Source organism: Glycine max, chromosome 10 (genome assembly GCF_000004515.6).
Source record: "Glycine max cultivar Williams 82 chromosome 10, Glycine_max_v4.0, whole genome shotgun sequence".
Taxonomy (NCBI): domain Eukaryota; kingdom Viridiplantae; phylum Streptophyta; class Magnoliopsida; order Fabales; family Fabaceae; genus Glycine; species Glycine max.
The window spans coordinates 37,305,758-37,376,081 of record NC_038246.2 but is presented as its reverse complement, the minus strand read 5'-3'; the positions used below and the strand labels follow the sequence as shown (position 1 = coordinate 37,376,081).

Sequence of the window (70,324 nt, the reverse complement as noted above, 5' to 3'; positions counted from 1 at the left end):
GCATATGTCTCTGTTTATTATCCTCTGAATTTTTCAGAGACAAAATTGACTTCCTGTGCATCCCACCCACACTCGCACATAGTGCAAAGAAAAGCACAACTAAGCCCTGGTATACTTTTTTCCAGGCCTCAATTTTCATTGCAAGAGTTACCATATTTCCTAAAACCTATATTATCATTTGAAAATTTACAAAATATGGACAATTTTGTGCCTTTTCCATTAACAAAGTATCAGCTGATCGACCATAGACATTTTTCAGAATCAAGCTAGAGAGACATTTTTCAGGATCAAACAAGAGAGTAGGCATTTTTCATAATCAAACTAAGTAGAGCAGGACACGACCATAGTGTACATGCTGTGAAATTTATTGTCTTCGATGCTGAATAAACCAGTCTCCTTATATCAAAATTCCTTGTTTATTTTTTCCTGATTAAATTTAGAATGCCTTGTAATTTGTAAACTTTTTAGGGTATGGTATCCCACTGGTCTCTTTCTAAAGCAGGGGTTTAAGGACATGTCATCCCCTGTGGCAGGCTTTTCTTTGAGTCATATTACAAAAATGCATGTAAAAAATTAGTTGTTTGGAAATGGCCAAATTTTGGCATGATAATCCTGAATGTAAACGTTGAGGGCTGTTATTCACGACAACCTTTTACTATCTCTTGCAGGCTGCTGCTGCAGATGCACTTTCAAAGTTTTATTACCCTCCAGTTGCTGCAGTTTCCATATCCTATCCAAAAGAAGCTATTAGATCAGAATGCTTGATAGATGGTGAGTTGAAGGGGTTTGGTCAATTGCATCCACGTAGCCAAGGAGTGGAAACATTAGGTGAGTATTGATTTAATAAAGAAAAATTGGAGGCTTTCAACACAGTAAGTTCCACGTGTTTTTAATTATTACCATTCATGTTAGAACTGGGGACTGTGGAGTGCTTTCTAGTGCTATGACTTGTTTGATAACAAGAACATATTTGTGGGTTTGGCAGGAACTATATACAGCTCATCACTATTCCCCAACCGAGCACCACCTGGAAGGGTTCTACTCTTGAATTACATTGGAGGAGCAACTAATACTGGAATTTTATCGAAGGTGTGATATTTATATGATACATGAACAGTTAACGTAGATGCAGTTGGTTGAGCTGTTATGGTGTCCAATATGGTGAACATGAACTAGTTTTTCTGGGAAACTTCAAGGATTTTGTAAAGAGCTATTAATCATTTTCACAAGCTGGTTATTTGGGTGTTTTAAACAACTCTGGTCCAATGGCATTGTTTCAAATGTTTACACTCTTATGCATAAATAATAAAATATTGAGATTTTTGTTTCTTCAGAGAGCATTTGATATCCTAGAAGAGTACTGTCGGCCTTTCATTCTGCATTATTTTTTATGATTGGTGGTTCTGGGTTTTAGTCATCATCTCTGTTATTTGATTTCAAATGCTTTGATCCATACCTGTCATATATTTTATGTGTTTTGTTATTTTGCAACAAGAGCCATTTCTCTATTTGTATGATTAGATTTGTTTCCTTTCTTTTTCTTTTTTTATTTCTTCCTAAATTCTCTTGTTTAATGGCAGACGGACAGTGAACTTGTGGAAACAGTTGATCGAGATTTGAGGAAAATCCTTATAAACCCAAATGCCCAGGATCCATTTGTAGTGGGGGTGAGACTGTGGCCTCAAGCTATTCCACAGTTCTTAGTTGGCCATCTTGATCTTCTAGATGTTGCTAAAGCTTCTATCAGAAATACTGGGTTTGAAGGGCTCTTCCTTGGGGGTAATTATGTGTCTGGTGTTGCCTTGGGACGATGCGTTGAGGGAGCCTATGAGGTAGCAGCTGAAGTAAACGATTTTCTCACAAATAGAGTGTACAAATAGTAGCAGTTTTTGTTTTTGTGGTGGAATGGGTGATGGGACTCTCGTGTTCCATTGAATTATAATAATGTGAAAGTTTCTCAAATTCGTTCGATAGGTTTTTGGCGGCTTCTATTGCTGATAATGTAAAATCCTCTTTAAGTTTGATTCATTATCTACTTCATCCGTATTTAGCAAGGTAGCTATCAGTCTGCCTCTCCATTATTCCCCTCTATTCTTGGAGAGTTGGTAGATTTTAACTTGTTACTATATATGTAAGTCCAGGCAATGCTCTGTAACAATGCATGAGTTACATGATTATAATATGTCTTTTTATTTGAATCTATGTATTTTATTTGGGAAGTAGTTTACAAGTTCATTTTGAGGTTAAACGTAAACCATGCGGTATAAATACTTAAATTAAAATTGAGATGCCAAGTTGCTTCAATTCTGGCCCCAAGGGTAATTAATGATAATTTACTGATATTGATGAAATGAGGAGAGTTAAGCAAGATGCATGACGGAATCTGGAGTTCATCTAGTTATACAAGTTACAGATTGTGTTTGGATTAATGTTTGGAAGCCTTTGTACATAACAAAGCAGTGGGCTAAGAAGCAGTATCTAACGTCAACTTTTTGCCTCCAAATAAAAGGTATTGTAGTCTCTGAAAGTCACATATTTTACATGTGTTCAAAGACCTAAAGAGGAATGGTAGCAACACATTCCATCAAACTTCTCCTTAGTCTCAAATGCGAAACTAAACATGGGCTTAATGAAGCTGACACACATGTTTAGTGAACCCGCTTACTTGAATATATTTTTTTATTAGTTGAATAAAAATCTTTAAACAATAGCCGTTTGAAATTTGACCAGAAAGGGTAAGGAACGAAGGATGCTCTGGATTTAGAGAGCAAAATGTTTTGAGTTCAGTGTCTTTATATACTTACTCCTATGAGCAACGAAGAATTTATACTCGGCAACTTAGGGTTGGATTCTTGAGGCAAATAATAGTAGTATTATAATAGTGATAGAAAATTAGTACTACTACAAACAAATAGAGGTGAAGGTCAAGCCCCACTGTTAGTGTTAGACTATTCGGCCTAACGTGGGGACATGCATACATGGGAGATGTCAAAAGTTATACTAGAAGGTTTGACCAATGAATGAAACTCATAATTTCAAAAGTTATATGGACAATGATGACGGAGAAGGCAAGCAATGCAAAACAGGATGATAGAAGAACGGGAATGACAAAGGAAATTGGGCGATTTGGTCTTCACATGGCAAGACACATCTACTAGGGCTATTTAAGAAAAAGCGGGATGTGGGTTACACCTTGCTTTTCCAATTCAACACAAATATTACTGTATTCGAGACCAAATGACAGATTCATGGCTAATCCAAGCAACCTTATGGTTGGGATGGTGGGGAACATTTTACTTTTTTTTCTTTTCTTTTTTCACTCCTTTCAACATTTTATCAAATATTCCTCTTTAAGCTAGCATTTCCCATATCTTTAGATCCAAGTAATTATTTTCTTGTTCCCTCTTCAACTTGTTATTCATTGTGTGGTGAATTCAACATGAGACCGGGGTGAGGAAAATTGAGTTGGCCACGTGAGAGAATATGAGAACCGTGACGTGAGTCGTGACTCATGAGGAAACGAAGAATGTGATGAGTATCAGTAGTAGTGTCTTTTCTTTCTCTTTTTGGTTCATTTTTGCCTTATGAAGAGACATGGTTAGATATGCCATATATATGCACTCCATTCAATATTTTCTTTTTTGTCATTTCAAAATACTTTTTTCTTTTTCGGGCAAAATAGTTGTTACTTTAAGGTTATACACAAACTTTTTTGTAACAATTGAGTTTTTTTTTGGGTACAATTATATACACAAGAATTAAGAAAGTAATTAAATATGATCAATTTTAGAAAAATACAACTTTATTAATTATACTATCTTCGCATTCTATAAACTAAGACAACCTCTGGCTAAAATTCAGCCAATACTAGAATGGGTTAAAAGGAGTATGTTACAAAATTTGCTTATATATATAAAAAAAAGAGTAAATCCTCTCTATCTTTTTATTTTTATTTTTATTTTGATGCATTACTGGTGTGATGATTTTTACCCTGTTATATAAACAATAAAAAATAATCTCTTACAAAAACATAAAAAGTCATTCTTAATATAATTTTAATGTAATTATTATTAAATTAATATATTTTAATTATTTGACAATTCATAATTAAAGAACATACCAACATTAAAAGTGTTCCAAATTCTAATGTTTTCCTATTTTACTTAGGGCATATACCAAAATAAAAGAATAAGTTAAAAAAAGGGGAGAATTATTATTATTATTATTATTATTATTATTATTATTATTATTATTATTATTTTTAAGCAACAAATAATTTAAAATAAAGTAAAAGCTACTGATAATTATTGTGATTGGAAGGAATAATATATTAAACATAAAAATCCACTTTTTTTAAAGTATGTCTCCGATTCCAACATGTGTTTTTGATATTGAACAGAACTTATCTCTCTTTTTTATTCATATGTTATCAAATCGAGTTGATTGCCAGTCCCCAAGACCCGATCTCGTGTACCATCATTTTGCCATTAAAAAAAGTCAATAATATATTCAAACTTGTCATGTACTTCACTAAGCGAAAATATAATAACTTTTGTTCTTTATTTATTTATCATCGTAAAATAGTAGCTTTTGATATTGAATACCGGAGTCATGCATAATATAGAAAGCAAAATGAAATTAACCACATAAGAAAGAAATAATTAATGCACACGACAAACTCTGCACAAACGACAGAAAATGGTGGTGAACTTTGTCTAGTGCAGTTAATTCTCGAAAGGGAATGAAAGAACACTTGTAGAAATTCTGTTCTCATATTTAAAATATTTCTCTGCTATTCATACGCCACACTATGTTTTCCTTGGTACGTAGCAGTATTTGTAGCCTCACTTGCACCAATGCCTTGATACCATTTTGGTCTCTACAACCAAGATCCCTCACGAGCAACACGATGATTATATATATTCATTGAACATTGATTACGTGGATATTACATGTTTATACATTTATACAAGGTTTCAGATATCAACATTAATGTCCTCTTGTCCATCACTTGAATTTTCATCCCACGAATTGTCCAATATCTAGGTTCATTCCATCCTACTCAAAACAGACTCAGTGTATTACTGACCACACGCTTTGTCTAACTATTGTCTCTGCCAACACCGTCCTCAAATTGCCACTAATTGAAGCGTTTAATCATAAAAATCTTGAACTACTCATGCATGATGATCTCATTTAATATTAGCTAATTATCTGAATATATGAAGCTTGAATTAATTAGTACAAAAAAAACATGTTGACAAGGTATACATACTATGTTGATTTTTACTAATTGACACGTGTAGTTGTCGGCTACCATGACAACATTTTAGGTCTACCAATTGCATGGAAGGAAGAAAAAGAGGAGAGGTGACCAATGGAGGGTGGCGCAGCAGCTGAAAAAGTCTTCTTCATAGCACTGCTCACGTTCTCTCTTTCTTTCTCTCTTATATATATATAAGGCCTTTATTAATGTGGCGGCTTCATGTGTAATCTAGCAAACTACTAGTAGTAGTTAGTTTCCTTCCACAATGGGCAAAGCCTCTAGTTCTTCCTCCTCCTCTATCTCCAGCTGCAGAAACCCTTCCAATTCAACTGCATCCTCTCTCACACACCAACATAGTCAAGACCACCTTCGCACAGATCTTAGGCTTGGACTAAGCCTTTCCGCTACTCAACATGTTGGCTCTTCTAGTTCAGGGTTTGTATTTATATATATACATATATATGCACAATAACATGATTTGTCATCATCATATTTTTTTTTTATCGGCAAATATTAAGAGTTGATTTGTTAGTTTTTTTTTTTAACAGGAATGATCAAATTTATGGCCTTTTGTCTGTTTTCTTTTTTCTTAATCATCCCATTAACCTTATATCTTATATCTCCTGTCATCATCATGACATGACACCTTAAAAAAAATTAAGAGTTTTGGTACTGTTATTGAGAAACTCTCTTCCTCTATCTCTCATTTGGTATTGTTCAAACTCATTCAACTATTGGCTCAGTACCAAAACTCTTAGATTTCTAAGTGTACTATATAGCAACTTTCTTTCATGGCATAATGGGTTAATTTGTACCTAGCTAGCTTAAAGTCGTTCACCCTCTTAAGTATTTGTGTCATTTTCATATGTTAGGGGACACTGGCAACCGATGCAGCCACATCTAATAAGTAGTTTTTCACAAGCTACTGAAGTGAATGATTGCAGCGATCATACCAGCTTCTTTGTGAAGGTGTACATGGAAGGCATTCCGATTGGTAGAAAACTCAACTTGTTAGCTCATGATGGTTATCACGAGTTAGTAAAGACTCTTGAACAGATGTTTGACACTACCATTCTGTGTAAAGTCTAATGCTTATTCTCTCATAGTTATCTTTTTGCTTTGTGTTAAGCATCTTTAAGTTTCCTAGTTAATTAGTAACAATGAAATGTGGGTGTTTTGAACAGGGGGGACTGAAATGGATGGAGTGCAACCAGAGAGATGTCATGTTCTAACTTATGAAGATGGAGAAGGAGATTTGATTATGGTTGGGGATGTCCCTTGGGAGTAAGTTAACTCAGACTTAATTTCTCTCATAAACACATTCTCTTCCATTTTAAGCATTAATGTACTTAATTGCTTTTTTGGTCATGTAGGATGTTCTTATCAGCTGTAAAGAGGTTGAAGATCACAAGGGTGGAGGCATTCGGGTGATAAATGCATACATATGAAGAAGCTTTGCCTCTCCTGTGACTTCAAATTTAGTCCTATAGAGTGAGAGTCAATATTAGTGATTACTGATCATGAATCAAAGTGATGTATGTATATTCTTAGAGTATGTTTGGATATTGGTAAGGGATGAGATCATGAGAGCTAGCAAAATCAAAGGGAAAAAAGGGAAGGAAATGGAAGAAAAAAAATGAAGGATTAAATAATGTTTTTTCTCCCTTTATTTGGATATTTAAAACTTTTCAAATCTTCTAAAATTAGGAGATTTTGAAATAAAAGTGCATGGAAGTTCATATAATTAAGAATTAGTACATTTTTGTTTATTATAATTTCATCCTTTTGTAAAATTACTAAATGAAAAAAAAAACTAGAATGCTTTTTGTCCACGCCTCTACACTGGCTTTACCTTCTTTCTGGTTTCTGGTTTCTAGAAGTCAACTTTTTAACTTTTCTCACTACCGACATAATTTCCCCGATTGTTAAGACCCAGTTCCTCCGCATTCTCACAAAGAAAATCAATAAACCAAAGGAAAATTGCACAAAAATGTATGAGGACAGAAAAGCAAGGTTGAAACAGGTGGCATGGTGTGCGAGGAATAAGGAGCAATACAGGGACAGACATAATAGAATGTCGAGCGCAATAAAGTAATGTTACATTTATATGTATGCGTAGTTTGATTTTGATTAGTCAATACACAGCTGCTGTTTAGATTCGAATTTCATTCACATTAATGTTTGATTTTGATTAGTCTATATATACATAGATCCACAAGTATACAAATCAGATCTAGTCACATCTACAATTTAAATTCCGGAATGAATTTGATTTGCATACTTGTCTAATCATTTAATAAATTCTACAAAGACACTTACATAATATGCAGGCACAATTCTCTCAATCAGATATAGACCCATGTAGATTGATGATAGACAGGTTTCAACCTTTGCCAACTGTGGCTTCAGTTGACCCAAATTATTCTCACATTTAAATGTTGCTGGCCCAGCAAATTATGAAGATAGCAAAAACAAAAAAATAAAATAAAAATAGAAAGGCAAACTCAAGCAAAATAAGATTAAAAAAACTAATTGAATAACAAAAAAAAAAAACCTTAAGAAATTTTTCTTTTAATTTTTTAAAATGAACTGCAACTCCATAAAGGAATACGATATACACACTGTTATCTTATTTAATTAAATGTGAAATCTTTTATGTAAGAAGTTCTTATCAAGGATTAGAAAAGGTATGCAAGTACAATTTCGATGACAACGTCAAGATCTTTTTATGTGTTTGCAATCACAATCATATCAATTGCATATATCTGTAATTTTTTACAATATCAAAGAATGTGTGCAGCCATAATTTAAAACTAGTGCTTTATATGTTCCTCGAAGTTCTCTATTAGAATTCTCATGAAAAGAATTTGCCTACAATTTGTTTTCCATTGTGAGACCCTGTCAGTCACTATGCTTCTTTTTTATAAGATAAAAGAATCATCATCAGATAAAGTGCAAAGATTTTTTGAAATGACACCATCCTTGTCGTTTCAGGTTGTTAATTTGTCATGTTATTTTTTGTCATCTCGTGGGTTTCTTTCGGCAACAGCATCTAATAATCAGGAGCTAGGTGCATCATAAAATTTTGTATTCATAAACTTCTAGAAATAGTAAATTACAAAGGGAAAATTCCACGAACTAGGTATGTGCTTTCAGTACATTATTGTTAAATCTTTGCCAGAAAAAATACACTAGCAAGAAAGAAAAAAGGTTAATAAACAGTTTAGAAAGACTTCTGATTTGCACAGTCCAAGTTAGGTCCTGTATCTACGTTAAACATGGTTGCATATCTTTGAAAGTATCCAATCCTATCATTCACCCTTGAATCATCAGGAATTCCACATTCAAGTCCACCATTGATTATGTTAGTCACAAAGCCATACCCTGCAGTTCGATTAGCTGCTATGTCAGCTTGTGTTGGCACATATTTTCCAACCATCACATTGTGGCAAGAAGGTTTTGGCTTTTGCTGTCATCCAAAACCAGAGACCTGTTTGAAAGGCAAACAGTGAATTGTTTGACACCACATCTGGGTTTCTCAATCCATCAAATCCCAAAGCCTTCCCTGCTGGTCCATAGTTGTAGTTCCTGCACAAAATTTAATCTCAACTCATCAATATTCCAATTGCATAAACAAGTAGTATTAGTGATAAGCTAATAACTAATAATCATAATAATATCGAGAATTTAATAAAAACACATACATAATATAAAGATTTTTACATTATCATTTAATTATAGATTGTTATATATATAATAATATTGTTGACTTAATCCACTAAAGTCAGCCTAATAGTACATGGTTTGAATAATTTGCATGAAGTTTAAGTTTAAACTTCACTGTTATTATTATATACCACCAAATAAGATGGTTAAGTTTTATAATAATTATTTTAAAAATATATTTAGGATATTTTTAATTGATTGACATAGTAGAAAAAAAAAAGGAAAGAATTGGTTCGATTTCTTCTGATAATAAACACTAACAAACTAAAGATTAATATTTGACTTAAAAACAAAAACTCATAATATCCTAATATTATATGTGTAATGTGTATATATACCATGAAAGTTGAATTGGCCCTCTGCCTTTGTAACTTTGTCCAGGATAACAAGGCCATTGAGTGTTGGTGGAATCACAATAGTGACATTGAGGGCTAATTTCTTCCTTGAAGCACAATCCCCAAGCATAGGGTCCATCAGGTGCTGTGGCCCACCCACCTGTGGTTTCATGTGAAATCTGAGCAAGAAAGGCTGCAATCTCACGCTTGCGCGTGGTTGGACTACCAGTGGTGCCAAATCTAGGGAAGCGTTTGGATGCATTGATGAAGGAGTCGTAGGTGTAGAAGTTTCTGGCAGGGCATGCATTGTTATCTTTGTGGATGAAAATGGAGTCAAAAAGCTCTTTGCTAATGAGAGAAGAGATGGGTGATGGTGATCAACGAGCTTCAGCTCCCAAAGACAAGGAGTGAAGCAGAATAACAAAGCTTAATATACCCTTTGAGGGGAATGAGAATGCCATTTGCTAAACCAAAAGTTAGATGCTAGTATGCTACTAACAATTGGGTTTTGTTTTGTGATAAAGAAAAACCTGGAGTAAGGCTTTTATAGACACCATCTTTAGTGGAAAACGTCAAAGTTGAATTTTTGCATATTAAAAATGAGATAAATGCTAATAAGTGTTTTGGAAAAATGAGTTGACCAAATCCCTTAAAAACGGATTTAAGATTCAATCACCTATTTTTTTTAATCTTAAATCTTATTTTTGAGCTATTTAGAGGCATTTTTTGGAAAAATGAGTTGACCTAATCCCCTTTGCCAGGGGATTTCGATCTCCTTCAATTTCGAACGTTTTGACATATTATGGGTCTCAAATGGATATTTTTATCAAAAGTTACAACCGTTTGAAGTTTATAATTTCCGAACAGCCAGAAGTATTTCACCAACAGGAATGACAAAATACGCCACGTGTCATCTGTTTCGCCAACAAGACTAGCGAAATCCACGCCACGTGTTCTGTTTCGCCAACAGGACTAACGAAATGCTTACAAAAAGGGACCCCTCCATAATATGTTTCAAAACATACCACTTTTGGGAATAAATTTCTAAAAGAAACCCCCTTTGATCAATTTGCCACCTATATGCTGCATTGGATGGACCAACCTTCATGTCATTTCAATGCCAATTTACGGTGTGACTTCTATCCCTTCTTCAAAAAATGGCCTTTTTTTAATATTTGTGATTAGATTGGAAAAAAAAATCACGTACAACTCTATATATTTCACATTATTCATCATTTCTTTGTCTTGAACACAAACAAAAATTAGGATGTTGAAGCTCCGTTCTTGATTTTGGATATTGGACCTGTTTGGGTAAACTTTTATAGAAACACTTCTAAAAGAAGAAAATAAGATGAGATGAACTTTTTCATAAGTAAAAATAAGTTCTCCATGAGTTAATTTTTAGAAACTCACTAATATAGTTTTTCTAAAAGATGAGATAACATCTATAAATTAGCTAATGGAAAACTCATTTTAGTTAATGGAGAAACTTATTTCATTTTTCTTCTTCTTATTTTCTTCTTCTAGAAGAGCGTCTAGAAAAGTTTACACCCAAACATGCCCATTGTATGAGATTTTAAGAATATTAAGTTTCTAGGCAAATAATTTAAATTAAAGCTTTGTGTACTAGGAACTTGTTGGTTAAAGGGGACAGTTGAAGTCTTTCAAAGAGTTTAGGCATAACTCAAACTCAAATGCTAGATCAAGGAGTGAGATTTGTCCAGTATTTATTTATTCTTAGATGACATTATTTCTCGCAGTCATGAGAGTTAAATTTTTTTCTGATAATAACTAGCTTCCTATGTAATAACCAATCACTAACAAAACATAACAGCTGGGTCAGTGTAACATCCCAATTTTCGTAAACTAGATTAAAAAGGATTGTTATTTATAAATAAATAGAGTTTTTAAAAAAATGATGAGATGTTATAAATAAATAAATAAATAAGGAGATATAATTATTAATTAAAATAATGATTTGAGAGAAAATAAAAAAGGTGTTTTATTTATTTGTTTGATAGAGAATAAAATAAAGTTTGTTTTTATAAAATAATAAATAAATAAATAGAGTAAATAATAGGTCGTAAATACCCCTAGCTATAAATAGCAACATGCCGGGTTAGTTTTCAAACTGACTCATCAGCCTCCTCTGTTTCACAATTTCGTTTCTTCTATCTTCTCTCAAAATCCTCTCTTTTTCCCACAGGCCACCTAACCTGTCTCAGAAAAATGACGATCTTGGACTCGTTCACCGTTGGATCATCGTGAAATTTGAGCACTACTTTTGCAACCCAGTTCCGAGCATTTTCACCGTTGGGAATTTTGATATCATGTTTGAGCTGAGAGAAATACCTTTCGCATTGTAGTCTCTTCCTTTCCCGTAGAAACCCAAAATGGTCTCAGTAAAATTACGATCCCAGTTTTGTTAACCGTTGGATTTTCATGACATTTGGATATGTTGTTAGAAATTCAATTGTGCACACTTTCACCGTTGGGATTTACGAGATAATATTCGTGGAGAGATAAAAAGGAATCGCATGAAGATAGTATAAGTGAAGGTTTCAATCTCTTCTCCGTCTCTCTGACGTTTGGAAATTCTATCGGAGCAGTCGCAGGAATAACTGAAGGAATATCAGGGAACCGCTAGAGATGTTGCTATCGTTGTCGGAAGACACGTGAGTCCGCTTAGAGGTAAGGGATGAGTTATTCACAATTGGGAATTAGTGAGAACATGTGTAGGAATCCTTAGAGATATCAATTGGAATGAGTTTTGAGGTGTTTTTACAATTTTCATTTTATCCTTATAATTATTACAGTGAATTATATATGTTTGACAGACCAATTTTTGTGAAATTGATATGCTATTGTGTTGAGCGTGAACCCTATAAATCGAGTACTTTTTATAATTAATATGAATTAATGAAATAAAGTAAGGAGAAATTTAGAGAGAGATATTAATTTTGTATTTTCTCTTTTTCTTGCTGTTTAGGTTTTTATATATAATTTAAAAAAATTAATATCATAATTGAAACTGACCAAAGTGTTCATATAATTATTTAGAATTTGTGCATTGAAAGCTTACTTTGAAATTTGTGATTCAATATGATGTATGCTAGTTTATAGATATAGAGGTAGTTATTTATATTAATAATTTATGTAAATAATATTGTAGAGTGTTATAGTATGATTCCAAAAATTATTAAGTGTTGGAGTTTGAGAATATTATGGTTAAATTTCATGAACATGTGTATGTTGTACCTTATGAATATCATTGGGAATGTTATGAGATGGTTGATGTGATGTTATAAGATGTTAAAGTGTGGACATGATATTCGATTGTGAATAAGTGGATGTGTTAACACTTGATGTTACATTAATTATATCGTGAGTTATGAATTATACAATAACTCAACCAGTGTTTATACGCAGTGTTAAAGAGAAAGTGTAAGTTCCTAGTTAGGAACCAGTGTTAAATTGTAGCGCAATTGTGTTAAACATGTTTGAAACATGAGTGTGAGGTCGTGGTATTGCATAATTCATGAGCAATGTTTATAAATGAAATATGTGATGAATTATGGAATAATATGTTGCCTTGAGATTATAATATTGTTATTGAGATTGAGTAAAAGTGTAAAGTAGAACATGGGTTGAATTGTGAGATACGTGAAAACATGTGATGGTGGATTGTGATATTATGAGATGTGAAATTGTGAATGAGTTTTGGTTGTGAATAAGTGTGCGATTAACTCTTGATGTGACATTATTTGTGTTGTAAGCTGTGAATTGTACAATAACCCGACCAGTGTTATCTTGAGAAAAGTGTAAATGCGCAATGTTAAAGAGAAAGTGTAGGTTTCCTATTTATGAACCAGTGTTAAATTGTAGCGCAATATGTTGTACGTGTTTAACACACGAGTGTGAGGTCATGGGTATTGTATAATTCACGAGCAGTGTCTGTGTGCTAAAATGATTTTAGGGGTTGGACCTGAATCAGGAGGGAGAGACCCTGACGGACTCTTCGGAGTGTAGGCCTTGGGGGTCACCGGGTTTGAGTGCTCCTTTAAGCCTATGCTGATCCCATATGGTTGGAGCATTCTCGCAAAATATCGTGACCCTGACTGGTCTCCCTATGATCTTACTTAGTGAGAGTGACCTGACAAACCCATTGTTTGGTGTGCCTTGCTATGTACTCCTAAGCGCCTCAGGGTAGTTTTTCACTGACATGGTACCACATTGCATGTAGGCTTGAGTCTTAGCATAATTGTTTCATGTGGATGCTAATTGTTTATTATGAAATTGATTGTTTATTATGAAATTAATGTGTTATTATGTCTTAATCAGAGTGTGTGATTCTTGTGTAATGTGATTGATGATTGAAAAGTGAACTTTGAATGACAAAGTGGTGGAATTACGTGAATTACATGTAACTAAGTTTTATTTGGTTTATATGATATGTATATCTAGTTGTCTTGTTTCTCTATTAGTTAGGAATGTGATAACTCACTCCCCGTTTGTGTTTGGATCATGTGATGATCTTGAACTTTGTGTTCGAGGGAGTAGATGACTAAGTGAACTGCTTTAAGGAACCATGTGCTGAAGGACGTCGGGACACAACGCTCTGATAGGATGTGACATTGAGATATAAGTTTTTATATTAATTTTATGATGTTAGTCTATTTTATTTCATGTCACTGATTTAACAAAATATTTTTGTAAATTTTGACGGTCTTATTTTGAGCTGAATATGTTTTTAATGAGTTTTATTTGGTAACTGAAGTGAATGTGAACCTTTTACTCATGTGATTTTATTTACCAATATATTATATTTATTTATATATATGTCGGGGTAGAGGATGTCACAGTCAGAAAATAAAATAACTAATCCTAAAAACTTGATCAAACAATTAATAAAAGATAACAAACTAACCAGCCATTGCTGATACAAATTCAACAAAAATGTACATCAACTTACCCACTTCGGCTTTCCAACAACCAACGTACCTCTTAAGTTACCAAACTCACCAAGTTGAGAGTTAGTTTTTAATATATTGTAATATTTAGTATCCGCTCCATTGTAATTTTTTATTTGTCATTTTTTTATTTTTAAGAAAATTAATTATAGAAAAAAATTACACATACCAAATATCTTACTTTAAAGGAAAAGAAATATATACACCAAGCACTGAAAAAATAAATTTTATTTTCATACACTTAATTTTCATATATTATATTCCATTAATTAACTATTTTTTTCTTAAATATAAATTTTTAAATTATTATTAAAAAAATCTTATTAAGTAATAATTCACTATTAAATAAAAATATAAAATTCTTTATAACATTTTTTTAGAAACTCCTTTATAACGTTGCATTGTTATTAAGTTATTTTTTCTTAGTGTTTTAGGTCATTACCGTCTTCACTCTCCACCGAATAGGAAATGTATTCATATGATTTTAAAAAAAAAAAAAGGCTGACTTGACTTCATTTTCGCAGCAGATAGTTTTTTTTTTCATAGCAGCTTTCATATTGTGATCCAACTTTTTTATTGAAAGTGTGATTGGTTTGTTTGTTGTGACGGCTGCGTGCTGGTGAGAATAAGCAGATGAGACAATTAGAATGTTTTAGGAAGTATATTGAATTAGGATTTTAAAAGATTATTTTAGTGTAAAAAAGTTTCATAAATTTTAAAGATTACGTAAAAATATTATGACTTGTTAGATTTTTTTATAATAATTTTATAATAATTTAAATTTTAATGAATTTATATTATAAGAATTTAAAGGATTTGAAAATATTTTATATATTAATAAGATTTGAAAGTATTTTACAAATTTTTAAAAGTATAATTAAAATTACAATTAGTGAAAAAATAATAAGAAATGATGAGGTTTGAATAAATAAAAATAAAATTAATATATTTTTTTAATAGTTATATTGATTCTAACTTTATGTCTTCATATACTAATCTTTTTTATAATAATATCTTTTCATTCTTACTTTTGAATTTGAATTATAGATTTATAATTATACGTTAATTTTTTATTTTTTAATTATTACAATATTATTTTATAATAATCTAATGACATGTTTAAATGGAGTACAATAGTAAGCATATACTAAAAAGGAGTAGTAAGGGTGAAAAATGAGCACGAGAGTTACTGAATTATGTAAATAACAAAATTAAGGATGATAGTCACGAAATATTATGATCAAACAGGTGATGAACATAATAACTATAAGAAAAACATGACACATAAGACAAATATTAATTTAGTTTAAAAAACAAAGGATAAAATGTTGTGGGAAGGAGCATATTTGACATTTTTTATTTCAAAAGAATAAGAGAAATATATATGACACACGAATTTTGAAAAATATTAAAAAGAGAAGATGATATATGTGATGGGAGAAAAAAATATGGTAACTAATAGAAAAAAAAAGTCTAGTAAAATCTCAAGAGGTTGAGTAAGATTGCTAATAGATATTTTATACTAAAAAGCCTTATAAGATCCACCAAAATCCTTTTTAAAAAATAATCCATCAAAATCCTTTCTAAAAAATAATCCATCAAAATTTATATATTTTTAATACCAAAAACTTTTTATAAGTTATAAAAAAATCATAACTAAATATTACCAAATTTTGTTATCTTCCTTAAAAAAAATATTAAAAATCTTAACTGAATATTATATAACTTATTTATACTATTTAGAATTTTGATTGAATAGCACGAAACTTTTTTATGATTTCAATACACATGGCATTTTCTCCTCATTAGTTGACGTCAGATTTAACATTAAACTCGCAAAGTCATTTACAAATGGCTTAAATAATTTTTGTTTTTGATTTTTTAATAACTTTTAAGAATAATTTTGGTTACTAATAAGAATATACTACCACAAAATAAATTATTTTTATTTTATTTCTAGTCTTTAAATTTTTTTAAACAATATATTTTGAAAATTGATTTAAATAATTCTTAAGGGACAAAAAAAATATAAAATATATTAAGGATTAAAAAGTTAATTTTTTATTGAAAAACCAAAATGAATTTCAGTCTTTTTGAAATTTGGAAAATTATGTTTCAATTTTCATTTATTTTTGGAAGTTTTCAATTTTTTTTTGGTAAATTTATTTTTATATAGATTATTCTTATATATATATATATATATATATATATATCTTCTGAAATTAATAGTGGGCCTATGTTTGGGCAATCTCAACTGAACGGGCTGGCCTGGTAAAATTGACCGGATCCAATCAGTAGCTTTGGACTCTGGTGTGCCGGATACGGACTTATCACGTAACGATCCGTTCAAGTTTAAAAAAATATTTCATTAATAATATACTTTTAAAATTTATTAATTTTAAATTAAAAAAGTTTGCGTTTTTTTTTTTTTGAGAGAAACTAGTATGAATATTTGGAGATCACGCAGCAGCCAGCAGATTTGGAGGATTAAATCTCAACCGAAAGGTATAGCTTCCTGATTGAATCATAGTTAAGTGATAAAATGTGTAATTACTAATTAAGAAAAAAAGAAAATATTACTATGATTCAAAACTATACAACTCTAATTCTTTCTAAATATATACTAGATGTAATTCCTACAACTTAGCCTATCAAAATTAGCTTGAAACTGAAGATCAAAGGAACACTCCTATTTTCCAATTGACAATGTAGTGTTTGAGATGCAGGGTTACAGTATTTATGGTTGGGAATCTGTATGTAATGGGTTCCGGTTTTTTCATATGGATTCTGTTTTTGTGGTATGCTGCAGTTATTAAAACATAATGTTTATCGTGTTCTTTTACTACTTGTGAAGAACTCTTGTCTTTCTCTTTAATAAATTCATAATGTGTTGTTACCAACATATCACCAGTACTTAGAAACAAAAGGGGGAAAGAAAAACTAAACTAAGGAGCATCTACACTGACTCGATGATTGATCATCACTATGAAATTCCTTCACTTCCTGTATTTTGGGATTGCATATTCTTCAAATTAACCGAGCTTGGTTGTTAGTCTAACCTCAGTATCATTAGGGTTCACCCTAACTAAGCCAGATAAAAAACAACATAACCAAACTCATCAACGTGTTCCCTATAAACTCGTATGAAGCTGTGAAGCAGATAATAGAGGGCATCCCATCCCCCTCTAAAATCTAAATGATTGGGTTAGGTTTAACACCACCATTAATTTCTATTCTAGTTTTACTTAATGAGAGTCTTGTGCGAACATGTCCTATATATAATATGAGTGTTTTAAATTTACATTATATTTTTATAATCTTAGATGTGAGAATTACAAATATTTATAGAAAGATACAATTAATTAATTTAATTAAAAGAAGAAGAGATGAAGATCATTAATTAGTACTTACCATACTTAAAGATAAATGGACTAATTTTTTTAGCTGGTGCCACCTCAAGTTGTCAGTTTAGTAAACTCTGATCTACGGAACATTTAAAATTTCCCTTTGGAATAGTATATGCCAACTTTTTCTCTTAAAAAAAAAAAAGAAATATAAATGATCTATATGTCTCACTTATCAAAGAACAAAGATTGTCTTCTAGATAAAAGCATTTTATTTCTTGCGGCCTTCTTTGTTTTTTTCTATCTACGTGTCAATTTTTGTTTGTTTTGATAGAATCTTCGTGTCTAAATTAGAAGATACAAGAGTGAACCACTTTTGACTTAGCTCCCACAACCAATTAAGCTTTAAATTCTGGTCCCATTTGTTTCGCTTTATTTTCGGTTCCTCCATTTCGATGTTATTAACGAAATTAATGAAACCATAATTCGTCCAACTTGCAACTTTTAGGTCTATTTTGCATACTTTTGGTTTGTTTGTTTCTTGAAACTCAGTTACGTTACGTTTAACATTTTATCTCTTTCACGTTGAGTTGTACTACTAGAAAGTGAGATAACTTAATATCAAACAACACACACCCGAACGTGAAGTTTTGTCTTGTAAAGAAGGCGTAGGGACTGAGCAACATGCTGGGCTTTTCCTTAATTAATGTCATGTTCGTCTAATTTTTCTATATTGTTAGAGAAACGGATGAAGTAACTGAACTCCAAATTGTTTTCTTAGGTCCTGTGTTAACATGCAAGTATTTTTTTTTAAAAAAAGAAAAAGTTTCTAAAAACAATTTTTGAAAAAGAAAAATTTTTTTGGTTTCACATGCATTGTTACTTATCCATGGATAAAATGACGAACAGAGACGGAGAGAAAATAAATGGATAAATAAAAAAAATATTTTTTTTCTTTTAAAAGTAAAGAAATAAAAATAAAACAGAGAGAGAATACTTTTCTCTCTCTCAACAAATAGAGATCTTAATTAAAAACCTCTAACATTGGAGAAATTAAAATCAAATTACACATGTTGTAATTAAAAGAAAATATTATGTACAGTATGTAGTAATAATCATTATTATTAATACTAGATTAGATATAGACGTGGTTAATTGGCTGAGTTTTGTATTTAATATATTTGATTAATACTAATTAGTTACTAGGTTAATGGATTAAAAAATTAGGTTAATGGTTATACTATTTTTCTAATTAAATTTCAACTTAATCATTTCTCTCTTAATTTTATCCAACTCATGGCATGGTCTTCAATGATTTAAATGATAAATTGTATTTAGACGGGGAAGTGGGAAAGCAAGAGGAGATGGGGGTTTGGTGTTGTTTGATTATTACATATATAGTCATAAAACTTGTTTTTCTTGGAGTAATTCTATGCATTAAAGCAATGGGACAAAGGTGCACTCAAAACGAAAGACGAAGCACCACTTTTGATTTGAAGAATAAAAAGTCGCCTCTATGGTTGAAAATAGGATCTACCCTATGATGCATGGAGTACGAGTCAGGTCTCTTCCTTTTCCAATTTTTGAGATCAGCTTTCCCTCAATTGATGGCCGATACCCTTAACTTGGTCCACTGTGAACCCTGACTTTTAGGCTTAAAGTCACCGCCCTATTGCTCATGCAAAGTAACAATATTTACACTTTTTTTTAAGATAAAAAATCATTTATCAACACATAATTTTCAAATTAATAATGATAATCAAATTCATATTTATGTGAAATATAACGTCCTTGACTAGTATGTTGCTTATAAAAGGAAATAGGCTGAAAATGATTATAAAAAAAAACGGATTAATTTTGCTTATATTAAAATGACAACTAAAGCATTCCCGTGTCGTTTTTTCTGTGACCATGAGAATGGATTTAACAACTCGAAATCAGATTCCATAACATTACGATCTTGAGTATTTGCTAATTTTTGCAATCGTGTTAGTTAAACCTCCTTGTCTCAGTAGACTAAAGTATTATATTTAACAAAATACAACAAACAAAGATAAGCAAAATTGGGCAGGTATATATTAAAAGAAGAGTGGAATAGATTATTCGACTTTCCTTTTCATTCTAGGTTATTTTCTCTTGCTGTAGCCTGCAGGTATATGTGTATACGTAGTTGTGCGGACTGCGGAATCTAATTAATGGTTAATAATAGGAGTCTATAATTAAGTATAGAGGAGGTGGTGTAGGGAGAAATTAAAGTAGAAGCTGCTAGTACTGATACACACGTGAAGCTTTGGTTGTGAATTTGTGATTTTAGATTTTTAGTGCTTTTTGAACCGAACGTGCGGGCAAGAGTTGTAGTTAATTATTTTTATATGAGCGGGGTCTCCCTGAGTCCTTTATTTCATAATATTTCCTTTGGCCTTAAAGATTTAACAACTTTTTTAAATATAAAAAAAATTCAATTAATTTTATCTTATTTAATATTATTGTTTTTAAAATATCTTTCATTTAATTCAAATATTAATTTTTAGAACTTTCTTTTTTATTCTTATTATTAAATTTAAAAAAGGATAACTTAAAAAAATATTTTTAATAAAAATTGATATAATTAAATAAGATTAACTAAATTTTTAATTTTCGTGATATATATATTTTTTTCTTCCATCAAAGGGAGTATGATCACAACCATACTCCCTCTCCTTTTACACATTGTTCCTTTATCTTGGCCTATATTATATTTCATGCGTGGGTGGGGGTGCGGCTGCATGGGTTATGTATGTGATTTTAAGCAAATATGTGGTTTTTTTACAAAATTTTAACATCACTGTTTTTTAATAACTTATCAAGATTTGTTACTCATAGTGAATTAGAAATCCTATTCGATAGATTTGAATAGAATTGTCTTTTATAAGAAAATCGTATAATCTATATAAAAAAAGGAAAGAGTTATAAAAAAAGAACAAATAGACTCTCTAGCTGGCTCTACTCACGATGATAATTTTTTCTCATTTACGAGCTTGACCACACTCGATATATAGCTATTATTTGTGCAATAATGTCGTAAGCTGTTGCTGTCTAAATAAATATTATTGGAAGAAAAAGGCTGGCGTGCGTTATTCGGCTTCACATTAAAAATTGGAATTTAAAAGTTACTAGAAAAGATTAAGTATGATGGTTAGGGTCACGACTTGATGATCGATAAGTTGAACACTTCTAGTCTATGGAATGCCATATTTGTCAAAGTTATCGACAAAGAAAGATGAATATACAAGAAACCTACATAACCTGGCATTGACTTGAAGATACCCATATGTTATACATGGAAGGTGAGATATGGGTTCAATTTCTTAATATGTAGGGATAATTTTGGTTCATTATTCTCTGCCATCGTATAACAGGTTTGTGTTGTATGTATATATGATTCTTTAATAGTCCACGAGGGGATCGGAAGATCGAGCCAAAATAAAATTCATCTATATCTTTTATCACGTCAAGTGGCACGTCCAAAACCATCGAGTCATTGACTTAATTTTCCACAACTTGACTAATTAGCTGAGATTTTTAATCAATATATATGGTGATTGTCGCCTCTTCTAAATATTTCGTTCGTAATATTGTATAAGATAAATATTTTAAAAATAATTAAAAATTATAATAAATATTTTTAAATTATAAATGATACTTTAGATTTACATGCAGTGAATCATTTGAATATTGATATAAGATTATTTTAAATTATTGACATTTTTTTGAAAAGATTATTAAAATTCAATTTAAGAATATAAATAACAGAAAGTTGATTAAAAAGGATAGACTGTTAAAATATCCAAATAATATATATATATATATATATATATATATATATATATATATATATATATATATATTTTAAGATAAGGTTAGTATAGTGGGAGTAGTGTAAAAAAATTACATTTTAATGAAAGAGTAGAGAAAATATTAAAAATAACAAGAGTCGGAACTAGTTATATATTTTAATTTATAACATAATATGTACGTTTATATTGAACAGATAGTAATTTTATTGCTTAATTTTCTAAAGAAAAAAATATTTCTTAAATAATTGAAATTAAACCATTGATGCCTTATTATTTATTATACATGCAATTAATTTTAAATTGGCGTTTATCTAATTTCATTGCCATATTTTTGTTTTTGCAAATTCCATAGCCCTACCTTCCTTACTCTCGTAAAGTGAAATGAAATAAAACAAATTTGAGAAAAAAATATTTAAATTAAAGTAATATGATAAATGTGTAAGACTCACACTAATTTTTGAAAAAATTTCTTCTTTTTCAGTCTATTTCACCCCTGCCAGAAATACCAAGTCATGAGGTCTTTAATCATTGAAGCTGTAATTCAAGTGAGTACCATAAAAATATTAAAGGCAATGCCATGGGGTCATGTAAAATGCTCGATTTCTCAAAAAGAGTTATAAAACTATCCATCACATGCGTTAAATTTGTTATACTTTAATTAGAAGCTTCGGGTTTAAGATTTTGAAAATGTAACTATATTAAATAGAAAACACTCCTAAAGAATGAGGAATGAAAATTGAAGTAGTTACAGGCAGATTTGCCGGGTCTCATTAATCAACATGTGAACATGGTCAATCTTTTCTGCTAATTTTGATATTGTTTGTTGGTTTGTGTATATGTCAGTAGCGGCATTTCATCATTTAGCTTGTAGAATCGACTAGAAACATTAGATTTTAGAAAGAAAAAAAAAACGCGCTTAACTATATATCCACAACATAATTTCTTCGTTGAAATATAGCCATTCAAGATAATACTTGCTCTGATCATGAAGTTTCCTTGCTTTTTTTGTTTTCTCATAAATTATATTTTCAATGTTAATTACATTCGGGGACAAGCCATGTCGGTCTGTAGTTGCTCACTAATTTCTTTTATTGGTTTATTGGTTAAATAACAAGTTAACACACTTTACAGTGTTATATTTTAAATTGGTTATTCTCTTTCACCTTCCTTTGTGCTTAAGCTTAATTAATCTTAACCCTAGTGTTATGGATGGCAGCATGGAACAGCCGTTGACGTGGAGGGATGATCCCGATACAGTGGAATGATTAGGTTGTCTTTTTAGAAATCTAGGATCCACTCCTTCTAGTTCCTAACGACCGTGATCAGATAGAACCGTGTTGTCAACTAGGTTGACCTTACTAAAGCCATGTTCCCGTTCCCATGTTTACATGTTTCTCAAACCTAGCTCTCAATTAGTAAAGGGGTAATAATGTTAATGTTTCCATGAAAAGAAGTGAGGAAGATAAAAGAAAACAGAAAAATTAAGGGACCTTTTTTTATATAAGCAATTAAATATATTATTGAAAGAAAATAAGGCAGAATGATCAGAACAAGATGTACCAAGTTAATTTACACAACCTGATGCACACCTTCTCTCGTGACAATACATTTTTTACTATACTAAAAGCCTAGCTAGAGTATAAAGTAGTGCAGTTCCCTAAATGTTCTTGGCCAAATAAACTGAACCTAGAACACTTAAGGATATTATATATGTATTTGTACCCAATCAGGTTTCTACAAGTTCAGAAAAAGAAGACATTTTCAATTCCATTAAACCGTATAAGCGCTGCACTATTAAAGTTAGAATGAAAATATATAATTCAGGTCTTTGGTAGTACTCCCTCCAGAGTCTCTATTTTAATGGTTATTATTATTGTATTTTTTTTTATTTTCTTATATATATTTTTCTTATTTTAGAGGAGTCAAATCTTTGACCATAATATTCATGAAAATGAAATTTTGGAAATTATCAAAGAAATTATTGTTATGGTCGTTATAGTTCGTATCGATTTTTTTAGTTATAACAAATCCAGCTCATCAAATTAAATATTTAAATTACATTCAACTTTTGTGATTATATTTCATTTTTTATCAATATATTTCACTATGTATTGTTGCACCTAGGATGATTCTAGAAAATAACACAAATACTTATAAAGAAAAAGAAAATCTATTTACGAAATGGGAACACTCTATAAATAAATGACAAACTGTCCTGTGAAAAGTAGACCTAAAATATCTTCCACATTCTCACTCTTTAAATTGTATCTTCAAGTCACCCTCTTATATATTTTCAAATAATCATATGCATATTTATTCTGGATCCTAGCTTTTTTCTCAAGTCTCAACTGCGAAGGACCCAAGATAGAATAGAAGGAGGGTGCTTCCACCACCTCTTTGTTTCTTCACTCCATATATCAGTTACAGTAAAAATGGAAAACCACCACCAAATGCAACAACCAAACCGTGAATTTACCATACTAAGATCCACCGATTTCCTCCGCCAGAATCTCAATTTATATCCCACAACCGTCAACACCGGAGAACATGCCGATCCTTCCATCAAAGAAGTGGATTTTTTCTCATCAAGATCACCAACAAAGAATAGTGACACTGATAACTCGAGTCCAGAAGAACCACATGATCATCGTCATACGAACATGGCTAAGGACGATGGATCACCAACTCTTTTCAATGATCAGCTCGTAAACGTAAGTTTTCATGTTACACAAAAAACAAGCATGTTTAGTTTGAAGTTTAAATTGCTATAAATACGTGTTCTAATGTAATCCAATAGATAAAAATAAAAATACTTTTTCCTTAAAACTTTTTTTGCACTTGTCCATTTAATGTTATGACTACTCCACCTATGTATGCACTTTGGATTCGAAATCTGTGATCCAATATTAATTAATTCTTGTTTATGTCGTGTTATATGTATACAGACTGCGCTGAATCTAAGTCCGAGTGCTGGGTTATCAAGATCAGCAGCAAATGATGAAAATATTGAAACTTTGGTTTGCATCATAAGATCTATGTATGGACCTCAAAATTGAAGAGATGCCTGAAATTAAGTTTTGATTTTTTTTCTTCTTTTTGTTTTCAGCTGACTACACTTCAAAGGGAATCACTAAGACTAAAAGAAGAGAATTGCAAACTGAGAACTATGTTGGACCAAATCACCAAAAACTACAACCAGTTACAATTGTTCATTGCTTTGCAGAAGCAGAAGCAGTGTCAGGTAGCTAGGTTTATATATATGTTGATCGATCAGCTCTCAATTATGCCTTTTTAATTTCATTAAATTATGCATCTTGGGCAAATTATGATATCGATGTTATTCTCACATGCAACGGAATAAAACAAAATTAAATGAATAATATCTTGAGTTATTTTTCATAGTATAATTAGAGATATATATTGCTTTTCTAATTATATAGTCTATAAAATCTGTGTCTCTCCTTTATATTTACTAACCTCTCTTCACTATAGCTTGCTAAAGAAATGGGGCAGAGAGTCCCTAATTAATGAAATTGCTTGTTTTCTCTTTATTAATTCACCCATCTTCTTTCATATATATCCTACAGTACAATTCAGTTTTTCAGTGTTACTATTTTTATCTTTAACAGCTTAAACCTTTAAACCGCTTCCAGAATATGAAACATTCACCACTTTAACTGAGACATGATTAACATGTGCAACCACAGGTCACAGAGCTGGTTTGGTCCTCACATATGAAAGTGACTGGGTAGATATACATACACTTAAATGAACCAAGTCTTATCTTTTATGCATTTTCTATATGACTGTAGTTAATACTGCTACGTGCTTTGGGATATAGTATATATATATTAGATTTTGTTTACCAAGTTCAAACGGCGGATATATAATTATATTCAAATCGGATAATATCTTTTGATCAAAGTATAGAGGTGTTCAGTTAATTAATATTTAATAATGGTCTGGATTTGTTGTTTCTGTTTTTAGTTTTCTAATGAATTTTTGTTTGATTCAAAGTAATTTTGATTTATTCTTTTTAATTACTGCTTGATTTATGCTTTTGAAATATTATACATGCTACATGTACAAAATTAAAGTTTAATTACAATAAGGCTCCTAGAACATGCTAGCTAGCAACCGGTTGATGCAGCCTCTCGATGGCCTTACCATAATAGTCCAAAGTCTAGACTCCAATGTCTTTAGTTGGAGGATACGTGAGAGAAAAATACTTAAATACAGTAATTAATCGTGTGTTTCTTATGAGTAAACAACAGTATAAGTTTGATGAATTTTATTTACATAGAAGTTCTAAAGAGTAATTAGCACCTCTCAAACAAGAATTACACACATGAAATGTGTAAATAATAGGAACATGTTTTTTTTTATTAACATTTTTTTATGATTTCATTTTATTTAATAAAGGTTTAAAAATAAAAATAGTATATTTTTTTACATGAAAATAGTTTAAATAAATAAAGGTAGTGATTATTTAAAATGAATAGAATAATTTATATAAAAATTTATAAATATGCATTTTTTTATCTCATTTTATATTTATCAATTTAGTTTAGCACTTTAAATTTAATCACCTATATATGATAAACTCATTCATCACTATCATCTAGCTTATACATTAACTGTCGATACAATTATAAATTATCAACCAGCCTAACCTATGTGTGTATGGAACAGAAGATGGAGACAAATTTAAATGGGATGATGTTTGGTCAACATTTATTGGACCCACGAGGACCATTCACCAAATTAGACGCTCAAGTTGCACCATTTCCAGATGATAAATCTGGTCAACGGGTATTGATTTTTCAATTTCCTCAAACAATTCATAGGTAATTAGTCATATAAAAAAATTACCATCATTTGACTAAACGTAATTTGAAAGCAGGGTCATCCTGAAACTGATCCTGTAGAAGATGTTCTTGAACAATCAACCTCACAGAGTTGGGGCTCATCCAAGAGTCCCAAGTTTGAAGAGTCCAACTCTAGTGAGCTTCCTTTAAAAAAAACCAGGGTTTCCGTGCGTGCAAGATCAGAAGCTCCTCTGGTAATAATTAAATTTATTTTAATTATTATATGTCCTAATTTATATTGTTGCATATTATTTATTTATTTTACTGCATATTATTGTATGTATTATGTAAAACGATATAATAAGGCTACCTAATTAAATATAAATTTCCCCAGTTAAAATCTACTAATCCACGCATATTTTTGTGTAATATAATGAATGTGCATTAATTTTCAGATTAGCGATGGATGTCAATGGAGGAAATATGGACAAAAAATAGCCAAGGGTAATCCTTGTCCCCGTGCCTATTATCGTTGCACTATGGCCGTAGGATGCCCGGTTCGTAAGCAGGTAGTAATTTTAATTTTTACTTTGCATTTAATTTAAGGAAGATGGCAATAAGTTGAGCCAAACTACTTAAAGTTCAAACTTAATTAGTATTTTTTTTACATATAATACATGTATATGTTCAAATAAACCAAACTTAAGCTTGAGCTTAGATTCGTTAAATGATATGAAACTAGAATTTAACTTGCTTTACATATTTATGACTTGATTGTTTTTTATTTATCAAATTTCACTGTAAATTAAATATTTGTATTAAAGGATTATTTAACAAGTATCTTCAAACAAGAAAATAAAATATTGTACTAATAAAGATGAATTAGAATTTGACAAAAATGATAATATTAAAATAGGAGTTTTTTTTAAAAAGAAAATGTTTATGTTCACAGTTCACCAATTTAAAATATGATACTTTTAAAATTAAAACTTCATCAATGATATATATAAAAGAAAAAAAATACTTAGTCCCTAGGTTTTCAGCCAAACATGATCAAGATTTTTTTACTTTCATATTAATATTAATGAAATGAATTTGGTGCTCAAACTTAAAAAATATAAGAATTTAGTCTTTTCTAATCTTAAAAAATATGATGAATTCTTAGAAAGGACTAAATTGGCGTGTGTTAACTTTCAGGACTCATTTAAATAATTAAAACTTGAACTTGTTTATTTAGTTTTAACAAGTAACATTTTTTATATCCGAGTTTAACAAAGTACATATTTAATGAATTAAATTCCAATAATTTATAGATAACTCAAATTTATATCTGTTCTTGAAGTCCCATATTTAATATCATGGATGGGTGAGGAAGAAAATAAAATATATATTAAATACTCACTTAATTTGCCAATTTTCCTAGTCTTTCTTTCTTTTTTACTGGTTAACTTTTCTTAATGAGAATACAATTAACTATATGATATTGATATTGGTATGGTTATGATTGTATAGGTGCAAAGATGCATGGATGACAAGACGGTGTTGATAACAACCTACGAAGGCAATCATAACCATCCTCTTCCACCCTCAGCCATAGTCATGGCAAATTCTACCTCAGCAGCTGCATCTATGTTCTTATCTTCTTCATGTTCAACATCTAATAATAACGAAGCACTAAGTAACACTGTAGGAGTATTCTCTTCCATGCCCTACATCCCAATGGCAACGCTCTCAACCTCTGCACCATTTCCCACTATCACCCTTGACATGACCACCAACCCCTCTGCCCTAACATCCCCTCTTCCATTGCATGCAACTACTTTTCCTCAGCTACTAGGACACCCTGTCATCTTCCCCCACAAGATGCCACATCCATTATTAGGCCAACAACAACCTTTGTTTACGACAGAGACGATGAGTGCAGCTATTGCTTCCAATCCGAATTTCACTATAGCATTGGCAGCAGCGATCTCATCAATTATTGGAGCTCCTAGAGGAAATGATGGAATTAACAACAATAGTAGCAATGGTGGAAGTGATCTTCCTCTTAATGGGACATCTATGTTGCCTGGATCCACTTAGGTTTCACAATCATATGCATGCCCGCATATTGAGTCGCCAACTAGCACGAATATATATATATATATATATATACACATGAATTTTAGCCTTAATGTGTATGACAACACATATTATTTCTATGTATAACATGTGAAGATAGGAACATAGTTTTATTCTTGGGGAAAAAATTGTATGGGAAAGTAAAAAGGCATTTCTAAGTACCTAACAATGTACCACAAGAAAAAAAAAGGGTTAAATGATGATTATTGTAATGTGTTAGACAATCAGAATAAGAATGGCCACAATGGTGTTGTTACCTCGCGTGGAAGAGTTGGTTAGATCATTGAAGAATAAATTTCTATTGATCTAAGGAAAATGAACTCAAGAGGATGCCTAATAAGTTATTGACAGACTTTATGAAATGATATTTTTTATTATTATACAAAATTTATGTGAGTTGGGTCTTGAAATATTCATAGAAATATGAGTCTATTTTTTACCAACTAGATCAACGGTTTGTGAAGTGAGGTTTTTTCGCTATAATTATAAAGTGAGATTAAGAATGTTTATATCAATACTCTTTAGATATAATTTTTTTTATTATGTTTTATTATCATAATCAATTTCTATGAGATGTTTAATTTAAAATGCTATTGATTTATGCTTATGAGGTATTATACTATACGTACATATTATTACACATACAAAATTAAAGTTTCATGTACAATAATAAATTATCTGTCTGGGCCTTTTGGCCAATTGTCTAGACTTTAGTCTTTAAACCGAGGATATGTGAAAAAAAAAAAACTTAATTATTGTAATATATATATATATATATATATATATATATATATATATATATATATATATATATATATATATATATATATATAAGATATAAATGTGATTTGTTGTTTGCTGAAGTGCTTTTTTAGTAGACTGCAAGTATAGTCCTCTAAAAAAAATCAAATATAGTTATTTCAAATAAGGATATATGTGAAAAAAAATAATTAATGAGACTTGAAACTTGTAAAATATCAACATATTTGGAATAAAAAAGGCTGAAATATCAAAATTTTAGAAACAATGGAAGTACTTTTTACAAGAATTACACATGATTTTTATGAACATGTCATCCTAATTTTATGATTTTCTTATTTAATAAAAAAATTATATATTTTTCTATTGTAAAAGAAAATATATAAAAAAAATCATATAAAAAAACACAAAAATCAATTATGTTACATTTTATATTCTTGATCTAAATATTTATGGATATTTTCTTTTACTAATTAATAATACACTGCACCTCCATTATATGTCCGGATGAGATTTTAAGATGAGGAACCCAATTCGATTGATAAAAAAACTAAAAAAAAAAATGAATAATTAAAATCAAGAGTCAATGCGTTTTTACTTTGGATCTTGGATGTAATGAAGGCCCAATAGATTTTATGGGAAAGGCCTGAATCTGGATGGTCCCACAACACAAACTTTGTCTTTTTTATGGGAAAGGCAGAGAAAGAGCTACTATTTGCGTCCGTTGGATGAGGAGAAAAGACAGATCTATACCCCAGGATTAGCATCCAATGGAGCCCCGTTCAGTTCAATTTTCAAAACAAAGAAAAACTTGACCGTTGAGCTCAGCTTAGAGAGTTTTGGAACAACCACTCTCTATTAACTCTCTCTCTCTCTCTCTCTCTTCTCACATCAATCCCACATTTCATTGCTTCACTATCATACCATGAGACGCCATGGCTGGCAACGCCCTCTTCACCCTTTACAGGTTTTCCCCATTTTTCCACTTCCATTCCTTTTTTCAGAGTAATAAAATTGTTAGTTTTTTTCTTCTTCTTAACCATCTAACTAATCTTATATCTTTCTCGTCATTGCAGTTTGTGGGCGCCGCGGTGTACGGTTTTCTGGTGGTGTGCTTCTTCACCTTCCTCGGACTCTTCCTCGGAAACCGAACCGCCGAGATAACACTCACCCTCACGTTTTCCTCCGTCGCGGTTGCTGTTATGTTTCTGTTTGTGAGGTGTACGGCGATTGATCCCACGGACAGGACCTGCTTCCGGAACAAGAAGAAGCAGAGAGCCAAATCGGACGCGATTCCGAAGCTGAATTACGGGTTCATTCTTGGCCAGATTGTGATGAGGTTCTTCCGGAGGGTGGAGAGGAAGTTGCTCAGGACCTTCATTAAGAGGAAGTACTTGGATCCATTCAAGACAAGTCCCCAAATGGAGCCTCTCTTACCATTCCCTCTCGTCATGAAGGATGATGATGATGCCATTGCCCCCAATCTCAATGAGGATGACATCTCATTTTGTGCCCTCTGTGATTTTGAGGTTCTTCTATTTCTTTCATATCATAAACTTCTCTATAAGCACTTGAGGTGAAGAAAATTAGAAGTAAAATGACATGAGTTTCTTACTCAAGTTTGGATTAGTTTATGTATGAGTTAATTTATAGAAACAACCCTCATTTAATTTAACTTCTTTGAAAGGTTGTTTTATCTTATACATAAGCTAATTTTAACATATGAGGAAAAAGCTTAATTCATTTTACCTTCTTATTTTCTTCTTTTACAAGTGCTTATTGAGAATATTATCCAAACAAATTTGTATCTTTACCCGTCAAATCTAACTCTCATGTGAATCAGGTGAAAAAACACAGTAAGCACTGCAGGACTTGCAATCGCTGTGTTGAAGGGTTTGATCACCATTGCAGGGTAGGTAGTATTATGTTCTGTCATTTCTAATTTTATGTATTTCTTCTCCTCGTTGGTTTTTGAGATGTAAATATAATTGCTATTGCTTGTTTGTCTCCAGTGGCTGAATAACTGTGTTGGGAAAAGGAACTACACAACCTTCTTTCTTCTCATGATTTTCGTCTTGTTAATGGTCAGTACTCACTAGTGTATAGACTCTTCCAATTTTAGAAACAACACTAACAAGTGCTTTGGTTAGGTTAGTTGGGTTGTTTCCAACATTGTTTGTTATTTGTACAGCTTTTGATTGAAGGAGGGACTGCAATTGCTATATTTATCAGGTGCTTTGTTGATAGGAGGGGAATAGAAAAAGAGCTTCAGAGGAAGCTTTATGTAGATTTTCCAAGAGGAGTTCTTGCCACCATATGTGTAAGAGTTGTCTGAATCATTCTGTGGCGCTTCTGTATTCTCACTATTCTGTCTGTGTGAGACTTGAATCTAGAATTTAGCATTGCATTTGATTTTCTTTCAAATTTCATGGAATGGTGCAGGTATTTCTTCTCTTATTGACAGCGTATAGTTCAGCAGCATTGGGACAGCTGTTCTTCTTTCATGTGGTTCTCATACGAAAGGTAGTTTTCTTTCCTGTTTTTGAAACTATCAACAATCATATACTAATACTATTATGCTTTGATATTTACGACAAGTACGCATGCTATCAAATCAGTTTGCCAAAGTGTATTGAAAAAAGTACTTGCTTGAATAATCAGTTTGCCAATGTGCTTTGCCATCAATTTCTAGCTATGTCCTTTTTATTGGAATGTTCGTTGCAATTGAATCCTGCTGTGTCTGTTATTAATGAAGGGAATGAGGACCTATGACTATATTCTAGCCATGAGAGAAGAGAACGAAGCAATGGATTTGGAATCATTGGATGATTCTGATTTCTCTTCAGATGAGAGCATTGATTTTGACTCACCTGAAAAGCCACCACTAATGTCAAGGTTTCTATGCAAAGGAAACCAGGTAAGAATCAGATAGATTGCTTGCTTGATTTTATGCCGTGATTCTGAATCAAAACTAACAGGGCAGGTTGTTTTGAGCTTCAGAGCTCGCCTAGGTTGTCTATCAGGATTGAAGGAGAAACTGAACCTTCACCCTTGATCAAGACAAAGAAGTTCCATGTAAGCATTAACCCATGGAAACTCATAAAGTTGACCAGAGAAAAAGCCCAACTAGCAGCTGAGAAGGCCAGGGAAAAGATTATGAGAGAAAAGCCAATGGGGGAGCATAATTCATTAAAACCTCTTCCATTGGAAACAAAATGCGGACCATTGATGAGTCCAGATAAAAATATGGACACTAAGGATTTTGGCTCAACATCTTTTATAGCAAAAGGCAGACTTACCGAATCACCAGGAGGAAGGTTTTCAAGCCCAAGAAGGAGATTTTCTGCTGGTTCACCAACGGTGTTCTCTAGCAGCATGATGGCATCTCCGCATCACAAATACAGAAGCAGCTTCGACTTGAAATTAACTGGTGTGTCCAGGGAGCTCGAAACACATATTTCAAGGCAGGTTTTATGTTCAGTGATCAGCAAAGATGATAGCGAACCATCCCCAAGATAAGCAATGTTGTATTTTAGAAGTTGAGATTCTCAACCTTAGAGAAAGAGTTGTTGATATGTGCATTTTCTATATATCATTGATTCCTTGTAATTTATACATGGGATGGTTAATCATTATGTAACATGGATTTCTGTTTAATTTTTATACATGTAATTTATGTTCCAACTAGCCAATGAACCTGTAAGTATGGCTCATTTGATCTGTTGATTTTCATATAAAGGCAAATGCAGTCATGTTCTTTTCCCAGCTATATCCATTATTATTCCAATTTTATTGTTAAGGCAAAGTTATTTTAAACAAAGCTTATGTACGTACCATTTCACTTCTTAGCTAGACAAGTTCCAAAAGATTATTAGGTCCCTCCTCCCTACCCCGTCCTACATGAAAATGAAAACAACCAACAATAATCATGCTGACATTTTTTAATTCCTTATTCAATGTAATAATATACGAGTAACCTCAGCTCTATCAACAATCAATGACATTTTTGTCTTTATTTGTTTTCAATCAATGGAAACAATTTTCATATTTTCATTTTACTTCTCCAAAATAACAAGTACCTAGGAAAGCAAGACATGAAATCATTCATATTCATATTTCTGATAAATCACTCAATTATTTGCTACTGCACACCAGTTACAAGAAACAATTATCTCTCGGTATCATTCTGCAGATCAGCAACACCATTCAACTTCCGTCGGGTAAATTTTGTCCTGTTGAAAAAATCCACCAATCAAATTGCAGCTATAAGTTTGGTTGCTTGAATATCTAAACTCCATAATTTACTAAGACAGTAACCAAGCACCCCAGTTTTGATTACTCAAACTCTTCAAGTGGTTTGGCAAATAGTAACAGTCTGAACAATGCTCAGGGAATATTCTTTCTCTGAGAGGCTCGCACGCTTCTGGTGAAACCAAGTCAGAGTATCCTTTTACGTAAGAGCAGTTCCATGGCAATTTTTTGCTCACATTAAGGGTGATGTTTGATAGGCAGATATTGACAAAGTTGTCACCTTTAATACCCTGTATAAGGCCGGCACGTTTGACTTTTTCCCCTATCACATCCTTGATAGTAATCCTTTCTATTACCGGTAGAGCATCTGGGTCATAAGTGTCATCTGGATGTTCTCCATATAAACCAGTGAACCTAATAGCAATATCTACATTAACCAAGATCATGTTAGAGATATAGACATTTCTAACATAACCACCCCTGCCAGGAGAAGTTTTTATTCTAATTGCGCTATGTGAATCAAAAATGTAAATATCTTCTGCATGAACTTCTGATACTCCTCCAGACATCTCACTTCCGATAGCAATCCCTGCGCTCGTTGTCTTCCCAATGAGCCTGCGGATGTTAATATTTGTACTGGGTCGACCAAATGAAATGCCATATCCATCCCATCCACTTTTGATGGAAATTAAATCATCACCGGTGCTTATATAACAGTCTTCAATGCATACATTGTCTGAAGAATCTGGACACAATTAGGAGGTATATGTGAGAATATGATTAATGTTTTGAAAGAAAATTGTGAAGGACATTGGTGCAGTTTCAAGTGTCAAGTAGAGGGCACAGAAGTTAACCCAGACAAGAAAAAACGCAACTACAGTAGGAGATACATATAGCTTTATTTCTATGAATATAGGCACCACTACCAACACAATAACAACGATAGCCTAATCCCACTAGGTGATGAATGTATTGCACCACTTTTTTAGAAATTTAGACCTCCTTTGGTCCAGATGAAAATTTCCCTTTAAAACAAATCATGAAAACATTGGATTGTTGAAAATTAATCTAGAATAGATATGCATTGTTGATTACACAGGGTATGACTTTTCAGCTTAAGGGAGAAACCTCACCTGGATTAATGCCATCTGTATTTGGTGAACTAAGAGGAGCAATGATTGTGACGTTCTGAATTGTTACATGGCTGTTCATCCAGAAAAAACAGTTTCAGATCTCCCCCTAGTCATGAAAGCTTCACTATTGCATAATTTTAAAACGGTAATTTAAGTGCATGAAGTTCAGCAAATAAGTATGGATAAATTCAATCCTTCTTAAGGGAACAAACCTGCAGTATACAGGGTGAATAGTCCAAAATGGTGAATTCATGAAAGTTACATTTGAAATGAGAACCCCAGTTGAATTCATCAACTCAACCAAATGAGGACGCGTATAATTCAGTGTTTTGTTCCAAAAATTGTTCCACCAGATACTCCCTTGACCATCTATAGTTCCATTGTTACCTTCATTGGGATACCAATGGCGTTAATAAATTGAAATTCAACAAAGATTTTTTTTTTTCACACCCATTGCAGGTGCATACACCTTGGGAGGGAAGAGAGAGACAGGAAGAAAGGAGAAAAAATAATAAATGTGATAGGTGATGCAGTATGGAAAGAAGAGGTAGAGACAGGTGAAAAAGGGTGTCAGAATATGGGTGTGATTGAAATATATGAATAGAAGATAATTCCTCATTGAATATTACCAACCTGTTATGACAACATCAGTTAAATTGCGTCCATAAATGAGGCTTCTATGCCTTCCACCCGGCAACTCCCTTCCATGACCATATGATGGTAGAGGATCCACAACTGGCCAGTCGTCAGAGTTCTGTAACAAGCATGATATGGCATTTATGTCACATGCTACATATCATAATTGAGACAGCAAGGTCAACAGATTAAACTACCAGTGTATAAAATACAAACATAAATAGATTTTTTAAGCCAAAAATTAAATAATAAGAAAAATCTTGCATCCTAAATTAACACATATGTAGCTCAGGAAGTACCTATTGTTAATTAACTACAGTAAAACACTGCCAAATTGATTAATACACATAATTGTGTCTATGCTGAAACTGACATCAAATTATGTCATAATCACATCGCAGGCAAACCAGCAAAGCAAACACACATTTGGCAGATATGCTAAATTTCCTTTTCCTTGCATTTCACCATATTATTTACAATGAGCAGATTACCATTGATCCAAGAATTACTGCATCGTTGTCCAACCACAAAGTTAGATGACTGATGAGATCAAAGCTTCCTGTTAACCACCGGCCAGCCGGGACGAAAAGCTTGGCTCCACCTTTGTCCGCAAATGAATTTAGGTAGAAGATGGCATTCTGAAATGCTATTGTGTTGAGAGTGATCCCATCGCCAACAGCTCCAAATTCAGTAATACTGACACTGTGAGGCCGGACTTCGTACGAGTTTATCTGATTGCAGCATGAGCTGCTCCACACTGTCCATGTGCTACAACTGAACAATGCAAGAACCAAAAACCCATCCACCAACTGCAAGAGAAAAGTGCCACCATCGGTTAGACGTCTTCTCATAGTGGAAAATATCATTTTTTATAAAACCATAAGCAACTGAAACAAGAGCAGTATCTTGGCAAGCATCAATATTATGAAATTACAGAATTATAGAAGACTGATTGAAGAATTTCGAATTGATGAGTTGATAATCTACTTAGATCAGCTACATTTCATCAAATAGTTAAATAAACAAAGAAGATATTTTAAAATACCAGGAAAGCAACATAGAAAAGTAGAAAACCAAAGACCAATCAGTTCACATTGACCACTTCTTCAAGCATGAGTGATAACAAGTAACACAAATTAAATTAGACAGCGGAGAATCCCATGAATGGTGTTCTTGATCTGTGTACAAAATTTTGTTTTAGATCTTACTACTCCACCCACTACAACACTAAGCTTGACAGTGGAAACCAAAAAGCAACATTGGATTGAGACCACTCAAGGGCAAAGGTAGAGGGAATAAAAAAGCAATAAGCCAATAAGCAAACACAAACTCACTCACAGTTGAAAGTCTCTTCATATGAGTGAGATCCACTTTGTCCCGTTTGACCAGAAGCAGAGCTTTTGAGCCACCCTCAATGACCAATTTGAAATCCTCCTAGTGATGGAAAAAGGACCAAAGAGAGAGAGAGAAGCTTTGGTTTATTGATCAAAATGGTGAGATAGAAAGGAGTGTGATGCTGAATACAGTGATGGTGATTGGATGGGTCAATTTGAGGACACAGCAGCACCACCCAACCCAAGTAAAAATCATGGACAGAGACTGTTGATGCCCCTAAAAAATTAAGCAGTAGGACCCCCTTCTCAGTATGTCGCTCTATCTTCCTCCAAACTCTTTCTTTCCTTTCTTTCTCTCTCTCTCTCTCTCTCTACCATTGTGGAAGAAGCAACCAACCCAGAAAGACACCAACATAAAGCAATGATTTTGAAGACAGAACTCGCTATGAAGAAACTGTTGTAATCAGTTGATCGCGGTGTCTGGTTTTGGGTATTTCACCGATGATGAAGCGGTGACGCTGACTTCCGAAAAAGGGAAGAAAGAGACAGAAACAGAGACAATTGCAGAGGCTTGCATGATGCACTCACCACATTGTTCGCGTGTTTCTCGGGATAACCTACGAATGAATCTATGATTTTGATCGTAAAACAATTTATAGTTCGTACGTAATATATGATTAATCTACCTTTTCAAACACTCCATCTCCCTGATCAACGGCTCTATTCTCTTGTTTGTTTTATTATTTTGATTTGTAGAATGCAATTTGTAACGCAAACAGGGGAAGACGTGAGCCATACATGTGCAAGCAAGAAAGGAACGAACAATAGTACAGAATAGCCAAATATACCACAAACCAGTTTGCATTCAATATCTATTAAGTATTCTCTAAGTTTATCGATAGTTGATATTTAAAATCTATGATCTATAATCTACTGTTCTCTTAATGTAACAATCTGTAAGAAAAAAATTATCCAAATTCACTATCATTTTAGTTTTTTTTTATATATAATACTATTTGAAAGAAAGACACGAAGTCTTTATTTTTATTTTAAAAAAAATAGTTGAAAAAGATAGTGGTAACAATTTTTGTAGGAAAAGTGAAATAAAAATAGTTATATATATTGAAGGATAACTTAGAAATAAGAAATGTATGCATCGAATGGAGTAATTGTTTTTATTAATAATTAATTATAGATTAATTATTTTTTTCAATTATAATCCTTATAATATTAAGCTACAAAATAAAAGATAATTAACCATGATAATGAAATTAATTTTATAAAATTATTATTCTCTTTCATTTATTTATTAATTTTTCTTTTTTATATAAAATAACCTCAGAGTACCTATGTAATTGAATAAAAGGAGTATTAGTTTTTCATTTATCTACTATATATAATATATTATTGTTATTATTATGATAAAATTTATAACCTATAGCACTTAATTTTTTTTTACAATGACAACAATAAAAATTAAATTAAGTTCTAGTATATTTATCCCAACCTCATTACTAAATGGAGTCTAATGTCACTCAAATTAAAACATATACCAATGATAAACTCTTATAATATTAATATTTTTTAACCTTTTAGTGTTATTATTTTTAGACGTTGTTATCCCTCAAACTTATTGCACTCTCTTTTCATGTCACAATTGAAATTTTACCCTTTAGATAACATACATTTTTTTTTATGATTTTCATATCTCTTGCTGGTGATGTATAATTTGTAACATGCATTTGATGAAATTATGTACATGAGTATCAAATAGAACTATTTGTATGAAATCTTATCTTGATAAAATCTTTAGAACACTCATAAATATCAAACACATTTAGAGAAAATGAATGGATGGAAATGATTTTCCAAAGTTTCATGCCAAGCCTCATTTAAAACTTTCAAAAACACCTTTGTTAGGATGCTACTCCTAAACAACTGAAAATAACCCTAAAATCCTAAGGAATAGAAAAGCTAAAAGGCCAATAAGATAATTTATTTTATTCATATGCTCATAAGCAAAAGAGGAATACAATATAACCTAATGATTGCCGATAACAATCGTACAAGTATCTTCATTCACTTTTAAGAAATTTAATAATAGGTCTTTTATTTATGCACAATCAAGCAAGAAGAGAGTGATAGAGAAGAACCAAATTACACTAATATCAATTTGATAATTGCTTGCTATGTGATGTTTGATTTATTAGGAGGCCATAATAAGAGGCATCTATTTATGCATAATCGAGCAAGTGAAATATACAGGACTTTTAAAGCGCAGTAAATAAAAAGGACTTTTAAAGCAATTATAAAAATTAATAAGTTTATTGTGTATAGTGATTTATAATTCAACGATACTATAAAATATTTTATTATGTTAATTGAACAACAATATAAAATATTGTTTGTGTGTCTAATCATGTTATAAAGTAAAATTATTAAATTCTTATAAAAAAATAAAATTATTAAACTAAATTGAATGACAAAATAAAATCAAGACTTTTAAAGGAATAACTAATTGACAATATAAATCTTCTCATATTATCAATGAGATTAAAATAATTTTTTAAGGAAACTAAATTGTATTTATGTTATTTTTTTTTGTTACAAAACATAATTATGTTAGTTAAAAAAAACAAGTTAAGGGATAAGAAGTAGAAAATCTCCCTATTTTTTAACAAAGAATTATTATGTTAATTTAGTTAAATGTATATAAGATTACTAAGTGATCTTTTTTTATCAGCAAAAATTACTAAATGATCTAACTTGATTGATTGAATTGAGTGTGCAAATTACAAATTATCGTAAATCTTTTTGTATCTAATTTAATTCCTGCAAACAAAAAAAAATACTACTCTATATAAAAATCGGGTTGGACCGAGATGAGGTTCGTCATTTATTGGTCAAGCTAAAAATAAGAAAAATGAGGTTCGTCGTTTATTCAGGGTCCCCATTCCAAGATGATAATAAATGAATATGCAGTTCGCAGTTCATGAATCATGAGGATTCAGGACCATCTCACCCTGTTCGCATTGCTGTTACAGTTTTGTGCTTCTTAGAAGATGTGAAAAAGTGAAAACAAATTAAGTACATGTTTTTGATAAATGTTACGGTGCCTATTCTAACACAAATTTAACAATAAAAATAAGATAGACATAAAAATAAGAATCATAATCTGTTGATAAAAATATTTTTGTCTCAATCATAAAACATGTTTTAATTTGATCTCCACAAAGCCATTTTGGTATAGAAAAATGTAATTGACGATATAATAAATTTTACAACAAAATGTGCAACTAGCGGACTAAAAAGAAAAATGTGTAACATAATTAATGTCGTGATGAAGAAAAATAAACACAAAAAATAATATTGCATATAATATTATGTAAATTATTGTATTAATAATACATCTCAAACAAGCATGTACTATTTGAATAAATTATCCATTAGTTTGCTCATATATTATAAATCTACTTTATATGATAGATTTGAGTTCTCATTTTAAGTGAAATGTTGTTGGCAGCTATTTTTTAACCAAAGTGTTTTCAAGAGTTTTTTCTTTAACGTGTGTTTTAAAGATTTTTCTTAATTATTTAGTTTTTTTTTTTCTACGGGAGACAATCTTACTGAACACAAAGTATAATTCCTATGAGTACAAAATTCTTTTAAATCTTTAGCACAATTATTACTCAAGAAATCGATGTAGTGGTGGAATTTAGGGTAATATAGATGAGGTTCTAAGTTCAAATTTTGGTGCAATCATTATTAAAACTAAATTTAATAAAAGCATAGATGAAGTACAATAAGGTATTGAAATAAGACATTATTGAGGAAAGTGGCAATAAGAAATTAAGGAACGGAGTAGTCACTTAGATCCAAATGGTTTTTGTCCTTCTCTCTCTATTTTATTTTGTCAAATTTCCTCTCATCAAGTTTGTAGCTCACAGCTAACTTGGTGGACCCACACCACCACTACTAAAAAAGCTTGATTTTACGACTTACACTCTACGACGGTTATTAACAACCGATTTAGAATACGCCACGGTGGTATTTTTGTAATTAGGGGCAAAGTTTTTGGTTTTTACATCGCGATTTACGGCTTTGCTGAAGGACCGTCTTTGTTTAAGTAACCCTAATTAACTGGCGGGCTGTGTCGCTGTGGAGGTCGAGCTTGTGAAACACCAGTTCCGGTTAGTCCAGCTGTCTTCTCCGGCCGTGGTTAGCTTGGTAAGTTTACTCCTTTGTGTGGGTATTTTTCGATATCAGGGATGACTCCATTGAATGTGTGCTCTTAAACCCATATCTTGCAGATGCTTGGCTACGTTTAGGAAACTGTATTTGGAAAAAAGGAGATCTAACTGCAGCAAAGAACTGCCTCAGTCTTGCATTAGACAAGGTTAGCATATAGAGTATATTTCATACTAAATTAGCCCTTTTAGAATACTTCAGGCTGTCTTTGATTTTTTCTTTTTTTGTTTTTGTGTCGTTGTTATACCAAGCTTGGTTTACATACGATGTTGTCTGGGGGATTGAAAAATCTACAATGCTTTTGGGCTGCGGAGCATCATTAGCATGTTCATGTTTAGCATTTTAGGCATCATTAGCATGTTCATGTTTAGCATTTTTTTCCTAAATCGTAATTCTCTTTCACCAAAAATAATCAAATAGTATAAGATTGCTGTAAGTATTTAACTAAGGTGCATATGTAAGACTCAAAAACATGTTAATTAAGGTGGAACATCCTCAGCATATATGATCCATTGCTTGGTGGTAGCATATAAATTTAGTAGTTGAACAAACTCAAACAGAGTTAACCAAAGGTAGCAGGAAGACAGTTGAGTAGGGTACCCCAAATTCATCCATATAGCTTTGCTTTCATCACTTATGAGTTGTTTCCCTCCCTTCCCTTCCCATTTCATTCTTCTTTGCAGTCTCGCATAATGTTGCCTTGTATTGACCTCCACATACTGCCATTCCTCCCATCTTTCAGCTAGCCGTTCTCCCTCTAACATTCTTACAACCTCTGACATTAATGGATGATCCTCGGGTGATGCTTGTGTGCAGAGTAATGCACTTTGTACAATCTTCTATGTTGTATCATTCATTAAGGTTGAAGTCAACAATAGTCTCTAGTCTTTTCTCCCGCTGCAGTTTGTTAACCTACACAAAACACAATATGGTAAAACCAGTAACCAATATATATAAACTGAATAATAATACAAACCTTACATATGAAGAGAAGCACAAAAACCATGTAGGCAGGAGCATATCTTTTTTACAAAAATTACTTCACCTTTTGCTTATCAACATTGTAAAATGCAAAACCATGACTTAGAAAACACAGTTCAACTTATTCCTAGCTTGATAAGCATGTAGAAGTTCAATTATAGAACAGAAAATTCTAGTAGGTCATCACAACCTTGAACTCCCTGTCTATGTGCATGTTTAATTTGAGGTTGAGTGTACCAGATTATGAACAATAATCTGAACCCAATGCTATTCCCTTGGAACAATGTTTCCACCCCTTAGGCATCGTTGTTTTCCACAGAAGAAGGACCTATATTGTCCATGTCTTCTCTGTTGTGCCGTTTTTCTTGTGAGCATTAACTGCTGAAATCCATTTACTCGCGTCAAAACCAGCATCCTTCAAGGTAGATAAGTGAGGTTTCCAACCCTTCAGACCACTACCTGAAGTTATGTCATTGTTGTCTTGACTTTCACAAACAAACTGTGCGTTCTCTCTAGTATTTCTGAGACTCATGTCTGGTAAAACAGTTAAGGAAAAAGGCAGGTTATACTATCTGCAGCATGAGAAAGAAAAAAGTTTATCATGCATCAAGTTTCTTCTTTCTGTCCCAAAAAAGCTCAGAATCTGCGAGCACCCAAGTGGCTAAAATGGTCTGAAAGTTTAAATTTGCTTAGTTGATTTTCCCCTCCTTTTAGGAAATGAGGTTTGGTGAATCTGGTTAGGGTTTAAAGGACTAGTCTAGGATTTGTCTTGGTTGAAAGAATCTTTGGTAATATCAGACATGATTTTTCAGTTCTTGACCCTCTGACAAAAGACTTTATGTCATGATTCCCATTCTGGGCTCTCTTTCCCTCTTCCGTCTGAGCCCTAAGTTTTATCTTCTATATTGGAAACACCCTTCTCTGGGAAAGAATTTCTTTCTTTCCCTTGTTTCCCCTTCCCTCCTATTTATTCAAAGAGTAAAAATTGTTTTTACTTTGCACAGAAAAAGACAGTGAAAGAAGTGATTAGCCAATAACAGTGACTCAACTGGCTTATCATAATGTATTTCACCACTGTTGGTACCTCAGACTGGGATTTGCATTTGCTCAATATATGTTGCATACATATATATCTATGAGAGTAATGGTTTCAGAAAAGAAATAAGAAAGGGGGGAGGGGGGGAACGAAAAATTAAAGATTGAAGTGACTGAGGTAAACGGTGGCAGCGACAATGTACGACAATTAAGGTAGCCAATGGGAGAGTTCTGAGTATTTGGCTTGTGGGAAGCATAAAACTATTGCCGCTACTGCTACAGCAGAAGCTGAAATGGGCGGTTGTATTCACAGACTTTCAGACAGAAAAGACTGAGTAATAATATAATCAAATTTTATACACTTTATTGAATTCAGTTTTTAATAAAGTTTGTGTCATATAATACCATATAATATATATGGATTGTTTCATATTTGAGTCTTATGTGTTCATGGATTTGGATATTTCAATGGGGCTGAGGGTATTAACCATTGTGAAACGAGTTACCCCCAAGTGGCCGAAAAAAATAGTCCTAGAAATGGTTGAACCAATCATATAGTAGGATACTGTTCCAGCGTGGAAGAGGCAGCCAATCAATGGCTCGAGGAAATTAAGGTATAAGAGAGAAAATGATTTTCTTATATTTATTTTCATAGAAAACGCAACTCTTATACCTTAATTTCCTCTTAAACGCAACTCTTTAAATATTGCAACATCAAATCATCCTCCTTTCAGTGAAAACTTTGTTTCCTTCCTTATAAATATCTAAGCTGCCAGCTAATGTTTTTCTTATTATGGATTACTTGCACAAGTTCTGATTCAGTTGGCCACCATTGTTCCAGGCCACGACCTGCACATAATTTCTGTTTTTCGTTAGACACAACAAACAAGTTTTGGTCATTTATAGGAACCTTAATCGCTTTGTCAACCATTTTTTTACCCATCTTAGAATTCTTGTAATCCTACAGATAACAAACATATTTCCTTACCCAAAAGCCAGCATCCGAGAAGGCAGATAAGTGATATAGCCAACCTTTCAAACCAACACTTCAACTATTGTGTCCAGCTTTGCTGAATTGTGCTTTTCCAATTGAAAGAGAAATACATTTTACTATATTCCAGACAAAAGCATTCGTTTCTGTCTGACCTCATGATTAGCTGCTGAACCGGGATTTGTCAATGAACACCCAAGTGACCCTCATTTGTCAACCTGTGAAAAAGCCGCAGAGTACTTAAAAATAATGACAGTGGTGTAGCCAGGGACAGTGGTGGGGAGTAGAAGGCGAAATGAATCAATAATGACACCAATGTGTGTAGAATTTTTGGCATCTGAATTACATTATTACAATTTGGTAGTGCCATTGCAGAATCATTTCCAGAATATGTGACATAGTGCTGCCACAGGCATTGACCTGCACAGATGCATACTTTGGTCAGCAAGGACTAACCGCTTGTTGATAAATTCAAGAAAATGCCACTTCCTTTAGGACATACAAATTAAAGTGAACTAAGCACATTTTGTCTGGGGAAAACTTAAGCAAGGAACTTCATGTTCGAATGTTGACCCTGCTACCCTGGATTTGAATATGCTGGTGGAGGAACACTGGAGTGTTGTCTCTGTTGGGACCACTTCGAATCATACCTAAAGTATCTTGATGAATTATGTAGCGCCTGTTATGCTTGGAGTTGTTTATTGTTATGTGGTTTCTCATGGAGGTGCTGAGACAGGTTCTCTGTCATTGCAGAGATAGATTTTCCAATCGTTAGTCAAGGAAAAAAAAGACTAAAGAAAAAGATTCATAATGAATAATGATGTGTATTAAATAATACTAAATAGGTCTTATCCAAAACTCAAGTCTGAATAGGATCCATAAATCAAATATTGAGATTTTCATCCATTGGAGTTGGATGAAAGGCTAATTAATTATACAATTCATTGAGTTCAACACCTATTAAAAATACCAACTCTGATCAATCCAATCCATGCTTAACGGTATGAATTAGTCTGGCATTATTAGCCTTGCTTAATGTTGAAATATGCATGAATGTGGGGCAGTTGGATTTGTCACATGGCTATGCTTTAGAAGGTATAGTATACCCATTTACTTCTTTTGTTTTTTTTTTCCTTCATCAGGACTTCATCACAGCAGGACTTCATCACATCAATATGATAGATTTTATTTACTATGGCACTAAAGAAGATAGAATAAAGAACTCTGAATTATTCAAATCTCTTTAGACCGATCCTAGTTGGTTCAATCAATATAATAACAATGAATTAATTCAGATTTTTAAATATAGAAAACTAAGATGTTTGTATGAACTTGTTTAGATCTTTTTTAGTAAACATGTGCAACTGGTTCACCTAAGATATTATTGGGTGGTTTAAAACTATTATTTGTCCCTGATATCAATCAATTTCTACAAAACATATATTCAAGTTTTTTAATTTACAAACAAAAATAATAACACTTGATAACTTGTTATATAAAGATTAATGAGATTATGTAATTCAAGACTACCTACTAATTTTTCTGGTTCTCTACTGTTAATTAAAACATCATATTTGACCCAACTCATTTTCTAAGATGAGTTAAATTGGCAGTATTCAATCCATGACCAATTTACTTAGCCTGTCTTATTTGATATTTATTTTCTGTATTTTCATTATTGCATTTTGTACTTCTTATTGTAAATTACATTCTGAATCAACTTTTCAAAATGTAACGCAAGATGTACGATATACATAACCGTCTTATTTTAGTTTGTCAAAAAAAAAAAAGGACTTGTAATGGGGCAAGACATGTTAGCCCATGGTATCAATGTACTTTATTTTATTTTATTTTGATTGGCAGTATTCCTTTTCCTTTTCCATTTTTTAAAGTGACCTGGGCCACATTTTCTTTCTCCATTAGGGCCCATTTGTTGTGGGTCATCTGTGTTCCGCTGTCCAAGCCCAACTTTCACAACCCAAATTATTATATAAAACGCGGCAAGAAAGAAAGTAGGGCTCTATTTCTCGTCACTCCTAAATTTCCGTGTTGAAGTGCGATTAGAACTTAGAAGCATCAATTCAAGCTCCAATCTTCGACACTGGTACGTTCAATGTTCTTTTACTCATCACTTTCTACGATACAAGCTATATATTATCGAGATATTGGAATTTTTTGTTCTATCGATGACGTAAACCTTTTTTTTTTTTGACAAATTTATCAAATGCAGTGCGTAATTGTTCAAACTGATTGAAAAGGCTTTTTGAATTAGTTAATTGCGTTGTAGTCACTTAATACATTGAAAGCAGAGTATGCCGAGTAGGAATAGTGCCAAAACTCCAAAGAAGGATGGAAACAACTCAAATTCCAGTCTTTCTTCTCTAGAAAATAAGTATGCACACCCTCCACTTTTTTTGTGTATGTATATATGTGAATGAATTCCTATTGTATATGCTTCTACCTTTAAGTTGTTAATGGTTTGTGGCTTTTATTCTGTGTTCTGTTATTATTGCTATTGTTTCTTTTTTAATCCTATAATGATGATCATTATTTAATCTTAGTTTCTATCTGCAGTTTCTATGAAGGAGAACGTCTCACCAATTTGCTCCAATCAATCCGTAGGTATAATGCATGTTTTTCACATGTGATGCTTCATGCTTCCTGTTTTTATTATTCTTCCAACATGATTTGATGATTTGATCCACAAGGCCATTGCTTATTGAAGCTGAATTGGTGGCCAGAGAGAATTTTTAACAGTTTAAGAGTGAACTACTAATCAACTGCCTTCAATTTTATGGTGCAAGTTCCAACCTGATCTTACTAATGCTTATTCTGTTGAACAGGGGGATCCAATCTGCAAGACATTTGGATGGAAGTTCCTTGCCAGAGAAGATATGGTTAAAGGTTAAACTTCTACGTGGTTTAGGCAACTACTATAAAACATTTTTGGATAAATTTATCAGGAAGCATACACAATCATGTAACATTTGTGTGGTTCCTTGCAGCAACAATTTTCTATTGGGGTCAATGATGTAACTCGTGTCCTTGAGCGCATGAAACCTTGCACGGAGTTAGAAAGCTCTACTGAACTCATCTCTTTGAGAAGCAACCATACAGCATCTTCAGTTAAGCTTCAGGTTGATTTCCTCTGTTTGTCTAATGTAGAATATGTAAATCTTTTGTTAATCACTTATTTAGTACCTTCACCTTTTCTTATTAAGTAAATCCTTCAACATGCACTTTTTTTTTATGATGTTTTAATCTTTACAACTTACAAGGTGCTGCAAAAAGCCAGCTACTAATAATAAGACTTTTTGTTTTTGCTAATCCCTGCAAATACTAATAGTTGGCAATGCATGTGGCAACCTCCTTATTGTTTTTTCTTACATTGCTCAAACTCGATTAGTTTTTCTTAGTAATAAATGATCGAGTTGCATTAGTAGTATATGCCTCTTTCTGGTGTCAGGTGTGGGTAAAGACTAAAGAAGACATTATTGACGTTTTACATTATTCAGGCTGTGCTTGTAGCTTCTGACTGTAACCCACGTTGGCTGACGAAACATCTCCTAAGTTTGGCTTCATCAAGGAATGTGCCCCTGGTATTTGTTAGAGATACTAAACAAGGTTCTTTGAGACTAGGTGAACTTGTGCAATTAAAAACGGCCATTGCTATCGGAATTAAGGTCAGGTCCTGGCATCACACTAGATCTAATATCATGTCTGGTTCTGCTATTTTTAGAACAAATATTATTTAAAAGTTCTAAAACAGTTTTTTTTAAGCAATTCTAAAACAGTTAGAAAGTATTATTTCTTCAAGACAGGTTAATCTAAACATGCTATTTTTTCACGATATAAGTTTTTGGGGAAAAACTACGACTACCTCGAATCTCTCGAGGAATGACCATGGATTTTTCTTCAAAATTTCAATATTACAATAAAACCCCTTTATTACTCTTTTTTTTTTTTTACAGATTCCTTGCTGTGATACAATCATACTTATAAAAAAAAATTAACGCCGTTATTGTTAAGAGAACTCTTTGCATTGTTTGGAACGGCTACTTTATGCTTTTACTACTTTTACATCCCTAAATTTTTATAATATATGTCTTTTTGGATCTTGGTTTATCGAGTTATTCATTATGTTTCAATGAATTCAGGTTAAAGGAAGCACCATAAATAAAATTATTCAGCAAGTTATTCAAGGCGATGGATTTGAACTTTCACCTGAAGGGTAAAATTCAGCAAGAATATTTGATGCGCAAAGTAACTTTCAGGACCCTGACTAAAAAATGCTGTCAAATGTAATTTAATCAATATATTTTGTTTATAAAATTATTGACCTTGCATTCTAAGGTGCAGTTCTTTTTTTCCCTTGGGAGAGGGGTTAAAAATGTATTTGTAAATTTTTTTCGTTTGAGCATCATAATTTTTATTTTACCATAAATTACGACTTGCATGAAGGATTAATTGAAGCTTTTTTACGCATTTCTAGCTTGTTATACATTTGTAAATTTGTACAACTTGTTAACTCAAATTTTAAATTTGAATGTTTTGCCGAATAGATATAGGAAGATAACTGGGTATTGATATCTTAAATAGTGATCAAATATTCAGTTGGTTTAAATATTTAGCAAAGCAGAATATCATTTTGGCTCGATGTTTAAACAGTTTTTGATAATTTATATTGATATTGTAAACTGTAAATTAAAAATTGAAAAAATAAGGCTATTGAATATCTATCGCAGCCTGATTTTATCGTTTTCACCTATTTCAAAATTCAAACACTCTGGAGTAGTTTGAGGATCCATAGTCAGATTGGCAGATTTACGCTTTTGATGTTTTCTTTTCATTATTTTAGAATCGTGTTGAAAGTTAGCCGAATTGGAATTTGGCTAATCATTTGATATTCAGGCGACAACTTTTGACCATTTGACAATCTCTACAAATAAGATGGTACAAACATGGAGGATCAACTTAATGGGTGCGCGCGCATGTATTTGTGAAAAAAAAAACTCGTTTGAGCATCATAATTTCTATTTTACCATAAATTGCGACATGCATGGAGGATTAACAGAAGCTTTTTACAGCTTGCTATACATTTGTAAATATTTACAACATTTGATCATATGCAATCTCTATAATAAATTGCAACAAACATGGAGGATCAACTGAAGCTTTCTACTTCTCGTTCAATATGTTGGAACTCCAGATACATATTAGTCTTGAGTGCTATATTAGGAAGTAGTACTTGTCGTTGAAGGCTCGACAGTGCCAACTGGATCAGGGTTTGGATTAACCTGAGTTCGTGCATTACGTTTTCCTGATTTCCGATTCTCTGTTTTGTCCTGATCTTGCTCTACCAGCACAGGTTGAAACTGCCAAAAGTTCGAAAGAAAGGGTTACGCAGTTATAATTATAATAACTGATAAGGTGAAAGCCTAGTAGCCTAAAAATCTACATTAAGAGCAAACCTGATACACAGAATATATGACATTTCTTCTTATTTGTGCCATCATATCCAAGAAAAGGTTATAGCCTTCAAGCTTATACTCAATAAGAGGATCCCGCTGCGCATATCCCCGTAACCCCACGGCTTGCTGAACAAATTTTAGTGCCTGCAGATGTTCTTTCCACAGGCGATCGATATTGCTTAAGATTAGGAACCGCTCTGCTTCTTTCATCAAGCCTGCTGCTTGTTGCTCCACAATATCCTATGGGGCAGCATTGGTTGTAATAAAAAGGTAAATTTAAAAAGAAATAAATGGTAAAGAAAATTATGTGAAAAGACAAGGCCACTGAACCAATTCAAGACGACTCAATTTTTAGACATGACACATGATGGTAAAAGTCCAACCTTAAATAGCACAAAGTTATTACAAGTTGCACTGAGGTTTGATAAATCCCTCTCCCCCTCCCCGAAAAATGTATAATCAATTACTTGATTTAAATCACTTATCTCATTTTTTTGTCGTTTTAAAATTTAATTGAAAAAAAAAACCTTACTAACAAAAAATCTCCCCTTTAAATAGTAGAAATCTTTTAGTCTCCCAACCCCACCCCCACCCCACAAATGTGTTATTTAATTCAAGGAACAGGAAAGAAACAAACATAAGGAGAATGGTTCATTTAATTCCCAAATAATGATGGTTAAACTGACCCTTTTCTGCAGGTAGGCTTCACGACCACGAAGACGGAGATAATTCCGCAATTCCTCGTAATCTGAACATGTGTTCCCCAGCAAATCAGGGGATAGATCATTCAACAAGTAGCAATATCTGAAGAGAAAATGAAATATCTTCCATCAACATTATTTTAGATCAAAGATTAGGCAAAAAAATGCATTATCAAGCAAGCAAATAGTTAATATTGTCATTCAATCACAAACTGAAATGTAAAGTTGTGCAGGGTTTGGTGTTTAAAAATAAAAAAGAAAAACCGAACCACTTTACACAAACAGTTCGCACTAAACCGCTTGAACCACTCTATGAAAACAGTTTGGTTCAAACCGAATTGTTTTAATAAAGTGGTTCGATTTGGTTTTGAAACGACTAGGGTCGATTGTTTTTACACACCCATGCTGTCATGTATGGTAAGTTTCTTAACTTTCATAATAACTACTTTAAAAATCATATTTATCATGAATTTTTGTTGGTTGATAATGTAAAACTTTTAGACTGACAGTGCATAGATAGAAATTAAACTCTTATAAAGTACCCAAACACAGGAAGAGAAAACAATACACACATTGACAGTGTAATGTTTTTTTTACACTATTATCCAATAAAAAATGCTCATTTATGACGGGTTTGTTAACTTTTATAATAACTATCTTTAATCATATTAAAGATGATTTATGATTAGCTGTTAGTGTAATAATTTTTACACTAACAAGACGCGCCTATTAAACTTGTAAAGAAAACCTCATCATAAATAATGCATAAGAACACAATCCAAGAGATGCTTCTTATTTTGACTTCTCAGTTTGGTCTTTAGGCCATCATTTAGAATAGGAGTAGATTGGTTTGAGAAAATATTTTCTATTTTATTTTTATTTACGAAAAAATACCACCAGACTCTCACTTTCCCTAAGTGGATCAGGATGATGTGAAAGGTGTTCTTAAGATTGCTCGGGGAAAACTTAGTCTCGGTTGAGGAAAAAATTATCTGCTTTACCATTTAACACCAATAAAAAATGAAGTTAAATCTTTAGTGAATTAAAACAATGATGCCTATACAAGAGAATTAGATCACGCATGAATGCACTAAAGGAACAAAAGCAAGGTTCTGCATATAACTAAACCGAACATGGCATCAAGCATGAGGGCAAAAGATTTCACTTACTGCTGAATTTTTGCAGTTAGTTTTTCAAGATCCCAGCTGTCTTTTGGAGCATCAGAACCAATGTTTGCCTAATTCATCATGATTGCATTATTAAGTTAGACAATGAAGCAAGGTACAAAGAGGAGCATAATTTTAGCAAGGCTTACTTCTAAAATGTCATCCATTGTCAATTCAGCATATTCAATAAGAAGAGACTGAAGATTGTCAGATTCAAGGGCTCGTCTTCTCTCTGTATAAACTCGATCTCTTTGGCTGTTAAGTACTTCATCATACTCAAACAATTGCTTCCGAATGTCAAAGAAATAGTTCTCCACTTTCCTTTGGGCTTCATCTAAAGCTTTGGTCAACATCTTGGATTCAATAGGTAGGTCTTCAACTCTGAACGCTTGCATTAGGCCCTACACATCACAATATTAACCAAGTTCTGGCCAATCAAAATTCCAAGTGTAGCAGCAACACAACAAATGCATTACCTGAATTCGATCTCCACCAAAAATACGAAATATGTTATCTTCAAGACTTAAGAAAAAGCGGGAGCTTCCTGGATCTCCTTGTCTGCCACTTCGACCACGCAGCTTTATGGATGATAAAAAAAAATGTTCCAATTTTAAATACTTATTTAACAGGGTAGGAGTGGTAGAAGCAGCAGTAGTTATTATAGCTGCAATAATAATAGAAGAGGGTAGGAGATATGCAGATGTCCAAGGCCACAAGCCAGTACATCCCAGTTTCCCTCCTTTCAACCTTACAAGGAAAAGGAAAGAAGAGAAAACCTGATTATCAATTCGACGTGATTCATGACGCTCTGTGCCTACTACATGTAGTCCGCCAGCTTCCACAACCTGCAGTCATAATGATCATTAATAATGTATCAACAGCAATGTATGAGGGGAAGTACTAGTCAAGAAACAAATTGACCTTCTTCCTCTCTTCCTCAGTGAAGACTTTATATTCTTTTCCGATTTCCAGAAATGCATTTCTCAGCTTGGCAATGACTTCATCTTGAGCAGGACCCTACATAAAAATATATATGCCAAAGAAAGCTTTACTTGTCTTAAAAGTAAAAGTAGTTACTCAAACATTCTAATTTCTAGCATTAATTACACTAAAAAATCCATCATCGTCAGATTGTCACCTTTTCACAGGTATAGGATAGGCGCTCCTCTGCTTCAAGCTCAGTTAAGGATCTCTTGCCCCATGTTTCAACAGCTAATTGCACAGCCTTCTCAGCCAAGTCAACATTTTTATTTGATAGTTGGCATGGAAATAACTTCTCATTCACCTGAATCACAATATATCATATTCGTGGAGTTCCAAAACAGTTACTGTAAAAAGTACGTGCACACACTCACACACAAACATGCAACGCTTTTAAAGAAAATAAGCACAAACACACATCCAAAGCAACATAGATTTATGGGTATTTTTATAATATAATATGTTAAAAAAATTGAATCTAACTTTTTTCATTTTCCACCAGAACTCCCTATCCACCATCATACAAACATTCATCTTGCACAACTTAATTTTATAATGCCAACCCATGTTCTTACCACTTTCATTTTTAACCATTTCACAGTCAAAGATGATCAAGCAAAAGCCTGGATTCAAAACAACATTCTTTCTTAAGCATACAGTTCATTATCATAAACTGAAAAAATGTTGGAGGATGCAAACATACTCATTGGGTTTAATGGTGCCTAATAATTGCCACCCAAAACTTCCAAGTGTGGCAATTTTATTAACCACTGATGCATTCCAACAAAAACGAACAATCATAGTTTCAAGAACTGCCCACCTGCACCTTTTTATGTTTTTCCATCAGTGGAATCTTGCTGAGTCATCGGCTCATGGCATATTCAAATTTTAAAAATGATGAAAAAGAATGAGAAAAAAGTAAGTAAATAATGAATTTAAATTTAAAAAGATTATCATTGTAAACGTCTAGGACAGAACAGAAGGAAAAAATAGTTAGAGACAGCTAATTAGGGACAATTTGAGCAGTTATTTAGTTAGAGGGGATCAGTTGGATAGATGCAGGGTATAATGGCAGCAGGATTCACTTAGAGAATTACAAAGTTCATAAAAAAAGGGGAAATCCTTGGAGGAGAACTCTTTCTCCTGGTTCCTGTTCAATTAATAAAACTCATGTTTTATTCTACTTGATTTCTTAGGAGGTTCCTATAACGTCTTAAATACCCTTATCTACTTTTTCTTTTTAGAAATAATAAATAGGACATTTTGGTCTAAAAGAAGAATAGGTTGCTAACATCCTCCTTCTAAAAAGTAAGTAGAAGGATGTTAGAGCACACACACCATAACTGTATTTACATAAGCAATACTTTAGAAATAAAAATGACATACCTTCCATATCTTGGAGGGAGGAGGTTTCTTTATTGATACAAAGCCTTCTTCAGATGGTTTAACAACTCTGCAATCATATGTTCCCAGAAAAAAATGTAATGCATGTCTGATAAGATGCTTCAACAACTTGCAAGTTGTTTAAACTTTCAGATCTAATGCAAGACAGGCTCTAAGAATAGGAATTTAACCATAGGATAGGAATAATCAGAAGATGCTTTCCCATTAAGGTTGTATCAGTGACATAAATTCTGGAAACAGTGAGATTGTGCAAGCAAGGAATATACATATGTAACTACAATAGTTCTACCAAGGTGTTGTTATATGCTCTCTCTCACACTGTGGGAGCCACTTGAAAACCTAAACCACTTCACTATAACTACCCCACTCCTTCATTTCAGACAATACTATTCTTTTTCTCTCATAAACAGGGGCATAAAGCATTTTGGGGTTTCTAACTTGGCAGAGAGAGCATCTCACTCGTTAAAAACCCATCCAAGGAAGCATCCTCACCTCCTCCCACTAAACCTATCCTCTTTTCTTCCAAACGCCATTTTAAATAATATTCAATCAAAAGGCAACAAGTACATGGAAGAACAAATTCTCCATAATAAAACTGTCAATTAAAGCTCCATAATACCTTGGCATCAATATCTCACGAAGCTTCAAGCGTGCCATAAATTCAGCATTACCACCAAGGATTATATCTGTCCCACGACCAGCCATATTGGTAGCAATTGTCACTGCCCCAAGACGACCACTCTGTGCTACAATTTCTGCTTCCCTCTCAACATTTTCTGGTTTTGCATTAAGAACCTAGAAACAATACATATTGCACTATATTTATACCCAAAAAAATTAAGACAAAAAAAGTGGTTGCAAAATTAAGCTTCATTATAGTTCTTTCAAATGGATGAGCAGTTGGTCAGTGATATCACTTATCAATACTTCCCTAGGCTATGAATAGGCTGTCTTTTTTAGAAACAAAAATTATTGTAAATGGGTATCATTAAGAAAATATTGTGCTGCCACATTCTGTCTATGAAGCACAAACACTCCTCTTGCTTGAGCTGGTGGGGTGTCCATGGTGGACATGTTTCCAACACTAACACCTGCTGTATCACACATGCTGAACGCTCCTCATTTGGTTTCCAATTAAAAGAGTATTTTGTCAGCTCAAACACTTGAGCCAACACCTCCAAATGGATGGATTCTTCAAGGACACTAGTATTATCTATATTTAAATAAATAAACTATTTTAAACATTCAAGAAAGTTACCTTAAATATAATATAAAATATTGAAAAAAAAATAAGGCCTTTCAATATTGTTGTGAGGCTCATTAATCATTATAATAGAAGAAAATGTAAAACTTTAACAAGTTGTTTTAAGAAGGTGAATATGGCTTTCTTGAAAAATATAATTCATCTTTTTGTTTGTGGATTTTTTCAAAAAGAGACAAAGTGCTTATATTTTTTTAATGATGCATCTTAATATGTTTTCATGAGGTTAGTGTAGGAAGACAAGAGGGACCTTACCTCGTGCGGAATTCCAGCTTCTTTCAATTGCTCTGATAATGAATCACTCTGCTCAACACTAGTGGTGCCAACAAGCACTGGGCGACCGGTTTTATGCATCCTAGAGATTTCTACTACAACTGCACGCCATTTCCCTGAAGTTGCCCTAAAAACTACATCAGATTCATCCTGAGAAAGAAATTTAAGATTAGGAACTAGAAAAACATCAAATAATTTATAAAGATAATTTATATTATGTAGAAAATAAATCTACTAAGATTAACAGTAAGGCTTCCAAACTTAACTGTAAATGGAAAGAATCCACTGGCCCTACCTCTAACAGAACCAAAATAATTTACATATACATTGCACATATAAATGTAGTAAATAAAAAATATATTACCATTCCTCCCATTGAGGAGTTGGAATACAGATTCCACATGACAAAACAATCATCAGTTTATTAAAGTGTTGCACATGAATGACAAGCAAGAAGAAACCTTTCTTATCATAGGTTTGTTTGTTGGCACAATTGTAACTTTAAGTTTGTAAATGCTCTCAAATTCTGTGCTTTCTGTTGCTGCAGTGCCAGTCATACCACAAAGTTTGGGGAACTGTAGAGGTACATGGTTGAAAGCATCAAGGTAAGTTCAAAGGCAAATGAAATTCTGAAATGATGATTCACTTATCAGCTCAGATACAACATTTCCAACCTGCAGAAAGAAATTCTGGTAACTGATAGAAGCCAGCGTTACAGTTTCATTTTGAATTGGCAACCCTTCCTTTGCCTCAACTGCTTGGTGAAGACCATCACTCCACCTTCTCCCCTATCAGAGTAAACAAAAATTACTTGTTCCTTGATATACCAACAGAATTTACTTCTCAGAAATTTGAAGATGTGACATATTCTTTAGTTTAATTCTTTGTTCTCTCTAGATATAACAAAGAATTGTAAGATTTTGCTATTGGCTACAATAATTAGATAGTGGAGATATAAGATTGGTTGGGTGGTTAAGAAGGAAGGGAAGGAGGAAAAGGTTGCGGGTTCAATCCCTCCTTCTAACCAAAACCAACAATCTAACAATTAATATTTTGCCGATCAAAATAAATAAAAAAAAAATATTTAGATAGTAATGTAAACACCAAGGTTTTGGCATTGCACTCACAAGCATGACAGGTTAAAAAGAATCCATATATATGCCAGCTGACCACAGGGTGTTTAAAGATAAGCACAGCACGTGAAATGTATCACAGGGTGGAATCTCTATTAACACCTAATGTGCATTTCAAGGAGGGAGGTAGACTATTGTCCAGGTGTAGACTGTAGATTAATATAAATGGTTTCTGTGCTGAAACTTCAAGCCAAATCTAGTGATTATTAATTGCAACTATTCTTATAGTATAAATAATTAAATTATAATGGTTTAATTGTTGAATAACTGTCACAAGTTATCCAGTAAATGACAGTACATTAGATCATGATTTAATACTTTTCTCAGCCATAATCTGAAGCAAAGTTTTGCCATAATCTTAAATCTTCATATAGCTGTTTACAATAAAAATTAGTACATTAAAGGGATGAGATTATAAATTTATAATTATTATAACAATTAAATCAAATGTAAATCAAGAAACTGCCATTGATGGCACTACTATTCTCCTTGCCTTTGGTAGTTAAATTGTTTATTTCCATCAAGTCAAGTAGAATCTCTAAATACCTGCATGACTCGACCAGTAAACTCATCAACAATAAGGACCTCTTTTCCACGAATTATGTAGTTTACATCTCGAAGAAATAGTTCTTTTGCTTTTATTGCATTTAGGATATATGAAGCCCACTGTTCTCGAGGATCATATAAATCTTTGACAGCTAAAATTTCTTCAGAATCTTCATAACCTTGCTCAGAAAGTAGAACTGATTTTTGTTTTTCGTCTACCTGCAAAGACAATTTCAGTAAGAAGAAGAATATTCAAAGATCCACTTTTATTTTAATAATTGAGCATTCACTCCTGTCATTGAAGATAAAATAAGTTATAGTCGTGATGAAAATTTACCAACCATCAACCATTCACAATGCATAAAAATCAAAATCTCCATAACTGTGTTTTTTTAATTAACCTAGGGTCGCGAATTTTTGGGTTTCAAATGCGATTTTCAAAACAAAATGTGTTTGGCAAAAAATGGAGCTGAAATAGTTTATAAATCATTTTTGAAACATTTTTAGACTCATTTTCGAAACCAAGAAAACAAGTTTTGAGAATTTGGTTTTTAATTTTAAAAAATACACATTTCTCACATTTGACAATGACACTTTTTGTTGTCACCACCATTACTACGGTCACCACCAGACCACCACCACCATCACCATCATCACTAGTATGGCTACCACCACCACCACACTGCCACCATTTGGTGCCACCATCGTCCCCACCGACATCACCATCGGCATTGCTACCACCATCACCATCACTGTCATCGCCACTATCATTGTTACCACCACCACCACCCACAATACCACCTCCGTAATTGCCACCTCAACCACCACCAACATCGCCGCAACCACCACCACCAACACCGTTACCACCACCACCGACATTGATACCACCACCACCAACAACAACAACAACATCACCACCATTGGCTGCCACCACCAACACCGCAACCACCACCAACAATGCCACCTCCACCGCCACCACCATTGATATCTCTATCGTCATTGCTATTGACATCACCACTATTACCATTGTCGTCACCACCACACAAAAGTACTCTTAAACTAATTTTAATACGATATGAAACTTTCAAAATGAGTTTATTTGAAACTAATCATATTTTAAAAACTGGTTTTAAATTTTTTTTGAAACTAAAACTAAATTTAAAAATTTTAAAACTCAAAACTAAAAAACACCCCAAACAGCCCCTTAACAAATGCTTTGTTTCCCATTTTCAACATAATATCTTTAATCTACCAATATGTAAAACCCCATGAAAACCACCCAGCTGTGAGGCAAATGTGAAAGAGAAGTTTGTTCACTTTGCCAAGCAGTCCATGAAATGGATACTAACTTATATTATATATCAAATTGACTGTTAGCATCACATAAGCATTCCACTCTATATAATATTTATAAGCCATCTTCCTAAAAAAAATCATCTTCTGCCTCATTTTCATTTACCTAGGGCTAGTCAGGTCAAGTTTCCTATTTTTTTTTTTAACTTCCCCCCCCCCCCCATAGATAGGCAGATGTTTGAAAAAACAGGAAAGGTCCCTAAGCCCCATAAAAAAAGCAGGGATAAATATTCCTTCAACTAATTTTTACATTTTGTTGTTTTAAAAATAGTATGAACAATGTGAACACATTGTCCATATATCATGAACCAGGAAAATGACGATCTCATCTCATCAAGTATACCTCCAGAAAACGAAAAAACTAATAATCACAAATGAACTTCACTTATCATTGCTGTCATATTCATATCAGGGATGGAAATATTAATCAACGATAATGCAGTCCCAATTTGTAATTTTGTTACAATGTTCTAATTAAAATATATAGGCCCAAATGCCCAATGATAAATGCTCTAAGGAGATAAAATTACACCTGACAATTTCCTCAACTATACATAAAATTGGCTGAATTAAAGTATGACATATAACCAGACTAGTACAGTTGGTTTCTAACCCTTGTTGCAAACCTAAAATCGAAAACAGACTCCTCTTATGATGCTTAGTAATATTTCTTATTTCTTAAAAGACACAACCTTACCAATAGAGAAAAGGCGAGTATGTATGCTGATAAACTTAACACTACATTAAATTTAAAATTGTAAACATAATTTAGCAGACTTACAGTGTAATGTATGTCTCGTTCAAAGGCTTCTGCAATCTTTGCAGCCTTATAATATCGATCACTGGGTTTCTCTGCAGGTCCTGATATAATAAGCGGCGTTCTAGCTTCATCAATAAGGATTGAATCAACCTCATCAATGATACAGTAATTGAAACCCCTTATGACAAGATCTTCGACACTCTGTACATTCCACAGTTCAGAGTTCAGCATGATATTAAAAGGATAAAAACTAAAAATCTAAAAAGCATATTTTAAATGCAAGAAATATGTAAAGGAAAAATTACTTTCCGTGGCAAGATTGTCTCTCAAGTAATCAAAACCAAGCTCACTATTAGTGACATATGTTATATCACATGAGTAATTTTCCTTTCTTTGCTGACTTGTCATATTCTCTGCCAACAAATGCATTTGTTAGACTGCAACAAAGGAATAGGTTTAAAATGCATTGCACCTTGAAGAAGTTCACTTAAAAACAAGTAAGGAAATATAAAAAACCTAAACAAAAGCCAAAGAACAAATTACGTCAAAAATGAATCAGCTTTTATTCAGAAATGAAAATAGAGTGGAGGGCAACAAAGCAACACAAAAGCTTGAAATACAACCAACCCCAACTGACCAACGATGCAGGAATACAGATGTAGAAACAGAATCCATACATAAAGAGGAGAGAGAAGTAATGAATTATGAGACATACGCTGAATGAGGCCAACCTTCAATCCAAGAAAGCGAGGAACCTGACCAACCCACTCACAATCCCTCCGAGCCAGATAATCATTGACAGTAACAACATGAACTCCCTTCCCACTCAATGCATTCAAATAAGCTGGCAAAACAGCAACCAGTGTCTTTCCTTCTCCAGTCCTCATTTCAGCTATTTCTCCCTTATGAAGAACCATGCCTCCTACAAGACCCGAACTAACAATATTCATAAATTATTCTCTTACGCATATATTTATATACACACTAAATAGCACGGGCTAGAGTACACCACAATAAGGCAATAAAATGAGGACAAAACTTAGATACAGTTCCACAAGTGTTTCTGGTGATATTCTCCAATCAGAATTGGAGTTTTATTTCGGGAATCAATGTTGAGCTTTAACGCAAACATTTATTATGCAGATTACTGAGGCAAAACTCTCATTCTAATTCTAATTGGAAAACAACTCCAAAGTCTGTTAAGAACTGCATGTAAATTTTTTTTTCCACAAAATGACAGAGTCCAATTCCATAAACCACGAAATGCCGGCGAACGACTTACCTATAAGCTGGACATCAAAGGGACGAAGGCCCAGAACCCTCTTCGAACCTTCTCTCACCACAGCAAACGCCTCCTGCAATGCACATACAAACATAGTACACTTGAATCACTTCCTTTGTCACAATCAAGAACAACTACAATTGATTTCACTTTTCAAACACCGCTCATAAACTACGACACTCAAAAGTTCAAACTCACCGGCAAGAGCGAATCCAAAGACTGTCCCTGTTGCGCGCGTTCTCGCAGCGCAAAAGTCCTGTCCCTCAGTTCCGAATCCGACAATGCAGAAATCTCCGGCTCCAATCCATTGATTATGTTAACGGTCGCAGCGTATTGCTGCCTCGTGGCTTCTCCCGTATCGGCGCCTTTGAAGATGCCGCCAAGCAACCCTCCGAGGGACGCCACCGCACCCGATTGGCGCCGCCTGCTCCGCCGTGTTCTAGAAACCGACGGCGGATGGAGCTGAACGTCGCCGCGAAGAAAGGTGGAATACGGCGGGCTTGGGGTTTTGTGGTGATAGCATGAGTGCGGCCGGTGCGGGTTCCATGTTTTGGAGGTGAAAGAGGAACAGAGCGAGGACGCTGCCATGGTTCGAATGAATTAAGAATTGCGGAGGGAAGTTTGAAGAAGTGGTTTATAGTGAGAAATTTGAATTGGAGTGGATTGGGAAGGTGGGTTTCATGGCTCGTGTTGTAGCAAGTAGTGACGCTGCAAACGGAGACACCAGTTTCTTTCTGTGTCTGAAATAGGGAAATGAAATGAAAGTTGTAAAGATGGATATAACGAGAGATAAGATAAGGGAAATCTAGTATGTAGGCACGCCCACTGGGGCGTAGAAGTAGTAGCACAGTCTCCACAGAATCTGACGCTTTTAAATAAACTTTTGTTAATATATATATTCCATTAAAAAGGTCATTCAAATATGACAATTTTAAAATAAAATTGTTATTTTCTAAATTTAATTAGTTGTATACTTCAACAAAAAAAATAGTCGTAAATTGTAAACACATTGAAAATGTCTTCTTTTTTTATTTTATTTTAAGTGTGATTTGTTTTTAGTTCACTAGTTGACTTTAGTTTTTTTAGGAGAGTTGTACTATGAGTTGGAGCATGTTTAATAGTAGTAATTAACATTTTTAACATATTTATTAAAGATACTTTTGATTTAAAAATTATAGAAAAATAAGAAGGCATTCCTAATTTTATTAGACAAGATGTCATTTATGGGTTGGATATATATATTATTTTTCAAGAGTTTTGCTAATGATGATCAATGGAAGAAAACCTAATTGACTATTTAGTAGGGCCTCCCTCCTAATCTACTTATGGTTTTTTTATCATCTACACTACTTGAAATGGATACAAAGCGTCAACTAACTTTTTTAATGATTAATCTTCGTCGGAGAATTCGTCTGACTTATCTTTAGTGGAATCTCTCATTCAAATTATATTTTTTTTATCTATAAGACTCAAACTCAAGATATTGTTTAAGGATATCTAACTTAGTATCACTCGAACCAATGACTTGTTAGTATTTTCATATGTTATTATATAATTAAATTTTTTAAATGTATTTGTATAAGTGAAAATGTGTAAAATGAATGATTGAAGAGAAGAATTTAAACTTCATAAAAATAATGATGATGAACCTATAAAAGAATAATCTTATGAGGGTGAAAATACAATAAGACATTTTATGTAAATACTTATACAAAATCAATAAACAATGAAAGGTGGTGTAAAGAACAAAAAAGGATTGTGAAAAAGAAGTCCCCCTTGCTGGACTATACCGAAACCTCCCGGGTGAGGCCCATCCACGATCCAGCAGCCGAAGACAGAGAAGACCAAAGCACGAACGGCGTCGTCTGTTTTTCTTCTCAAGAACTATATAAAAAGCGGAACACAATCCTACTAGTCAAAAACAAGATTAAAGAAAGAGAAAAGAAGAACCGAATAACGACAATTTCACCACTCACTCACTCCCTCTGCAAAGTTCTCCTCCCCAGCTATATATGCTATCTCCAACCGCTCACTCTCCCTAAACAATGACAACACTTCCCGAAACCCCCACCGTTTCCCCCATGGAAAACGAAAACACCATCCTCCGAAACGGCACCGCCAAGAAACCCAAGCTCACGCACGCCATTTCCGAGGCTGAGATCCGCGAAGAATTCTCCCACCACCAGCGCGGCGTCGCAAGAATCAACAACGGTAGCTTCGGCAGCTGCCCGCGCTCCGTCCTCAACGCACAGTCCATCTGGCAGCTCCGCTTCCTCCAGCATCCCGACGACTTCTACTTCAACTCGCTCCGCCCCGGCATCCTCGCCTCACGCGCCGCCATCAAAGATATCATCAATGCCGAACACGTGGACGACGTCTCGCTCGTCGACAACGCCACCACCGCCGCCGCCGTCGTCCTCCAGCAGATCGGCCGCCACTTCGTCCGCGGCCACTTTCACCGCAACGACGCCGTTGTGATGTTCCACTGCGCCTACCAGGCCGTCAAGAAATCCATCGAGGCTTACGTCACTCCCATCGGCGGCACCGTCGTCGAGGTCCAGCTCCCCTTCCCGGTCCGCTCCGAGGAAGAAATCGTAACGGAATTCAAGAAAGGCCTCGAGAATGGTAAACTCAACGGCGGAAAAGTTAGGTTAGCGGTAATCGATCATATAACTTCCATGCCTTCGGTCGTTCTCCCCGTTCGCGAATTAATTAGGGTTTGCAGAGAGCATGGAGTGGAACAGGTTTTCGTCGACGGCGCTCACGCCATTGGAAGCTTGCACGTTGACGTTAAAGAAATTGGAGCTGATTTTTACGTGAGTAATTTGTACAAGTGGTTTTTCTCGCCGCCTTCGGTGGCGTTTTTGTATTGTAAGGAAAAATCAAACGACGTGCACCACCCTGTCGTTTCCCAGGAGTACGGGAAGGGGTTACCGGTTGAAAGTGCGTGGGTTGGGATGCGTGACTATAGCCCGCAGCTCGTTGTGCCGTCGATTTTGGAGTTTGTGAATCGGTTTGAGGGTGGGATTGAGGGGATAATGAAGAGGAACCATGACGGGGTTGTGAAAATGGGGACAATGTTGGCGGAGTCTTGGGGAACGGTTCTAGGTTCGCCTCCTGAGATGTGTGCTAGCATGATTATGGTGGGGTTGCCTTCTAGGTTGTGTGTGATGAGTGATGATGATGCATTGAGGTTAAGATCCTACCTTAGGGTTTATCATGAAGTTGAAGTTCCTGTGTATTACCAGGCTTTGAGGAATGGTGATAGGGATCCTAGGGACAAGGATGGGTTTATAACTGGTTATGTAAGGATCTCTCACCAGGTTTATAATACTGTTGATGACTATGAGAGGCTTAAGACTGCGATTAATCAGCTTGTAGAGGACGGGAAAGTTTGCAGCGGGATTCCTACGGAGTGATTTGAAAGAAAAAGAATGAATGAGGTATAGGTTTAATACTCTCTCCTGGCCAGCTTTTGATTTTGAATCAGATTTATCTTCAGTGGCACTTTTATGAGTATGATGTATGCCCATTGTCGTTGTTCTGCATTCTCTAGTTTTTTTTTTTCTTTTCTTTTTAGTTAGAATTTCTTGGAAATTCTGAAACCTGAAGAAGTATTCCTACTGTTTGTTACTTTGCAATCTAGCTTCTTATTGTCTATAATCGATTCTACTTATTTGCTAAAGATGGGATCGTAAGAACTAAGAATTTAATTGTGATATAAGTGTCTCACAATACCAAATGATAGTCCTGGTTTTATATTGGATATAACTACTATAATTGAGTTTGATGCTTTACGTTTCTCAAACTTGAGGCTATACTGGCTGACTTTTGATGTCACAACTGATATCTCATTTCTTTTGTCTTTTCCTGTATTCTTTATTTTTACTCTGTACAACCCGGGTTACAGATTATGGTAAACTTGCATGTGGCTCTCTGAAATTCCAATGTATGTAGCAACTTCACTAATACCTAATAATAATACGTTGGAGCTGCAGTTTTACCCAAGTAGTGATCTCAATTTGTCGTGTAATATGACTTTTTGGTTCTTTAAGTGTCAGATTTGTCTTTCTTAGGGAATTCTATTGGATTTCCAATAGTTGTTAACTATGTACAAGCTGGGTTACAGATTCTGATAAACTTACATGTGGCTGCCTGAAATTCCAATATACGTAATGACTTTTCTAAAACTTGATTCGTTGGAGCTGCTCTTTTGCACAAGTAATGATCTCAATTTGTCATGTAATATAACTTTTTCCCCCGTTAAGTGTCAGATTTGTCTTTGTTAGGGAATTCTAACGGATTTCCAATAGTTGTTAAGTCTGTACAAGCCGGGTTACAGATTATGGGTAAACTTACATGTGGCTGCCTGAAATTCCAATGTATGAAATGACTTTGCTAAAACTTAATAATTCATTGGAGCTGCTGTTTTAAACGAGTAATGATCTCAATTTGTCGCGTAATAGAACTTTTTGCTCCTTTAAGTTTCAGATTTGTCTGTTAGGGAATTCTAACGAATTTCCAATAGTTGTTAACAGGGAGGAACATTCATGTTGTTAATGTGGGCCACTAATTGGGTTATCATATATATCTTTATTTAAATCATTTTTTTTTTCAATTTATCTTGGTTCTTTGTTTTTTCCTGTCTTAATAAGATCCAGATATCAGAATCCAGATTTCATGTCTGTATTTTATTAATTAGGATTAGGATAATTGCTAGATATGATCCTATATTTTTATTAATTAGGAATCTCTTTATTTTTATTTTATCAATTAGGATAAATGAGGATAGTTGTTGGGACATCTTTGTAGTCTTTTTAAAGGGTAGAATTGATTTAAATATTATCAATGAGAAATATTTTTCAGAAAAACTTGTGTTGGTCTAGGAGGGGCTTTGTGAAGGATGAGTCTGATTCTTGATTTCACCATGTCCATAGGTCACAAGAAGGATTATTCCATGTCAAGGCCTGTGTCTCGATGCTACAAGAAAGTTCACAACCGTTGTTCCAATAAATTGAATATTTCTATATGTCATTGTTTAAACATTGTGAATATTAGGTGTGTCCTAGGACCCTGTACCAGCTCTTGATGATTAGCTTTCACAGTTTTGGCATAAGTAAAGATGCTAAGAGGCTTTTTGGTTTGGGATTACGTTTTCTGTTTTTGCTTTGTTTCCCAGTTTAAAAAAAATGTATTAATGAAAACAAAAAAACAATAAAAAGTTGTTTTCACTGACTTTTGAAAACTGAAAATAGGTGCCTTTTCGTAATTAAAACTGTAAACAGAAATATTTTCTCCATCTGGAGAGCCTCTAAATTATTGTGGCAACATTCAACCTATGCTACAACCGGTACATTTGATTGGGGCAGAAATCTCATATTTTAAGGTGTTTTTAGGTCCTTAACGCTTGATTTAGTTTTATTATTATGCTTTTGGAGTTCATTTTGCATAAAGCACATGTCATTCTTAATGGGGTTTCGTTAAAATATATGTTGAGGGATTGGGCAGCTTTGTTCCATTGAATGTCTCCTTTCTTGGTTCCTTTCTGTTACGTTCTTTTTGTCCAGGACAATACCTTATCCTCTCTTCTTTTTGCAATTTTCACTTAATAAAAAAAAAATGCTGCCCACCTTTATCCATGTCTTACACTATGCAGTCAATAGCACCGCGTTAGCAGCAGGTGCGATTACTATTGAGATCGTCCCTTGGATTACAACAGCAAATATAAATCTGAGATCGTCCTTTATATCTTTTTTATCTTTTTTCCTTTAAACCCCTCCTAATTATCCTCCCTCATTAATTATCCCTTCCTATTAATTAATTAGTCTTTTAAACAGTTTGCAATTTCCTTTTTCATTTTTTCTCTTTTTTATTTTTATTTTATCAAAATAAACCTTTTTGGTTACTCACTTATGCCTCCTTAGTGATTACTACCTCTGTCCCTATATATAAAACCCTTTTCACTCTGTTCTTTTGTCCCTTTTTATAAGATTCTCTTCTAAAAGTTTGGTGCATTAATTATTTTTATCCTATAATATCCTTAATTCTCTATTCTCTCTCCAAACATTCATTACTCCTTGGTGAGAAGCAATTAAGTGGAGAGAAATGAATGATACTTTTGGAAGAGTAGTATAAATAATTGACATATTTAAGGAGATTAACTAAATTAACCACTTTTCTTAAAGGGTGTGAACTAGTTAAAAGGGTTTTATATATAGGGACGGAGGTAGTCCTATCTTTTGTGTATTTTTCTATTTTTCAGTATTTATATATTATGTGTATGATATGAAATTATAAAATATATATATATTGTTTTCTAGACTTCGCAATAGTGGTCATCTTGCTATCTGCTATCCCACTTTAGCATTTTTGGATCTGGCTGCTCTGTGCTGCTATCTGGGATTGACTACTTATACTTAGGTCTTAAATATTATTATTATTCATTTCAAACTTCTTTACGTCAAAATTGTTCCGGAGGGGGAAAGATTTCTCCTGCAGGGTCACAGGTGAGTTAAACTTTTTACAATGCCTCAGATGACCTCGACTTCTATTGTGATCAAAGTTAAACATATTTATTTCAGTAAAAAAATTCAGGTATACAAGTCAATTTTGTTAATGTATCTTATATATATATATATCCAGGAAAAATATGGAAAATATTAACCCTCAAATATATGAAATTTATCTTGTCATTGAAATTGGATGTCTCCTTGATGTGTTACATAGACACACAGTTCCCACTGACATGTCTGCTCATAACTTGTTGTACATGTCTCTTGTCAACCAAACTTTTATTTCAGACCAAAATCTGCTTTCTCAGCCATATTTCTGTTTCTTACTGAACATTTCTTGACTCAATCATGGCTCCAAATCAGTGAGAGAATGGATTATTCTAATATTCTCTACCACAACAATATGATCTTTTGGAGTAAAGTCAACAGCAAAGCTTAGAGAGGCAAAAAATATTCATTCAAAAACTATTTAGTCTTTTCTTTGACACTCTCGAATTACAGTCTCTGCAATATTCTATATTTTTTAGCTTTTACCTTTCAGTTTTGTTGCCAATATTATCTTTGGCAATTGTCTTCTAGCCAGAAAACAGTTTATCTTTGAATCGCTGAATTTGCTTTATTTTTAGCTTAACTTGTATGAACATAATTCAATTATTCAAGTACTCAAAGCCTTTCCTTTTGATTCTTTGTGCTATGGTTTCTAATAGCTTTGTGCTATTAATATGACAGGTAATGGCAAATGTTAAACTGTAGGAGCCCTCTTGGAATAACCTATACGAGGTTAACTTTGTATGCTGGGACTCGTAATTGTTGAAGAATAAAGAGGATCTTACTGGAGGGTGGATTTTGACAGCTACATAATGAAGTTTAAGAAAGCTGATGTTTGTGAGCCATTGTTTTCTACTTCTAGTTTTTGGCGACCTGATAGCATTCTTTTTAGTTCTTCTAATGGATTCAAAATGAGTTTCTTTCATGAGTTAACTGCTTCCCTATCATTGGCTAGTGGTTTGTATGTTGAGATTTTCTTCTTGGTAACTGGGGCAAACCAAGTTTAAATCCTGCCTTGGTGCTGAAAACCAAAAGTGGATAACTACTCTGTAAGAAAGCCAAGACATGGCTGTAACTACAAATTTTAATTCATATTTTGCTTACTAATCAACGTAGGGAATTCAGAGATGAGCACTGCCAATATTAACTACATGTAGAATTGATTCCTTTTAATGTAGTTTGCTGCTAGACTGTTAGTGTTATCATTCGTTAGCCCATAATTTATAGGTGACTGCGTCTGTATTTAGTTTATGCCATCTTTCAGGTGCTGGTGCCATACTTGAGAGGAACAATTATTTGCAGTATCTGATCTCAACAAATACTAATGGCTAATCTTAGAATTTTGCTGTTGGTATTCATGGAATAACCTAGCAGCCTTGTTAACATTCTGGTTGGAAGAGTATATTTTATTCCTAACAAAGATGGCACTACGTGTAAGCCATATGCCATGCATGAGCGTCATTGATGGCCAAGATTCATGCATCCATTCAGCTAGTGACACTGTTGCTGTATTCTTAAACATCAAACCGCAGGATGATAGAAACAAAATTTCACTTGAATGGAATTCCAAAAGGAGCTAGGGTGGGGTTACTTGTTTTAGTCTATGATAAATAGGGTAGGGTTGATATAGGAAAAAAGAGTTGGAAATTTTGTACTCACAAATCACAATCACTCAAACCTTATACATTTGTCCACTAAGATACAGAGGCGCTCAGAAGAGCAATATATGAACTTCCAACGAGAAAGTAACATTGTTCATTTGATTTAGTCCTCTTTCTCTTCATTGATTTTTGTTCTCCATTCTCCATTCTTGTAATTTCTCTTGTATTTTCTTACAATACTATATTTCTTTCGTTAATTTACTTCATTATAATCACTTAAAGATTGTTGTATTACATCTATTATAAGTTTTGACGTACGAACGCAGCCATAAATACCATGCCATATAATGAGTATTCCCTACGAGCAAAATGAAGGCAGAAAACTGATAATGTTTCTGCTCCTTTTTTTTCTTTGGAGCCGGTGGGGTCTAATGTTTAATAACTTCATAAATCTGGAGACCACTAAATCAAAATCCTGCTTTCTACATTCTGCTCTTCCTCCACTACTTTGCTTTTCTGCATGGTTGCTTTTGATTCATGGCTGTCAAAGCACCAACTAATTGATTTCCCAGCCTACGTCTTTAGTGCATTGTTTGTCTTGTAGGTTATCGTTCGCATTACTGCAGAATGCAAGAATATTTGACGCTCTTTTATTGTAAGCCAAGAGGAAAATTAGGGAGATAAAATCCATTAATTTCAACTGCAATTGTTTGTCTTATCTGTTTCTGTAAGAAATACATTGTTCTTTAATTAGCAATGTTGTGAATGACATGCTATGATGGCGATGAAGCTGAAATTGCTTTGAGGCTTTGCTATATAAATCTTTACCGGTTAAGCTAGATTTAATTTAAAGAATCTTTCTTGATAATCTGTGCATAATAATCATTGTTGCACACACACAAAAAAGTCATTGTTGGACTCGTGAAGCCTAATATTTAATTTTAAACTTGTCATAATTCTAAACGTGATCAAGTAACTTTAAAATCGGGCACGACTCGTGACATTGATAATTAAGTCTTGGAATCACACTAATCATTGGAAAGTAATGTTGACTTGTAGTTTGGTGTTCAATTTGTATTTTGAAACGTTAAATTTCGACTTTATTCTCGTGTGGCCTTTATTTTTTTTTTCAGTATCATGCATATTCATGATGATTCATGAATATTTAAGGAAACCAGTACCACGTCTGGTGTGGCACTAGTGTATATACATGCTTCTTTAACGTAGAAAAGTGACCATATTTTATAAATAAATAAGCACGTAAGGTTGAAGTGTTTGAGTTCATTAAAAAATTCAAATTCTCCCGTCTTACAAATGAAAAGTTACTCCTCAAATCTTGATATTACTAATAATTTATTGTTTGGTAATCAACACTTTCATGAATAAAAAGTATCCACAACCACAAAAGATTATAAGAACATAAAAAAGATTATATCATATAAAAAATAATATTGAATGCAAGAATTTAACGACACCTCTTGCCTACGTCCACAAAATCGTCTCCAAAGTATTTCACTATCCCAAAAATGATTACAAGATTGTAACACCATAAATTGTGTATCACTCTAACCCAAGTACCCCACTCAGTAGTTACCATAAATGATAATACTTTCACACAAAGACATTTTTTTATTTCACAATCTCTCTTCTCATAGACTTTCTGTTCATGTGTATCTTCTCCACTAATTCTCTTCTCTATTTATAGTGAAGATTGTCACTAACTATAATAAATAAGTTCTCTTGGAAGTTGAAACAAAAACAACTTTCAATGCATTCATTCAAATAGGCTTCATTTAATAAAATAAAATCTTTCACTTTGCATTTAAATCACTTAAACTTTAGTGGTAAAAATTCAATTCCCAATATGCATTAAATGCACCTTATCTTTTGGCTTGGAATTCTACGATTCTCCCCCTCAAGCCAAAAGAAAAATATCCTTCGATCAATTTGAAAGTGAACAAACTCCCCCTCAAATGAAAGTATCTCCCAACACTTCTACGACATTAGAAAATTTTACTTTCTTCTTCACTTTGCTATCATGGTTCATCTTCAAGGCTT

At 33.3% G+C, this 70,324-nt stretch overlaps 9 protein-coding genes across 20 annotated transcripts in view; 6 read left to right on the top strand and 3 right to left on the bottom strand.

Moving 5' to 3' along the window:
* Positions 1 to 2,198, top strand: part of LOC100810190 (protoporphyrinogen oxidase 1, chloroplastic) — a 5,470-nt gene extending 3,272 nt beyond the window's left edge. Inside the window, exons 7-9 of the mRNA XM_003535957.5 lie at positions 669 to 828; positions 986 to 1,089; positions 1,581 to 2,198. Of these exons, the coding sequence (XP_003536005.1) occupies positions 669 to 828; positions 986 to 1,089; positions 1,581 to 1,880 (564 nt within the window). The 3' untranslated portion in view covers positions 1,881 to 2,198. The remainder of the gene's footprint in view (positions 1 to 668; positions 829 to 985; positions 1,090 to 1,580) is intronic.
* Positions 2,199 to 5,362: 3,164 nt separating this feature from the next.
* LOC100781660 (auxin-responsive protein IAA30) lies at positions 5,363 to 7,010 on the top strand. The gene is made up of 4 exons (XM_003535253.5): positions 5,363 to 5,701; positions 6,139 to 6,344; positions 6,451 to 6,550; positions 6,640 to 7,010. The coding sequence occupies exons 1-4, from the start codon at positions 5,532 to 5,534 to the stop codon at positions 6,695 to 6,697; spliced, it is 534 nt and encodes a 177-aa protein (XP_003535301.1). The 5' UTR covers positions 5,363 to 5,531; the 3' UTR covers positions 6,698 to 7,010.
* Positions 7,011 to 8,400: 1,390 nt separating this feature from the next.
* Positions 8,401 to 9,704, bottom strand: LOC100780573 (chitinase 10; the record flags this gene model as incomplete). Its single annotated transcript, XM_014762823.2, is given in 3 exon segments — positions 8,401 to 8,727; positions 8,729 to 8,854; positions 9,331 to 9,704. Coding segments are annotated over 3 exon segments (738 nt in total), but the record flags the coding sequence as incomplete, so codon positions are not given.
* Positions 9,705 to 23,688: 13,984 nt separating this feature from the next.
* On the top strand, positions 23,689 to 28,793 carry WRKY1 (WRKY transcription factor 1). 4 transcript variants are annotated; one of them, XM_026124100.2, is made up of 7 exons: positions 23,689 to 24,188; positions 24,423 to 24,494; positions 24,584 to 24,718; positions 26,173 to 26,289; positions 26,381 to 26,539; positions 26,741 to 26,854; positions 27,798 to 28,793. In XM_026124100.2, exons 1-7 carry the CDS (start codon positions 23,910 to 23,912, stop codon positions 28,365 to 28,367), a joined length of 1,446 nt encoding a protein of 481 aa, XP_025979885.1. In that variant the 5' UTR covers positions 23,689 to 23,909; the 3' UTR covers positions 28,368 to 28,793. The 4 variants fall into 4 exon arrangements, with proteins under 4 accessions (XP_025979885.1, XP_006589097.1, XP_014618646.1 ...); XM_006589034.4 differs by having other exon boundaries at positions 26,378 to 26,539; XM_014763160.3 differs by having other exon boundaries at positions 26,170 to 26,289; positions 26,378 to 26,539.
* A 1,142-nt stretch (positions 28,794 to 29,935) lies between these two features.
* Positions 29,936 to 32,852, top strand: LOC100779504 (protein S-acyltransferase 18). Its single transcript, XM_003535249.5, has 8 exons — positions 29,936 to 30,132; positions 30,242 to 30,694; positions 31,009 to 31,077; positions 31,178 to 31,249; positions 31,357 to 31,485; positions 31,608 to 31,688; positions 31,921 to 32,082; positions 32,166 to 32,852. The coding sequence occupies exons 1-8, from the start codon at positions 30,091 to 30,093 to the stop codon at positions 32,682 to 32,684; spliced, it is 1,527 nt and encodes a 508-aa protein (XP_003535297.1). The 5' UTR covers positions 29,936 to 30,090; the 3' UTR covers positions 32,685 to 32,852.
* Positions 32,853 to 33,195: 343 nt separating this feature from the next.
* Positions 33,196 to 37,365, bottom strand: LOC100778981 (probable polygalacturonase). Its single transcript, XM_003535248.5, has 6 exons — positions 36,524 to 37,365; positions 35,677 to 35,994; positions 35,183 to 35,303; positions 34,762 to 34,936; positions 34,550 to 34,620; positions 33,196 to 34,161 (listed from the first exon to the last, which is right to left on the bottom strand). Exons 1-6 carry the CDS (start codon positions 36,539 to 36,541, stop codon positions 33,470 to 33,472), a joined length of 1,395 nt encoding a protein of 464 aa, XP_003535296.2. The 5' UTR covers positions 36,542 to 37,365; the 3' UTR covers positions 33,196 to 33,469.
* Positions 37,366 to 40,596: 3,231 nt separating this feature from the next.
* Positions 40,597 to 48,165, top strand: LOC100805011 (uncharacterized). 8 transcript variants are annotated; one of them, XM_026124099.2, is made up of 9 exons: positions 40,597 to 40,746; positions 40,830 to 40,915; positions 45,698 to 45,878; positions 46,084 to 46,166; positions 46,349 to 46,396; positions 46,618 to 46,678; positions 46,780 to 46,911; positions 47,290 to 47,457; positions 47,932 to 48,165. In XM_026124099.2, the coding sequence occupies exons 4-9, from the start codon at positions 46,087 to 46,089 to the stop codon at positions 48,007 to 48,009; spliced, it is 567 nt and encodes a 188-aa protein (XP_025979884.1). In that variant the 5' UTR covers positions 40,597 to 40,746; positions 40,830 to 40,915; positions 45,698 to 45,878; positions 46,084 to 46,086; the 3' UTR covers positions 48,010 to 48,165. The 8 variants fall into 8 exon arrangements, with proteins under 8 accessions (XP_025979884.1, XP_014618645.1, XP_014618643.1 ...); XM_014763159.3 differs by having other exon boundaries at positions 46,062 to 46,166; XM_014763157.3 differs by having other exon boundaries at positions 46,047 to 46,166.
* A 676-nt stretch (positions 48,166 to 48,841) lies between these two features.
* Positions 48,842 to 60,907, bottom strand: LOC100803415 (protein translocase subunit SecA, chloroplastic). 2 transcript variants are annotated; one of them, XM_006589017.4, is made up of 20 exons: positions 60,304 to 60,907; positions 60,106 to 60,178; positions 59,539 to 59,745; positions 59,133 to 59,236; positions 58,845 to 59,024; positions 56,711 to 56,929; positions 55,706 to 55,819; positions 55,493 to 55,606; positions 55,014 to 55,181; positions 54,117 to 54,292; positions 53,480 to 53,546; positions 52,251 to 52,397; positions 52,034 to 52,129; positions 51,889 to 51,957; positions 51,589 to 51,690; positions 51,262 to 51,513; positions 51,116 to 51,183; positions 49,932 to 50,049; positions 49,246 to 49,485; positions 48,842 to 49,149 (listed from the first exon to the last, which is right to left on the bottom strand). In XM_006589017.4, exons 1-20 carry the CDS (start codon positions 60,691 to 60,693, stop codon positions 49,009 to 49,011), a joined length of 3,045 nt encoding a protein of 1,014 aa, XP_006589080.1. In that variant the 5' UTR covers positions 60,694 to 60,907; the 3' UTR covers positions 48,842 to 49,008. The 2 variants fall into 2 exon arrangements, with proteins under 2 accessions (XP_006589080.1, XP_040861648.1); XM_041005714.1 differs by lacking the exon at positions 60,304 to 60,907 and having other exon boundaries at positions 59,539 to 59,759; positions 60,106 to 60,184.
* A 1,105-nt stretch (positions 60,908 to 62,012) lies between these two features.
* Positions 62,013 to 68,410, top strand: LOC100778443 (L-cysteine desulfhydrase). The gene is made up of 2 exons (XM_003535247.5): positions 62,013 to 63,548; positions 67,347 to 68,410. The coding sequence occupies exon 1, from the start codon at positions 62,151 to 62,153 to the stop codon at positions 63,522 to 63,524; it is 1,374 nt and encodes a 457-aa protein (XP_003535295.2). The 5' UTR covers positions 62,013 to 62,150; the 3' UTR covers positions 63,525 to 63,548; positions 67,347 to 68,410.
* Positions 68,411 to 70,324: the final 1,914 nt, after the last annotated feature.

Bases quoted from the DNA above. Each gene is read 5' to 3' on its own strand.
- LOC100805011 (XM_026124099.2), top strand. From the start codon at position 46,087: ATGCCGAGTAGGAATAGTGCCAAAACTCCAAAGAAGGATGGAAACAAC. The intron at 46,397-46,617 runs GTATAATGCATG...TCTGTTGAACAG, and splicing joins TTGCTCCAATCAATCCGTAG to GGGGATCCAATCTGCAAGAC. The intron at 47,458-47,931 runs GTCAGGTCCTGG...CAATGAATTCAG, and splicing joins CCATTGCTATCGGAATTAAG to GTTAAAGGAAGCACCATAAA.
- LOC100779504 (XM_003535249.5), top strand. From the start codon at position 30,091: ATGAGACGCCATGGCTGGCAACGCCCTCTTCACCCTTTACAG. The intron at 31,078-31,177 runs GTAGGTAGTATT...GTTTGTCTCCAG, and splicing joins GGTTTGATCACCATTGCAGG to TGGCTGAATAACTGTGTTGG. The intron at 31,486-31,607 runs GTAAGAGTTGTC...GGAATGGTGCAG, and splicing joins GAGTTCTTGCCACCATATGT to GTATTTCTTCTCTTATTGAC.
- LOC100778443 (XM_003535247.5), top strand. From the start codon at position 62,151: ATGACAACACTTCCCGAAACCCCCACCGTTTCCCCCATGGAAAACGAA.
- LOC100803415 (XM_006589017.4), bottom strand. From the start codon at position 60,693: ATGGCAGCGTCCTCGCTCTGTTCCTCTTTCACCTCCAAAACATGGAAC. The intron at 59,025-59,132 runs GAAAGTAATTTT...TGGAATGTACAG, and splicing joins TGAGAGACAATCTTGCCACG to AGTGTCGAAGATCTTGTCAT. The intron at 52,398-53,479 runs GTATGTCATTTT...ATTGTGATTCAG, and splicing joins CTCCCTCCAAGATATGGAAG to GTGAATGAGAAGTTATTTCC.
- WRKY1 (XM_014763160.3), top strand. From the start codon at position 23,910: ATGGAAAACCACCACCAAATGCAACAACCAAACCGTGAATTTACCATA. The intron at 24,495-24,583 runs GTTTGCATCATA...TTTTGTTTTCAG, and splicing joins ATGAAAATATTGAAACTTTG to CTGACTACACTTCAAAGGGA. The intron at 24,719-26,169 runs GTAGCTAGGTTT...TGTATGGAACAG, and splicing joins AGAAGCAGAAGCAGTGTCAG to AAGATGGAGACAAATTTAAA.
- LOC100781660 (XM_003535253.5), top strand. From the start codon at position 5,532: ATGGGCAAAGCCTCTAGTTCTTCCTCCTCCTCTATCTCCAGCTGCAGA. The intron at 5,702-6,138 runs GTTTGTATTTAT...TTCATATGTTAG, and splicing joins GTTGGCTCTTCTAGTTCAGG to GGGACACTGGCAACCGATGC. The intron at 6,345-6,450 runs GTAAAGTCTAAT...TGTTTTGAACAG, and splicing joins GTTTGACACTACCATTCTGT to GGGGGACTGAAATGGATGGA.
- LOC100778981 (XM_003535248.5), bottom strand. The intron at 35,304-35,676 runs GTAATCTGCTCA...TGCTTGTTACAG, and splicing joins CAGTAATTCTTGGATCAATG to AACTCTGACGACTGGCCAGT. The intron at 34,937-35,182 runs GTTGGTAATATT...ATCCCAATGAAG, and splicing joins AACTGATGTTGTCATAACAG to GTAACAATGGAACTATAGAT.